The sequence below is a fragment of the Myotis daubentonii genome, chromosome 5, assembly GCF_963259705.1.
Source record: "Myotis daubentonii chromosome 5, mMyoDau2.1, whole genome shotgun sequence".
NCBI classification, from domain to species: Eukaryota; Metazoa; Chordata; class Mammalia; order Chiroptera; family Vespertilionidae; genus Myotis; species Myotis daubentonii.
Genome location: NC_081844.1, coordinates 42,327,541 through 42,399,629, shown reverse-complemented (window position 1 = coordinate 42,399,629; position 72,089 = coordinate 42,327,541). Strand labels below are relative to the sequence as shown.

At 43.2% G+C, this 72,089-nt stretch overlaps 1 protein-coding gene across 2 annotated transcripts; it reads right to left on the bottom strand.

Annotated features, from left to right (window-relative positions):
* Nucleotides 1-21,739: 21,739 nt before the first annotated feature.
* On the bottom strand, nt 21,740-70,797 carry MFAP3L (microfibril associated protein 3 like). 2 transcript variants are annotated; one of them, XM_059697646.1, is made up of 3 exons: nt 69,521-70,797; nt 42,944-43,372; nt 21,740-27,546 (listed from the first exon to the last, which is right to left on the bottom strand). In XM_059697646.1, the coding sequence occupies exons 2-3, from the start codon at nt 43,239-43,241 to the stop codon at nt 26,567-26,569; spliced, it is 1,278 nt and encodes a 425-aa protein (XP_059553629.1). In that variant the 5' UTR covers nt 43,242-43,372; nt 69,521-70,797; the 3' UTR covers nt 21,740-26,566. The 2 variants fall into 2 exon arrangements, with proteins under 2 accessions (XP_059553629.1, XP_059553630.1); XM_059697647.1 differs by lacking the exons at nt 42,944-43,372; nt 69,521-70,797 and adding an exon at nt 28,079-28,895.
* Between the last annotated feature and the right edge of the window lie 1,292 nt (nt 70,798-72,089).

Below are 72,089 nucleotides of genomic sequence, written 5' to 3'. Positions count from 1 at the left end.
TCTAGGAGAAGTCCTTTACTACTCCTTATTGCCTTGAGCTCTCATCTCACATTGAGTCTCATCTTCATCTGTTTAAAATCAACTTTTCACAGATTATCTGAAATTATCTTTTTCTTCACAAAGTTCTTCTTATTTCTCCAAGTCAAAAAGTATACTATTTCTTCCCTGAGTTTTACTAGGACTTCATCTATCAGTGAAGGCATTTATTACTTTTAAACCATCTATTATAGTTATTTACATATATTTTGTACTTTCTAAAGAGGTGAAGTTCTTGAGGACAGGAACCAGGTCTTGTTCGTTTTGTGTTCTTGGAGCCTAATATTTCCTTGACTGTTAGAAACGCCCAGTAAATGAAGCTGAATTACTAACGAGTGATAGGCTTTCTACTGAATCTTTTTTGTGTGTGTCCAAACTTTATCATCGTCTAATTAATTAAAATATAAATGAACAAAAATGGAATTGTAATTGATCATATGAGGACTTTCTTAAGGGATGATGAATTCTGAATCACATTAACTGCAAGATAATTAGTTTTGTATTTCAGAGATAGTCTTAATCTGAAAGACTGAATACAGCAGGTCCTCAAATAATGTTGTTTCATTCAATGTTGTTTTATTATAACACTAGAGGCCTGGTGCATGAAGATTCATGCACTGCAGTGGGGGGTCCCTCAGCCTAGCCTGCCCCCTCTCACAGTCCGGGAGCCCTCAGGGGCAGGAGGCGACCCGGTGATCAGAGGAAGGTGACGCCCCCATCACACCTCTGCTGCTGCCACTGCTGACAGTGCAAACCTCCGTCAGCCCTGGTTACCTGGTCCTGGGCAGCTGGGCAGCTGCCAAGGCTTGCCTGCACCTTGGGCGTTGGCTGGGCAGCCGCCATCCGAGGCTTGCCTGTGCCTCGGGCCAGCCCTACACGGCTGGGCAGCTGACATCCGAGGCTTGCCTGCACCTCGGGCAGGCCCTATGTGGCTGGGCAGCTGACATCCGAGGCTTGCCTGCACCTCGGGCAGGCCCTATGTGGCTGGGCAGCTGACATCCGAGGCTTGCCTGCACCTCGGGCAGGCCCTATGTGGCTGGGCAGCTGACATCCGAGGCTTGCCTGCACCTCGGGCAAGCCCTATGTGGCTGGGCAGCTGACATCCGAGGCTTGCCTGCACCTCGGGCCGGCCCTACACGGCTGGATAGCCAACATCCAAGGCTTGCCTATGCCTCAGGCTGGCCCTACGCAGCTGGGCAACTGACATCCAAGGCTTGCCTGTGCCTCGGGCCGGCTCTGGGCGGCTAGGGGGCTGAGGGCGGGTCTGGCCGTATCACGAGCCTGCCACCCCCCTGGTGGGGCTGAAAGGACTGGGGGACTCCAGCAAGACTGAGGGGACTAGGTGCCGCCACCTTATGGCTATGGGCGTCGCCATCTTTGTGATGGCATGATGGCCAATTTGCATATTTCCTCTTTATTAGATAGGCTTGAGGGATGTCCTAGGAACTTAATTCATATGAATTAGCATATTGTAAAACTGGTTTTGTTATTCATCATTTTGCTTAAAGTCACACAGTCTATTGATGATCTTAAGTGAGGACTTATTATAATATATATACTTCAGGATTATTCTCTAAATTTATAAGTACTTTTTGGTCTTTCATTTGAAGATTATTATTTGAATCTTCAAAAAAATGATTGTTTATAGGGTGGTGAAGGGCTGGGATGGAGATGGGCTGGAGGGGGTTAATGGGGATAAAAGGGGATATGTAATACTTTCAACAATAAAGATTTATATATATAAAAAGAATTATTGTTTTACTTTACAGAAAAATATTGCTTTTCAATGAGTCAAGAGATTGTATGCCTCAATATCAAGATGAAGGACACAAATACCTATTTCTTCCCTGGGCAGACGTCTCTACTTATCAAGGTTAGTGCAGTGTGGTTCACTGGAAAGTATCATGATGAGATGTACAGTTACCTAGTTCTAGTTACCAACTAACACAAGGGAGACCCTGTTGAACCTCAGGAATCTCTAATCAGCTAATTTGCAGAAAAACAATACAACACATGCCCTTGCATGGGGGAATTCTGAAAAATATCAAGGATTACTATCCACATTTTCTTGCCCTTCATCCCCCCTCCACCCCTGCTATTTAGCTTAAATGTAGTACATAGTGTAAAATAGAAGTAGATCCAGAGGTTATTAAATTAGGAAAACTGTAAAGACACCCTATTCATTTCCATGGACTTATTATTTATTGGGTAAGAAGATTATGTAACTATATCACAGTAGAATTTGTTGTAACTCAGTTAGTATAAAAACAGATTACAAAGTTAGCATTTGATAATTGGTAAAATTAAATTCCCCAGCGTTTAGCAATAAAAATTAAGATTTTATTGCAAAATAGTCTCATAAGAGAAAGAACAACTCCCACTTTCGATCAATGTCTGGATCTAACAGTTTTTTTTTATCTCATGGTGATAAAGAGGTCAAGTGGAGCTCAGAGAAACACAGCCAATAGAAAGAAGTGATTTACAAAAAGGTTGAAAAGAATTTCTACCATGTAGTTAAATGCTACCTAGTCCAGCCTCTCATGATTCTGCAAATGCTAGAAGAAAGGATTTATAGTGAGGTTGGATAAGGCTGATGTTACATAAAAAAGCAGCAGCTGAGCCACATGCCTGATACCAGATTAGTGGATAGCTCTGGGATCCAAGACCCTTCTCAGATTCCTATAGCAGTAGTTATTGCACTAGGCCATTCAGGGGAGTGTGACAAAGTGGCTACAAAGAGACTCTAATAGAAATATTTGATGCCCTGGCCACAGTGTGACTCAGTTGTTTGAACATCTTCCCATGTACCAAAAGGTTGCTGGTTCAATTCCTGGTTCGGGCAAATGCCTGGGATTTGGTTTCAATCCCCTAGTAGGGGGCATGCAGGAAGTAGCATTGATGTTTCTCTCTCTCTTCCTCTCCCTTCCTCTCGCTCTATAAAAAAATCAAAAATATATATGTAAAAAAAAAAAAGACAGAACTCTTAAAAGAAGCAAACAAAAAAAAAATGTTTGAAATCTGGCTATGAATTCCACACTTACCACCGTCTCTAGTATGTAATTTAAACTATAGGATGGGAGGGTAATGAACCAAGAAAAAGAACTGGCTGATTTGGTTGAATGCGTTTCTGTTCACACAGAGTGTCCTAGAGGACATAAAGGGATAGGTAGATTTTCATGTTTGCAGATATCCATCCCAGAGTTGTAAGATCACATGTGTGTTATATGGTGATATTGTTCTGCCATCATAACACTCATCCTCTTGACTTTCCAGTTACTGTTTCTGAGAATCATCAGAATGGCTTACAACCCTGTTAGCATTCTTCCTGTTCCTTGTGTGGTTCTGGTTGCCCTTGGAGAGCTGGGTTGTGTGTATGTGTATGTGCACGTGCACATATGAACACATATGCAGGTATGGTGGGAGAAGTAGGACACATGGGTCATAGCAGTTTATTACATGGGAGAAGAAGTTTACGGCCAATAGCTTGAGGCCTCTAAGACCAGTTTACTCAGTGTCCTTGAGAACAAGGGTGAACGATGATGATGGTGATGACAATATCAGCGTGCAGCTCCGTGAGGGTAGGCTGAAGAAGGGGAGGATGAGAATGAGTCTGTGAGGTCCAGGGATCAGAACTGTGAGGAGTCAGGGTAGTGGAGATAAATTAGGCCTTATAAGTTGTAAAGTTTGGAAAGAGAGGTGGACTTAAGGAAGTATACAGGCTTATCTTTCAAAGGCCCTCATAAAGTATGAGGAAAAAGCTAACCCACAGCATTAAAACCAATGTTAACCTTAGTGGCCGGAAAGGACAAGATATAATTATAGCAGAAATACTAGAACCAGGAAAACCCAATATCTCCTGGGGTGTATTCAGTAGTTGCCTGTGTAAATTTGAGCACCAGCCTACTTGTGAAGCATCTGGCTAACTTCAATAGAGGAGAAAAACAAAGGTGTTCATGACCCACTGGATGCTGAGGCCAAAGCTGGATAACCTGTCCAGCTAGCCCCACAATAAGACCAAGATGGGGGAGCATAAAAAACAAGGTGAAACTGGATTCCTCTGAGGTGGGTGAGGAAATGGTGACTCCTTGAGAAAATGAGGTCTCAGCTAGCTGTAGAAGTTCATCTCCCCATGAAGGATGTGAACGGTAGGTAGCCCTTCACAAACATGGGGACTGGCTGTGTGAAGAAAAATGCATGTGGGCAACACCAGAATGCACAGGGTCAGGATGTTGGAGTCAATAGATATTTAAGTTGGTATATCCTGCTAGTTATAGCCAATCCCTTCTCAAACTTGAAATAATTCCCTCACTTAATGAGGCGCATTTTTCCTGTTCCTACTATGAGATCCATGTGCAGTGCCTCCCTGTGTTTGCTAGGAAAGCAAATCAGGGAAGATAAACACCTTATTATTTACGAAAGAAAATTTTAAACTCATCAGCTGTTTGTATTTTAATTTTCCATTGGAGGCAGCCTGCTGTGGTAAAGATTGAGGGAGAAGCTAGCACAGGCTCCAGGAACCGGATTTTCCATTCCTGTTTTTCACTAGAATTTTGTTTTGAAATAAAAAAACATAGCACAAAGCCAGGGCAATCTGGACAGTTAATGTATTAACCTATAACGAGGGTGCATTGGCTTTCCCTGCCAATATATGTGCTGCAGAAAGGATGCTCCGTCTTCCAGCAACTGTTAAGTGTCTGCAGAGAACATGACACATAATGACATAGAAGTAATTTCATTGTCACAATTCCTTTCTCTTGAATTCACTGCAGATTTCTAATTGTAGAAAATTGTCTCACTGTGACACAACTAGAGTGGAAAAAGACTTTTAAACAGCTCTGTCAAACATTTGGCTAAAGTGCGAAAGAAAAATAAAAAGGGGAAGAAATTTATATTTTACCAGAGGCCCGGTGCACAGATTTGTGCACTGTGGGGTCCCTCAGCCTGGCCTGCACCCTGTCACAATCCAGGACCCCTTGGGGGATGTCAGACTGCCAGTTTGGGCCTGATCCCTGCAGGCCAGGGATTGGGGATTGGGCCAAAACTGGCAGTCCAACATCACCCAAGGAATGTAGTAGCATGTGAAGCTGCAGGTGGCCGGGGAGGAGCCCGAGCCTGGGCTGGGTCCCACTCATCCTGGCCCCGCTGCACCTACCACCACCACTGGTTGGTAGCACTGCTGTGGAGGTGGGAGAGGCTCACACTGTCGTAGCTGCGCTTACCAGCCGTGAGCCCTGCATCTGGCGCCCTTTGGTCAGCTGAGCAGTGCTCCCACTGTGGGAGCACACTGACCACTGGGGGGCAGCTTCTGCGTTGAGTGTCTGCCCCCTGGTGGTCAGTGTGCATCATAGCAACTGGTTAACTGGTCGTTCGGTCGAATAGGCTTTTATATATATACTAGAGGCCTGGTGCACAAAAATTTGTGCACTCGGGGGGGAGGGGGGGTCCCTCAGCCCGGCCTGTGCCCTCTCGCAGTCTGGGACCCCTCGGGAGATAACGACCTGCTGGCTTAGGCCTGCTCCCGGGTGGCAGAGGGCAGGCCCAATCCCTAGGTGCAGCCCCTGGTCGGGCTCAGAGCAGGGCCGATTGGGGAGTTGGGGCGCCGCCCCCTGTCATGCACAGAGCAGGGCGGATTGGGAGAATGTGATGCCACCCTCAGTCACGCTCAGGGTAGGGCCGATTGGGGGGTTGGGGCACCACCCCTGTCACACTCAAGGCAGGGTCGATGGGGAGGTTGCGGCGCCACCCCCTGTCACGCGCAGAGCAGGGCCAATCAGGGGGTTGGGGCGCTGCCCCCTGTCACGCACACAGCAGGGCCCACCAGGGGGGTTGGGGCTCCGTACCCTGTCATGCACAGAGCAGGGTCGATCAGGGGGTTGGGGAGCTCCCCCCTGTCACACACAGATCAGGGCCCATGAGGGGGTTGGGGAGCTCCCCCCTGTCACGCACAGAGCAGGGCCAATAGGGGAGTTGGGGTACCGTCCCCTGTCACACACAGAGCAGGGCGGATCAGCGGGTTGGGGCGCTGCCCTCTATCACCCACAGAGCAGGGCCAATCAGGGGGTTGGGGCGCCGCCACTGTCACACTCAGGGCAAGGCTGATGGGGAGGTTATGGCTCTACTCCATCACACACAGAGCAGGGGGGGCAAGGGGAGGTTGGGGCACCGCCCTCTATCACCCACAGAGCAGGGCCGATCAGGGGGTTTGGGTGCTGCCCCCTGTCACGCTGATCCCAGTGCTGGGAGGCCTCGCAGCTCCGCTGATCCCGGTGCTGGGAGGCATATTACCCTTTTACTATATAGCATAGAGGCCTGGTGCACGGGTGGGGGCCGGCTGGTTTGCCCTGAAGGGTGTCCTGGATCAGGGTGGGGGTCCCCACTGGGGTGCCTGGCCATCCTGGGTGAGGGGATGATGGCTGTTTGCAGCTGGTAACACACCCTTCAGGGTGGGGGTCCCCACTGGGGTGCCTGGCCAGTCTGGGTGAGGGGCTGAGGGCTGTTTTCAGGCTGTGGGTGACTGAAGCTCCCAACTGCTCCTTTTTTCCTTTTTTTTTTTTTTTCATTCTGGGCCAGCTTTAGCTTGAGGCTTGGCTCCAGCTCTTAGGCCTCCGCTGCTGAAAGTAGGTTTCTGGCCTTTGCTTACAATGTTGCGATCCTGCTGGCTGAAGTCTGGCGGTATTTGTTACATAGTTTCTTAAACTGCAGGCTCAGAGGCCTGCAACGGCAGGCAGGGAACGTTGGTTTCCTCCGTCACTGAGGGAAGGAAGCCTCATGTTAGTTTCAAGCTGCCTGGCTGCCAGCCGCCATCTTGGCTGTCAGTTAATTTGCATATCTCGCTGATTAGCCAATGGGAAGGGTAGTGGTTGTACGCCAATTTCCATGTTTCTCTTTTATTAGTGTAGATGTGTGTGTGTGTGTGTTGTGTATCTCCTACACTAATAAATGATATGCATGCAAATTAACCATCACTCCACTACATCCACCAGCCAATCAGGAGTGAGTATGCAAATTAACCCAACTAGGATGGCAGCGGCCACAGAGCTGGAGTGAGCAGGAGGCTTGGGTTGCTCCCGGCGATGGAGGAAGCCAAGCTTCACGCCTGCGCTGGCTGGCCCTGGGCTCCCCTCAAGGCTACAAAGCTTCAATTATAGAAGATAAATAAATTCCAGATACCTGCTTCCAGCCCGCCCTGGCCTCCGCTCAAGGAGGTGCTGAAAAAAAAGAAAAAGAACAAAAAGGAGAAGCCTGGAGCTTGGGTCACCGGGGGGCATGGCCAGCCTGAAAACAGTCCTCAGCCCCTCACCCAGGCTGGCCAGGCACCCCAGCAGGGACCTCCACCTTGAAGCGGGTGGCCAGCCTGAAAACAGCCCTTAGCCCCTCACCCAGGCTGGCCAGGCACCACAGCAGGACCCCCATCCTGATCTGGGACACCCTTCAGGGCAAACCAGCTGGCCCCCACCTGGGCACCAGGCCTCTATCTATACTAATAAAAGGGTAATGTGCTAATTAGACTGGGAGACCTTCCAGGAGACCTTCCAGACATTCTTCTGGACAAAGCCATGGTGGAGGGCCAAGATAGAGGCGGTTAGAGGCCAAAAGGGTGGGCAGTTGTGGGTGATCAGGCCAGGATGGGATGGCAGTTGTGGATGATCAGCCTGATGGGGGGTGGGGACATTGGGGGTAAGCAGACCAGCAGGGGTCCAGTTGGCAGCGAGCAGGTCATCAGTGGGAGTCAGTTGGAGGTGATCAGAACAGCCGGTGCGCAGGCGGGGAAATTTGGATTGAGCAGGCCAGCAGGGGGGCAGTTGGGGGTGAGCAGGCTGGCGGGGGGGGGGGCATTTGGGGCCGAGCAGTCCGGAAGGCAGAGTGGTTAGGGGCAATCAGGCAGACAGGCAGGCAGGTGAGTGGTTAGGAGCCAGGAGTCCCGGATTGTGAGAGGGATGTCCGACTGCCGGTTTAGACCTGATCCCTGTAAACTGGCAGTAGGACATCCTTCGAGGGGTCCCAGATTGGAGAGGGTGCAGGCTGGGCTGAGGGACACCCCCCTCCCCTCGTGCACGAATTTCATGCACCAGGCCACTAGTGTGTGTGTGTGTGTGTGTGTGTGTGTGTGTGTGTGTGTGTGTGTTCTTGAAAAAAAGAAATCCAGCCAGAAAAATCATCCTGGGAGTGGAAGACATTATGCAAGTATGCAAGTATGGTTTTAGGTTCAAAGAGAGTCTTCAAAATATACTTTCACACTTCACTGGGCCCTATGAATGAAGACATTAATCCAATTCCAATAGATCTGCATTGGTGGTATAGTGGTGAGCATAGCTGCCTTCCAATTCCAATAGATCCTAATTAGCTAGACTCTAGAGGTCATATTTGTTTCCATTTGATTAATATTTATGAAAGCCAGTACACTTTCAGGTTCTATGGGAAGCACTGTGGTGATACAGATGTGATTCTTCTCTATATAGAGTTCACAGTTTAGGAACTGAAGATTCTATTATGGTATTGGGAAAATTCCTTAACTTTTTTGTTCTTTAGAACATGGGATCATTTATTAGGCTAAACTGCCTATAAGAGAGGTAGGAAGATGGGTGTGTATTGTTAAGGAGGGGAAAGAAAAAAAACAATCCATTTAGGGGTTTACTCTGATAAAAAAAATTGACAGGAAATGTTACATTCTACTGTTGATAAATGGCTATAACAATTTTGTAAGACAAATATAATATGGACACAGACAACAGTGTGGTGATTGCTGGGTGGGGAGGGATTGGAGAAACGTAGAGGAGGATATAGGGGGATTAATGGTGATGTATGGAGTATCACATGATCTCATATGCGGAATCTAATGAACAAAATAAACTAATGAACAAAATAGATCCAGAGACATAGAAGCATGGAACAGACTGGTGAATCTCAGAGGGAAGGCGGGTTGGGTGGGTGGGAAGAGATCAACCAATGAACTTGTATGCATATATGCAAAACCCAAGGACACAGACAATGGGTGGTGAAGGCCTGGGGCGGGAGGGTGGGGGAGGGCTGGAAGAGGTCAGTGAGGGAAAAGGGGGACTTATGTAATACTTTAAACAATAAAGATTTTTAAAAAAGATTTAAAAAATGTTCTGGAGCAGAAGGTAGGTAGGAGCATCATGGGGACCCTGTGTTCATGGAACTGTTCTGTATCTTGACCATGGTGGTGGAGACACAAGCCTACATGTGATAACATTGTATGGAATGGAATAGACACACACAAATGAATACATGTAAAACTGGGAAAATCTGATTAAGATTGAGAAATTGTATCAATGCTGTTACCAATTGTGATAGTGGACTATAGTTTCTCAACATATTTCCATTGAGGGAAATAAGGTGAAGGGTAGAGGGATTCTCTCTGTACTGTTTCTTACAACTGCATATGAATCTACAATTATCTCAAAACTAGAGGCCTGGTGCACGAAATTCGTGTACTCGGTGGGGAAGGGGTCCCTCACCTTGGCCTGTGCACTCTCACAGTCCGGGAGTCATGGGGAGTGGGCCTAAGCCAGCAGTTGGACATCCTTAGTGCTGCTGCAGAGGTAGGAGAGGCTCCCGCCACTGCTGCTGCACTTGACAGCCGTGAACCCGGCTTCTGGCTGAGTGGAGCTCCCCCTATGGGAGTGCACTGACCACCAGGGGCAGCTCCTTCATTGAGCATTTGCCCCTGGTGGTCAGTGTGTGTCATAGCAACTGGTCATTTCACTGTTCGGTCGACTTGCATATTAGCCTTTTATTATATAGGATAAAAAGTCTAATTAGAAATGTGTTCTATGTTCTAGGCTCAGAGTATTTAGAAAGATTCAAATATGCATATATGCAGATTAGCAAACCCATATTCATAAACAAGTAATTAAGATTTAGTTTACCATATACATTTTGAATACTAATTGGAGTGAGATAATTTTATGTTTAGGTAAATGACTGAATCTAAATATGGTGTCATAAAGCAGAGCCATCCTCTTTCAATATGTTTTTTAAAATTGATTTTTAGAGAGTGGAAGGGAGAGGGAGAAGGGAGAGATAGAAACATGGATGATGAACACCACCTAGGGAACAGCTGTGAACCCAGGAACACTGGATCTCAAGCAGCATGAATACGCGGATTTGGAGAAGCTCTCCACCTTCTCATGGAAAGGTCAGATTTCACCTAGGAAAAGGAGAGAGAGAGCTACATAACCAGATACTCAGAGAAGAGAAATCATGGGGAGATAGAGAACAGCCCGCATATGAAAGAAAAGGAGGCATCACCAGTCAAGGAAGTAAATGAAATGGAAGCAAGCAATATTTCAGAGAAAGAATTCAGAGAAATGGTCATAAGGTCGCTGAGAAGAATGGAAGACAAATTCAACAATATGTGTAAGAACCAAGAGGAAATGAAGAGCCAAGAAGAAATGAAAAATGACATTGCTGCTAAAAAGAACTTAATAGAAAGTATTAACAGTAGACTAAAAGAAGCAGAGGACCGCATCAGTGAGCAAGAAGACAAGGTAGAAAAAAATACCCAAACAGAGCAGCATCTAGAAAAAAAAAAACTTAAAAAACAGGAGAAGAGCCTAAGGGAACTTTGGGACAACACGAAATGAAACAACATCTGCATAATGGGGGTGCCAGGAGAGGAAACTGAACAAGGAATAGAAAACCTGTTTGAAGAAATAATGACAGAAAACTTCCTTGATATAGGGAAGAAAAAACTCACACAAACCCAAGAAGCTCACAGAGTCTCAAACAAAATGAACCCCAAAAGACCGACGCCAAGGCACATTATAATTAAATTGGCAAACACCAACAACAAAATAAGCATATTAAAAGTGGCCAGAGAGAGAAAGTTACCTACAAAGGATTAGACTAGTGACTGATTTCTCAAGAGAAACACATCAGGCCGAAGGGAATGGAATGAAATATACAAAGTCATGCAAAGTAAGGGTCTGAATCCAAGAATACTGTACCCAGCAAGGCTATCAATCAAAATTGAGGGCGAAATCAGGAGCTTCACAGACAAAGAAGGACTAGGAGTTTATTACCACCAAACCAGCAATGCAAGAAATGCTAAAGGGTTTTCTGTAAAAAGAAGAAATAGGAAGCGAAGAAGGAACACAGGTGTAAAGAAAAAAATGGCGACAAACAAGTACCTATCAATAGTAACTTTAAATGTAAATGTATTAAATTCCCCAATCAAAAGACATAGGCTAGCGGAGTGGATAAGAAAACATGATCCATATGTCTGCTGTCTACAGGAAACCCACATCAGAAAAAAGGACTCAGACAGACTGATGGTGAAGGGATGGAAAAAGGTTTTTCAGGCGAATGGAAATGAAAAAAAAAAAAAAGCTGGTGTAGCAATACTTATATATGACAAAATAGACCTCAGAATGAAGGCCATAACAAGAGATAAGGAAGGCCACTTCATAATACTAAAAGGAGAAATCCACCAAGAAGAAATAACTCTGGTAAACATACGCACCCAATACACAAGCACCCAAATACATAAAAAAAACTTCTGGAAGGTATCAAGGGAGAGATTGACAGCAATACAGTTATAGTAGGGGACTTTAATACTCCACTATCACCATTGGACAAATCCTCTAAACAAAATCAGCAAAGAAACATCAATTCTAAATGACTCACTAGATCAGATGGAATTAATTGACATCTTCAGAACATTGCACCCCAAAGCCACAGAATATGCATTCTTCTCAAGTGCACATGACTCATTTTCAAAGATAGACCATATATTGGGTCACAGGCAAAGTCTCTTCAAATTAAAGAAGATAGAAATCATATCAGGCATCTTCTCAGATCACAATGGCATGAAACTAGAAATCAACTACAATAAAAACAACTACAATAAAAAATATCAAACACATGGAGACTAAATAGCATGCTATTAGACAATGACTGGGTTACTAGAGAGATCAAAGAAGAAATAAAAAGAATCATGGCAACAAATGACAATGAAAACAAAACAATACAAAATCTATGGGACACAATGAAAGCAGTCTTGAGAGGGAAGTTCATAGATCTACAAGCCTACGGCAAAAACCAAGAAACAATGGTAATAAATTACCTAACCCTACAACTCAAAGAGAAAGAGAGCAACAAGAAAAGCCTAGAGTAAGCAGAAGGAAGGAAATAATAAAGATCAGAGTGGAGATAAATGAAATAGAGACCAAAAAAAACAATACAAAAGATCAACAAAACCAAGAGCTGGTTCTTTGAAAGGATAAACAAGATTGATAAACCTCTAGCCAGGCTCACCAAGAAGCAAAGAGAGAGGACCCAAATAAACAAAATCAGAAATGAAAGAGGTGAAATAACAACCGATCCCACAGAAATACAAACGATTATGAAAAAATACTATGAACAACTCCATTCCAACAAAAATGGACAACCTGGATGAAATGGACATATTCTTAGAAAAATACAATCTCCCAAAACTCAACCAAGAAGAGTATAAAAACCTGAATAGGTCGATAACTACCGAAGAAATTGAAACAGCAATAAAATATCTTCCAGCTAACAAAAGCCCTGGTCCGGATGGGTTTACAGGGAAGTTCTACCAAGCATTCAAAGAAGAACTAAAACCTATCCTCCTCAGACTATTCCAAAAATTCAAGAGGAAGGCACACTTCCAAGCTCTTTCTATGAAGCCAGCATTACCCTAATCCCAAAACCAGATGAAGACACCACAAAAAAAAGAGAACTACAGGCCAATATCCTTGATGAACATAGATGCTAAAATCCTTAACAAAATTCTAGCAAATCGGATTCAGCAATACATTAGAAAGATCATACACCGTGACCAAGTGGGATTTATTTCGGGGATGCAAGGATGGTACAATTTATTCTTCAAATCAATAAATGTGATACATCACATAAACGAACTGAGAGACAAAAATCACATAATCATATCAATTGATGCAGAAAAAGCATTTGACAAAATCCAACACACTTTCTTGATAAAAACTCTCAGAAAAGTGGGAATAGAGGGATCATACCTCAACATAATAAAAGCCCTAACTGACAAATGTACAGCCAACATCATACTCAATGGGCAAAAACTAAACTCATTTCCCCTAAGAACAGGAACAAGACAAGGATGCCCACTTTCACCACTCCTATTTGACATAGTATTAGAAGTGCTAGCCATAGCGATCAGACAAGAAGAAGAAATAAAAGGCATCCAAATTGGAAAAGAAGAAATAAAACTGTCCTTATTCGCAGGTGACATGATACTATACATAGAAAACCCCCAAAGACTCCATCAGTAAACTACTAGACCTAATAAACGAATTTGGCAATGTATCAGGATACAAAAATAACACCCAGAAATATATGGCCTTTTCATACACTGATAATGAACTCACAGAGAAATGAAAAAAACAATCCCATTTACCATTGCACCAAAAAATTAAGATACCTAGGAATAAACTTAACCAAGGATGTAAAAGACCTGTACTCGGAAAACTACAGGACATTTAAAAAAGAGATAGAGGAAGCCATAAACAAATGAAAGAACATACCGTGTTCATGGATTGGTAGAATCAACATCATTAAAATGTCCATACTACCTAAAGCAATCTATAGATTCAATGCAATACCTATTAAAATACCAATGGCATATTTCAAAGATTTAGAAGAAACTCTCCAAAAATTCATCTGGAATAAAAAAAGACCCCAAATAGCCACAGCTGACCTGAGAAATAAGAACAAAGCTGGAGGGATCACAATACCAGACATCAAATATATTACCAAGCCACAATTCTCAAAACTGCCTGGTACTGGCACAAGAACAGACATATAGACCAATGGAACAGAATAGAGGACCCAGAAATCGACCCAAGCCATTATACTCAATTAATATTTGACAAATGAGGCAAGAGCATACAATGGAGTCAAAATAGCCTCTTTAATAAATAGTGCTGGGAAATTTGGTCAGATACATGCAAAAAAATGAAACTAGATCACCAACTTACACCATACACAAAAACAAACTCAAAATGGCTAAAGGACTTGAACGTAAGATGGGAAACCATAAAAATCCTACAAGACTCCATAGGTAGCAAAATTGCAGACATATGTCTTAGCAATATCTTTACAGACATAGATCCTAGGGCAAGAGAGACTAAGGAGAAAATAAACAAATGGGACTACATCAAAATAAAAAGCTTCTGCACAGCAAAAGAAACCATCAACAAAACAACAAGAAAACCCATTGCATGGGAGAACGTATTTGCCAATGTTATCTCCGATAAGGGTTTAATCTCCAAAATTTATAGGGGACTCATACAACTTAACAGAGGAAGATAAACAACCCAATCAAAAAAATGGGCAAAGGACCTAAATAGACACTTTATGAAAGAGGACATTCAGAAAGCCAAGAGACACATGGAAACATGCTCAAAGTCACTAATCATCCAAGAGATGCAAATCAAAATGACAATGAGGTACCATCTCACACCTGTCAGAATGGCTATCATCAACAAATCAACAAAGGACAAGTGCTGGAGAGGATGCAGAGAAAAAGGAACCCTTCTTCACTGCTGGTGGGAATGCAGACTGGTGCAGCCATTGTGGAAGACAGTATGGCGTTTCCTCAAAAATATAAAAATGGAACTGCCATTTGACCCAGTAATACCACTTCTCAGAATATATCCCAAGAAAATAGAAACACCAATCAGAAAGGATATATGCACCTCTGTGTTCATAGCAGCACAATTTACAATAGCTAAGATTTGGAAACAGCCTAAATGTCCATCAGTAGAAGAGTGGATTAGAAAACTATGTTACATCTACACAATGGAATACTACGCTGCTATAAAAAAGAAGGAATTCTTATTTGCAGCAGCATGGATGGAACTGGAGAGTATTATGCTAAGTGAAATAAGACAGTCAGTGAAAGAAAAATACCACATGATCTCACTCATTTATGGATAATAAAGAACATTATAACCCGATGAACAAAAAGATAGATACAGAGGCAGAGAAGCATCGAACAGACTGTCAAATTACAGCGGGAAGGCTGGGAAGTGTTGGGGTGGCGTGGGTACGAGATCACCGAAGGACTTGTATGCATGCATATAAGCACAACCAATGGACACAAGACACTGTGGGGGCGAGGGTGAGGGCATGTGCTGGGAGGTAGGGGAGGCCAGGGGAAGGTCAATGGGGAAAAAAAGGAGACATATGTACTACTATTTGTAATACTTTAAACAATAAAAAAATATGCCCTAGCTGGTTTTGCTCAATGGATAGAGCATCAGCCTGTGGACTGTAGGGTCCCAGGTTCGATTCCAGCCAAGGGCACATGCCTGGGTTGTGGGCTCGATCCCCAGTAGGGGGCGTGCAGGAGGCAGCCAATCAATGATTCTCTCTCATCATTGATGTTTCTATCTCTCCCTCTCCCTTTCTCTCTAAAATCAATAAAATATGTTTAATAAAAATAAAAATAAAAAATAAAAAAAGAGTAAACACACACACACACACGCACACAAAGAAACATGGATGATGAGAGAAACTAATTGGCTGCTCCTTGTATGCTCCCTATCAGGGGATCCAGCAACTCTGACATGTGCTCTGAGCAGGAATCACACCAGGGACACTCAACCAGTTAGCTATTCTGACCAGGTGCAGCCATGCTCTTGAGAGCGCACATAAACAGGACAATCATGACTATATTATAATTTTTCTATGCTAGTGAATATAAAATGAAGGTTTATAATTATATATTTATATTGATTTATTTTTTATGATTATTTTTAAATTTATATTTCTTGTTAAAAGTATTGCATATGTCCCCTTTTGTTCCCCATTGACCCCCTCCACCCTGCACCCACTACCCCCTCAGGTCTTCACCACACTATTGTCTGTGTCCATGGGTTATGCATATGTGCATATAAGTTCTTTGGTTAATCTCTTCCCACCCACCCACCACTCTTGCCTTCCCTCTGAGATTTATTAGTCTGTTCCATGCTTTTATGTCTCTGGATCTATTTTGTTCAGTAGTTTATTTTCTTTATTAGATTCTACATATGAGTGAGATCATGTGATATTTCTCTTTTTTTGATTGGCTTATTTTTCTTAGCATAATACTCTCCGGGTCCCTCCGTGCTGTCTCAAAGGGTAAGAGATTTTTCTTTTTTGGAGCTGCATAGTATTCCATGGTGTAAATGTACCACATCTTTTTTATCCACTCATTTACTGATGGGCACTTGGGCTATTTCCAGAACTTAGCTATTGTAAATTACACTGTTATGAACATAGGGGTGCATACATTCTTTCTTATTGGTGATATATTCTTAGAAGTGGGATCACTGGGTCAAATAGTAGTTCCATTTTTAATTTTTTTAAGAACTCTATACTGTTTTCCATAGTGGCTGCACCTGTCTGCATTCCCACCAGCAGTGTATGAGGATTCCCCCTTTGTCCACGTCCTCACCAGCACTTGGCATTTGTTGTTTTTTTTAAAATCTTTATTGTTTAGATTATTATAGTTGTTCCTCTTTTTTCCCCCCATAGCTCCCTTCCATCCGGTTCCCACCCCACCCTCTGCCCTCACCCCACCCCCACTGTCCTCATCCATAGGTGTACGATTTTTGTCCAGACTCTTCCCACACCCCCCACACCCCTTTCCCCCTGAGAATTGTCAGTCCACTCCCTTTCCATGCCCCTGATTCTATTCTATTCACCAGCTTATTCTGTTCATCAGATTTTTTATTCACTTGATTTTTAGATTCACTTGTTGATAGATGTGTATTTGTTGTTCATAATTTTTATCTTTACCTTTTTCTTCTTTTTCCTCTTCTTAAAGAATACCTTTCAGCATTTCATATAATACTGGTTTGGTGGTGATGAACTCCTTTAGCTTTTTCTTATCTGTGAAGCTCTTTATCTGACCTTCTATTCTGAATGATAGCTTTGCTGAGTAAAGTAATCTTGGTTGTAGGTTCTTGCTATTCATCACTTTGAATATTTCTTGCCACTCCCTTCTGGCCTGCATAGTTTCTGTTGAGAAATCAGCTGACAATCGTATGGGTATTCCCTTGTAGGTAACTGACTGTTTTTCTCTTGCTGCTTTTAAGATTCTCTCTTTGCCTTTTGCTCTTGGCATTTTAATGATGATGTGTCTTGGTGTGGTCCTCTTTGGATTCCTTTTGTTTGGGGTTCTCTGCACTCCCTGGACTTGTAAGTCTGTTTCTTTCGCCAGGTAGGGGAAGTTTTCTGTCATTATTTCTTCAAATAGGTTTTCAATATCTTGCTCTCTCTCTTCTTCTGGCACCCCCATAATTTGAATGTTGGTATGCTTGAAGTTGTCCCAGAGGCTCCTTACACTGTCTTCATATTTTTGGATTCTTTTTTCTTTTTGCTTTTCTGGTTGGGTGTTTTTTACTTCTTCGTACTTCAAATCTTTGACTTGATTCTTGCGATCCTCTAGTCTGCTGTTGTATCTCTGTATAATATTCTTTATTTCAGTCAGTGTATGCTTAATTTCTAGTTGGTCCTTTTTCATATCCTTGAGGGTCTCACTACACTTTTTGAGGGTCTTACTAAATTTATCAGCAGTTTCTAGAAAATTCTTGAAAAATTTTTTAACCGTGGTTTTGAACTCTATACCCAGTAGTTTGCTTTCCTCCATTTCTGTCATTTATAACCTGTTTCTTTGTCTCCACATTTTTGCTGCTTCCCTGTGTTGATAGAGTGACTTTGTGTGCTAGGTGTCCTATAGGGCCCAGTGGCTCAGCCTCCCTAATTACCTGAGGTGGAAACTCTTGGTGTACCCCTTTGTGGGCTGTGTGCACAGTCTTGTTGTAGTAAAGCCTTGATTGTAGTTGGTATCTGGGAGGAATTGACCTCCAGGCCAATTTGCTGTGAGAATCAGCTGTGTGTATGGTGGGAGAACATCTGTGCTGGAAACACTCTTATGGGGCAAGACTTACTTCAGTGGGGCTTTGGTGCTTACTGAGTCTGCCCCCTGAGTGTGTCCCTTATGGACCTCAGGAGTTGTAATCTGGATGGTCCTACTCTGACCACTGGGTACACTGGCTCTTGGATCTCTAAGGAGGTGCTAATTTAGCCTCTGCCTGAGGCTACCCAGCAGGAGGTACGGAGAGATCTGCAGGTTCATCTTCTTTGTTTGGGGTTTGGAGGTGCCCAGATGAGGCCCAGCTGTGAAGCAATGCAAGCTGCTGTGGGGCCTTGGGCATTCTTTTGGATTTCTGGGTCTCTCTGACCCAGCTGCAGTTTGTTAGGTAATTTTAGATTGCAAAGGGCCAGGTCATTCATATGCAAAAGCCTCTGCACACAGCTTGGATGGGGCAGGGTCTCAGGGAACCAACAGGGCGGAGCAAACAGCTCAGGCTGATCCTCAGTCCTGCCTTAAGAGGCCCCGGGTCTCAATGTCCAGCAGTAATCGCTGCAAGCACCTCTGAGAGAAAGCCACCCTCGAGTTCTGCCCACTTCCAGACAGTCCAGTTTCTCCCCGTATGAGTCTGGGTCCCCAGAGAGTTCAGGGCTGTCGGGAGCTTGAGACTCCCTCCTGATTGAAAAAGACAATGGCGTCCTCAGTTGCCAGCCCTTTCCGTTGGCACCTCCGTACCTCTGCACTTTACTTCCACATCTCCTTTGAGTCTCAGTGTGCTTTTCTCTTTCCTTCTAGTTGTAGAATTTCCACTCAGCCAGCCTTTCTGTGGTTCTGGATGATGTCCGTTTTGTCTTTTAGTTGTATTTTTGAAGTGGTTATGTGAGGCAATGATTTCGGGTGTTTACCTATGCTGCCATCTTGGTTTCTCGCATTTGTTGATTTGTTGATGGCAGCCATTCTGACAAGTGTAAGGTGATACTTCATTGTCATTTTAATTTGCATCTCTCTGATGATTTAGTGATGTTGAACATTTTTTTTTTATATGTCTCTTGGCCATCTGTATGTCATCTTTGGAGAAGTATCTATGTAGGTCCTTTGCCCATTTTTTAATTGGATTGTTTGTTTTCCTTTTGTTAAGTTGTACGTACTCCTTATATATTTTGAATATTAAGCCTTTATCAGATGTATCATTGCCAAATATGTTCTACCATACAGTGGGCTCCCTTTTCATTTTGTTGATCGTTTCTTTTGCTGTGCAGAACCTTTTTATTTTGATGTAATCCCACTTATTTATTTTCTCCTCAGTTTCCCTTGCCCTAGGACAAGCATGTCAAACTCGTGGCCCATGAGCCGCATGTGGCCCACAACTAATATTTTTGTGGCCCCGCCAATATAATGGTATGTACTAGTAATAAATGTTTTAATAAAAAATTTGTAATTTAATTTTTACAATATCCTGTTATACATAATTATTAATAATGAACTACAATGTTCGCTAATGACTGATTACTATAATTGTGTTGCATTCATTTCCCTTACTCGCCTTATGTGCAGGTGCACCATTTCTTTCCTCTAATATTAGCAGCAAATATTTTAGCAGCAAATGCCACATCATTAGTGTTGTACTGACTTGTTTGGTTTGCTCAACAGGAAATATTTCACTTTCGGAGAACATGAAAAAGAGGTTTTTTTGCATTACACTTATTAATTTGTGCAATTATTCAGTGTCTGGTAAGTTGAATGTTCAAGAAAATATTAATTTTTATTAAAATGTTCTATTATTTTATGTTAACGATTGCTCATTTATTTCAGCCCTTTGAATTCAGCATGTCTATCGAAACAAACCTACATTTCTATGGAAATTTTGTTTTTTTGCAGCCCACATAAATTTAAACCTTGTTTATTTGGCCTGTGTTAGCCTTTGCATTTGACATGTTTGGCCTAGGAGATATATCGGCAAACATATTGCTAAGAGAAATGTCTGAGATTTTGCTGCCTATGGTTTCTTCTAGGATTTTTATGGTTTTATAACCTACATTTAAGTCTTTTATCCATTTTGAGTTTATTCTTGTGTATGGTGTAAGAGGATGGTCTAGTTTCAGTTTTTTGCATGTACCTGTCCAATTATCCCAAAATCATTTATTGAAGAGATTGTCTTTACTCCATTGTATGCTCTTGCTTCCTTTGTCAAATACTAATTGAGCATAATAGCTTGAGTCAATTTCTGGGTTCTCTGTTCTGTTCCATTGGTCTATATACTTGTTCTTGTACCAGTACCAGGCTGTTTTGATTACAGTGGCTTTGCAGTATAACTTGATATCTGGTATTGTGATCCCTCCAACTTTGTTCTTTCTCAAGATGGCTATGGCTATTTGGGGTTCTTTTTTGGTTCCATATAAGTTTTTGGAGTATTTGTTCTAAATCAGTGAAATGTGCCATTGGTATTTTAATAGGGATTGCATAGAATCTATAGATTGCTTTGGGTAGTATGGACATTTTAATTATGCTAATTCTACCAATCCATAAAATTATTTTCGTTGCTACTTCATAACTGTAATTTTGCTACTATTATGAATCGTAATGTAAATATCTGATATGCAGGATGTATTTTCATTGTTACAAATTGAACATAATTAAAACATAGTGATTAATCACAAAAACAGTATGTAATTATATATGTGTTTTCCGATGGTCTTAGGTGACGAAAGGGTCGTTCGACCCCCAAAGGGGTCGCGACCCAGAGGTTGAGAACTGCTGTCTTAAACCCTTTTTATCGCTTGAGAGAACCTATGGATGGTTAGTTATATGCATGGTTTATTGTATCACTCGCTCAGTAACTTCTTTAGCATCTTTAGTCCACAGTAAAATACTTTCTACCCTTGTCATGTGCCTTACTTTCCCATTCAGTAGTCTCCTTTCTTGTTTTGCTTGTGTGTCTCATCTGAGTGGAATTCAGCTTTTGAAGCTTACTGATCGTCAAAGGAACTGAACATACTTAGCATGTTCTTAGATTTGGCCTGGATTGCGTGTTGTCTAGATGTTCGTGGCAGACCTATTACTCATGTCTACTCCCATGGAAAGTTCTGGATATGTGAGTTTCCAGATCTTTCTGGCTTCTCTTCAGTAAGCTTGAACATGTCAAAAATTATGTCTTGCCCTAGCTGGTTTGACTCAGCGGATAGAGCAGGGGTCCTCAAACTATGGTCCGCGGACCACATGCAGCCTGCCGAAAACATTTATCCGGCCAGCCGGGTGTTTTTGCCGCCGCTGCCTGTCCTGCTTAGCAGCCGACTCGTCCCGGGCCCGCAGTGCGCATTTGTGAAATGTCTGTGGGACAGTGAACTGGCCCCCTGTTTAAAAAGTTTGAGGACCTCTGGGATAGAGTGTCGGCCTGCGGACTCAAGGGTCCCAGGTTCGATTCCGGTCAGGGGCATGTACCTGGGTTGCGGGCACATCCCCAGTGGGGGGCGTGCAAGAGGCAGCTGAATCGATGTTTCTCTCTCATCAATATTTCTAACTCACTATCCCTCTCCCTCTCCCTTCCTCTCCGTAGAAAAATCAATAAAATATATTTTTAAAAAATTATGTCTTGATATAGATAAAAGTAAATTGCTATGAAGTTAATGTTTCTAAATTTGGATAGTTGGTAATTTTATATAAAAATTATTTCATTTTCCTCCCCCCCCCGCCCCCCCGCCAAGATAAGCTGCAGATGCAGAAGGTAGGGAAAATAATTGACTACAAATCTCATGTCATTGCAAAAAGTAAATCAGGCCACAATGAAATGCCCTTTAGGTGGGACACAATACAACAATCCTCACACCTGTGCAAACCCTTTATTAAAGCAACAATCAAAATACAGGATGAATCACATTTGTTTGTTTTTTCTACTATAACATCAACTTAAATATCACTCATTTGTTTCCATATTTAAATTACTTTTAAAAGGTTGAACATTTATAGTTCACAAAATCGCCAGTTTGACATTTACCCCAGGTAAATTTTTTTACTTTCCAATTTTAATACAGGATATGCAGAAATAGATATACAGCAAACCAAACAGAAATACAAGTTTCTTCTTGGACCCTAATTCACTATATGCAGCTCTATGGTGTCAGAGAGATACATTTGAAGGCTATTGTTACAGGTTAAATAAAAAATAATTCATGCCAAAATATTCTTAGAGTTAATTGTTTTATAGTTTTATATTCTCTAAATCTTCAATTTTGATTGTGGTAGTATAAGTATTAGCCTCTTTAAAATGATATCTCTATAGAATCATAAAGATCATTGCCAACCTCTTATGATATTTTCTTGTATAACAAACCCTCAGTCCTTTGGAAAACATAATAAGCAATTCTATTTTACTTGATTTTCCCCCCCCACCACTGATTTATTTAATCCAAACTAGATTAATCATTGTAGAAGCTCTAAGAAAGGCATTAGGAAAATGAATGTTGTCATCTACTGAAGGGCTTTTAAATGAATAGGTAAATATAAAAATGAATATTTTGAGCACCCGATATCTTAAAGATATCAGGTGTTCAAATGTGTGGGAATATACAATGAGATCTGGTAGGTATTTAAAGAGTACAATAAATTAGTTTAAAAATCTAGTAGAAACAGGAATAATAATCTTAAGGGATTGCTAAAAGGATATGGGAAGATAGGTACAGGTCAGTAGTTGAACTGTGCTGAGTATAAAATAGAGTATCTGAAAGAAGAGTTAAACGCTCCATTTTCTTACCAAATGAAACACTGAGAGGAAATCCCCCCTTTAGCAGAACCATTTCAGAATTTCAACACTGACACAATATTTCCATTTGCGAATAAAAGATGCCTGATTTGCCTTTGTAAAACGGTTCCTCCCGTGGTTGGGATTGGTATTTCTATAGTGAACTTGATTTGTGTTGGCTGCACCACATTGAGAGTGTGTCTGTACAAAACATGCAAATATTCATTGTGCCTCACATTTTCTTCATGTATTAAAGAAGTGAGCAGATCTTAGATCACTAATAAATAACAACCCAAGCATTAGATTTAAAACAGGTTATCAGTCCATTAAAGAATCTACAGAGCCATAGTTCAATTCTGTCTTTCCATTAAGTTGTTTTCTTATCTCACACTTGCCCTTTAAAGGGAAGCTTAAACAACATACACAATTAAAAATGCAGCAAACAACAAAAAAGAAAAAGAAAGGAAGTGGATTCCAGAATCCATAGTTTTGGAAAAAAAAAAAAAAAAAAGGATTGCTTGTAAGCATCTGAGACAGATCATTCTTGATGTAATGACATAATAATGCTTGGTATGGGTGAGAACATTCACATATTATCAGAGTGATTTCTATAGATTAGGCATCACATTTAGGTCCTAGAGATTTTAGTCAAGTATTAGTATTTCTTTTTACTAAGTATGATATACAAAAAGATGAGAAGAGTAGATGTGCCCTAACGATATGAAAATATAATATATTAAACAAAACCACTATAAATTACATAGATTTTTCATTATAAATTTTTCCCATTTACAATAAATACCATCCAAGTTTGCAGATCACCTAAGTGAATTAAATATGCATACATATCTGAATTATTTTTAGAATTTCAAGAAAAAAATTGCTAGAGATATAACCAGATGTCTCAGAAACCAGAAATTGTTTGATTTTGAGAATGACTACATACAACCCAAGGAACATGGCTTGGGATTTGGTGTTAAGCTTTTAAAACTGCCCAAATGAGTCTGACATGTGTGTTGTGCATGCGCGTGCACATGCACACGCACACGCGCGCGCACACACACACACACACAGCCATACCTCTATGAATCTGAGCAGTTATTTATCTTTGAAAATCAGCTGAAAGTCACAAGGTCATCTACATTTCATATTCTAGCAGGAGAACCTTTCTCCCTTTGTAAGAAGCAATAGGATGGATAGGAAGAGTGTAGAATTTGTGGGAGGAGAAATCTCTGTTGTAAGCTAATTTCCCTTTAGGTTGGCTATTATTATATCAAGAGCTTTTTGATACTTTAAAGAGGGAGAACATTTTGAAAATCTATATAATCTCCTCAGTCTAAAGAAGCTAAAAGCAAAATGGAAACATTCTTTGGTCACACATTTCTGCTCCTACATCGTAAAAAATTTGCCCATTTTAAACGTTTTACCCTGAATCAATGTCTAGACGAAATAGATGTCTTCTGTAATTTTCATGTGGAAATATGCACATGGGTTTTGGTGGAATGAAACATTGAGAAACAGTTCTCCCAATACCCCAAAGTGAGCTTAAGTCTCTATTGTTTTGCGCATACAGATCCCTGGTAAGAATTTGTTGACCTCTATAACAAGTGAGAGTTGGAGATAAAACTTTTCTGCACCCAAATACAAATCCCAGTCAGGAGAGCCCAATCAGGAGTCATGGTTTCTCTTGTTTGCTCACTACTAATTTCTTTATGTGACCACCCAAGATGCCAACAGTTCATTCCTGACTAAGAGATGTCTGATCAAACTCCACATCTTGTGAGTTTGCCTTCAACATCAGGTATCTATGAGTAAAAAAAACTGTCAAAGCCATTCCTAAAGCCATACCCACTGCCTTCAGCTACAGAGCTAGAGACATTTGCTGTAAAGTTTGGACAGCGAAAGCATCCAATCTCATGTACCCATTTTTGCTCCTAATATTGCATGTCTCTTGCTATGGGGGCCACCATGAGAGATTACAAACTTTCCATAAAACTTTAAATGTATGAGCGAGAAGGGATTTTGTGAGCACAACTACCCCTATACCTTGTAAGTAAAAAGATTAAACCCCAGAATGGAGAAGGGGACTGTCCAAGGTCACTTATCCAGAGAGTGATAGATTAAGGACTAAACATATGCATCTGCTCTCTCATTACCAGTGTGGTCCATGTAACTAATCTCTGATGTCATGACCCTATCAGCCATGACCCTTATAACTGCTTTAAGGTTAGTATCTCCCTGCTCTTAAGTAAAAATGAAATAATACCACTTGTTCTCATCATGATTAAATCTAAACTGTAGAAGTGGTCACATGATTTATTTGGGGGGGGGAGGGGAAAGATCCACAATTTACTTAAAATGCTATAATTTTTGAAAATCATACTTACTCATTACTGAGTAAGTAATGCAGCATAAACAACGTTAGGGATACAAATGAAAAGCTTTAAAGTAACTGTGAAAAAGAACAAGGATAAGAGTATTGGTTTGGTTCTGTGAGAGAATGAGACTATTTAAATGGTGCTCAGAACTCACCAAGTCTTCTGACAGATAAGGAAACTGAAACCCAGACTTGCCCAAAGCCAGGCAGCTGGTTATTGGCACGGTCAGGTAAGGTGTTGGCCTTTGGATGACTAGTTTTGTCTTTTGTCTATGACATCATTCTGCCTTGCATATAACTGCTTTCTTGTGAGATTAAAAATTAATTTAATACTTTTGGCATGAAATTTGATGGTACAGTTTCCTATACTATTATAATACTAAAGGCCCTATGCATGAAATTCATGCAAGGGGCTCGGCCCTCACAGCCCCAGCTTCGTCTGGAAGGTCGTCCAGACGGTTATCCGGAGGTCATCCGGATGGTCGTTCTGCTGTTTGGTCTAATTAGCATATAAGCTCTTTATTATATAGGATATCCTTCCCTGCAAGTCCTTCTGGGTAGCTAATACTATACAACCTTACAGGGATTCATCAAATGCCTCTGACTTAGGACGCAATAAATTTTCCAGATAAAGATCAGTTTTTGTTTGGAGGATGATGTTACTTAAATGTAAAAACAGCAGTTTTCATGGTTATTATGAGTATACTCAACCTTTTATAATCCACCACCACCACCACACTTCAGTTGAGCTCACACAAAGGCTCTCAGAATCGGACAGGTAAACACGTTTTCATTTGGCTATTAAAGTGCTGTTCCTGGGCAAAGTTTTTCTCAGTTTCACTTACAGCAGCTTCATTGGAAACAAGTAAAAATCAAGGTATGAAAATAGGCCTTGGAAATAATAAAAACAAGGGGTCTAGTGACTACTCTGGAACATTATAAATGACTTGTAGATATCAGCCCTGGTACTGGTAGACTGATACCAACGCCTCTGAGGTAAATGTTCTAGGGGAAAGCAAGGACAAAGAAGACCAAATCAGAAAGAGTAATTAGTATTAATATAACAACTACTACTCCATTATCAAGGAACAGTGAAAGGAACAAAGACTGAGAAGAAAGTGCAACAAACCCATATACGTGCATTTGCTATTGTAGCAGACCTGTAATTTTTTTAAAAAGAAAAGCAATGCAGTGTGCATTGGACAGGGCTCTTGAACTCAAAATTTATCTTACAGTAGTGTACTCTTTGCCAAAAGGGCATCACCAATGACGGCATTTGGCAGAGAATCGTCTCTAAAACTTGTATCACTTGGACAATAGCATCAATCCTGCACCCTGATGTTTCCTGCATCCTTTTCTCCTGGGGAAGGTCCAGTCACAAGGACTGCACACAGGTGTCTTCCCTTCTACAATAGCATCACTCCTACCTAGGGGATGAGAGTCTCCTTGTAAGGCTTAGCGGCAAGTGCGTACTACATCTGGACTACGAGGAGCAGCCCCTGATTTTCTTAATATGCATAGCTTTTCAGAGTTGATATTAGACATGGCTTTCATAAATAATGCAGGTGTTTCTTTCATGTGCCACTGCCAGCTCTGTAGTTTCCAGGTGAGCAGGCGGTGGGACTCTATCTGATACCTCAACAGGCGTGGGCTCAACAGGCGTGGGCTCAACATCCATGGGCTCAACAGGCGTGGGCTCTTCAGGCGTTAGCTCTGTGGATGTTTCATCTGTAGAAGGCTCTACAGTTTCTGGGGATTGTTCAGCTGACAGTTCTGTGTCCTCTTCATCTTTGACATCTTCAAACTGTACACCCTCTTGGTCATCCACATGATCTTTTTTGGATTGTGGATGTACGGACACCTTGATGGCAATCTGCTGAGGCTGTTCATGCAGCGATGAAGCGTCTGAGTCAGCGGTGGGGGAGTCACTTCGCTTCAGAGAGTTTCGGATCATGTACACCTCATCCCTGTCCATGGCCTCTTGGCCTTCTGGCGTGTGCTGCACAAAATTCTGCCCCTGCTCCTCCAGCCTGACCACCTCCATGATTTCCTCCATGATGGTTCTGCAGTTCATAATGAGAGGAGGCAGAGGCACGCTCCTGGCCAGCTCTTCAATGTAGCGGGCAAACTCCATGGTTTTGAATTGGGTGACTTTGGCAAGCTCTAGAGTTTTGGCTGAGGTGATGATGGGGATCCGCTTGGCAATCTCGAATGCCTTCTGCAGCTTCTCCGCGCCTTCTGTCCTAAAGAACTCGTTGATGGCCTTCTCTGTCTTCTTCAGGTGGCTGCTCATCATACACAGGCGGGTGATGTTGAGGACCATGACGATGGTGAAGGCCACGAGGCAGACCACCATGTAGTAGACACCCATGTCTCCCGAGGTGAAGATGACGCGCAGGGTCACCGTGTTGTTCACAATGCCATAGGCATTAGAGGCAACACATGTGTATTTCCCTCGGTCTGAAAAAGACACCTTGGTGATGTTCAGGAGGCCGCCCTCGTGCATCTGCCATTTTCCTGTTGGAAGGGAGAGAACATTCAAAAAAAGGTCATACGGTTCCCACTGAAGTGGCTACAAGCTTGCACATTACTAGAACTATCTTCTATTGATGATAGCAGCAGTGAACCTTTATTGTGTGCCAGACATTGATGTGTATAAACTCATTTAATCTTCACAACAACTCTGTGGGATGGGTACTAATACTTTATAGGATGACAAAACGGAGGCACAGTTAGATTAAACCATGTTCCCAAGATCACCAGTTTGGAAGTAGTAGAGCTAGAAGATGAACTCGGGTTCAAGAGGCTGTACTTAAACCACCAAAGCATACTGTGTAATTCCATATCCTAGTGAAAAACAAGAAAAATAAGCCATCTGGAAAATACTGTGTTCTTACTAGAGAATTCCTTCACTGTAGCATCTGATTTTCTAACCTGCCTGTGAGCATGACTCTGTTGAACACTGGGGAGTTTAATGCTTCTCAGAATATCAAGTAGTTTAGGACCAACATAAAATCTGGAGTAAATCAAATTAAGTTATATTATTTACCTGGGTTGCTCATATTTGACATTGAAGTTGTCCTTGTGTGACCTCCGTTGATTAGAACATGATTATGTCATTAATTTTAAGAATCTACAATGAATTATCATACTACTTAAAGTTATTAGCTAACAATGTGAAGATTTGGAGGCTGGGTATGAATTAGTATCATTTTGTTTTAGTCTTTCAAATAAATGATAGACTCATCAAATTGAAAATAAGCCTCACATGATAGAGAATGCATGTTGATAACAGAAATACTTCCCTCTCTGGCCTGGAAAGGACATAGTGTTGCCTTGTGAATGAGGTTCCGAGTCGGGCAAAACTCTTTAGTTGGGGTTAATTCTTAGTCTGCCTGTATATCCATAGGTCAGAGGACCCCTGGACAACATGATACTAGGTTTGGCTTGTGGGTCTTGGATCTGAACCTTTCTGTAATCCCATCTCTACCTACATACACTGTCCTATAGAGAAGGGAGGGTCCAGGTTAGGCCTTGGGGGAGGTCTAAGGAACAGAGCAGGCAGATACTTCTCCATAAAAGCACTCTAGTTCCCCAAGCCAGCTAGAGGACTTCTCCTGAGAGACTGGATCATTTAACATGTAGTTTCCTCTTAAATACCTATTATTGCATAGTCTTTTTACTCGTTTCTTCCCTCCTGGCAGTGACTTTTAATTATAATTAAGAGTCTGATATTTCCCAAAAGCAACAAGCAAAATGCTCCTTCTTAAAATTAGTGAGCACATACATGACCAGGGACTGAGGAACAAGGCAACAGAGGGCCTTCTGTATTCCACCGTCGTTCTGCTACCACATGGTGACTGCAGTCCAAGGAACATTCTGAAGGAAGCTGGCAGGAGCGGTGAGGTGCCTCCTGGGGGCCACAGTCCCTGACTTGCTAGCCCTGGGGAATCTGGCAGGATGCTCTTAATGGATGCTGTCATATTACTTGGCTTTCTGAAAGAACATCTGTGAAGAGCAGTTCCTGGTGTCCCTGACTAACCCTTTTCTAACAATTCAGCCAGTATATTTACCCCAAGAGTAGAAAACACTGGTTTGGAAAATCTAGCGAAATGTTCAGTCTCTGTGAATGTGCAAGAATAAACAAGCGTAGCACCCGGTCTGTGAAATTTTCTCTCATTCACATGGGGCAGGGGCAAGCCTTCCACCCCTTTCATTCCCTGAACCTGAATTTTGATAATTTTACTGCAGATTTACCCAAATGTATAACAATAGGAGGCAAGGGAAATTATAATTTTCTTACAATTTGCTTGTTTCATAAGAGTAGACTACAACAGGCCTAGGGGACAAAAAAAAAAACACGAAACAAACAAAGCAATACACCTCTAGTTGATTGAAAGCTTATAATAGATATGGAAGGCGCTGGGCTCCAGGAATTACAGGTGATACATTTACCTTCCTTTATTTGTAAGAAAATACAACAGGGAAGAGGGTGAGGAGGTGAGGTTATTTGTTTGGGAATGATTAGAATCAATTTATTCATCTCCTAACCTCCCCAGTGCCACTCCTTTTATGGAGGAATTAATCTGTAAATATAAAGACAGAGTAGTCTAAATCTGGGTGCAGAAGAACAAAAGCAGAAAAGAACACTAAGCTAGGAAGGCAGGCAGCTAATCTATATATATAAAAGCCTAAGCGACCGAACGACCAGCCAACCAGTTGCCATGATGCGCACTTACCACCTGGGGGCAGACGCTCACTGCAGGAGCTGCCCCCTTGTGGTCAGTGCGCTCCCACAGTGGGAGCGCTGCTCAGCCAGAAGCCAGGCTCATGGCTGGCAAGCACAGCTGCAGTGGCGCAAGCCTCTCCTGCCTCCTCAGCAGCGCTATCAAGCGGTGGCAGCAGGCACAGCAGGGCCGGGATGAGCAGGAGCCATGTGCGCTCGGGCTCCTCCCAGGCTGCCTGCTGCTTCACGGCCCCAGATTGTGAGAGGGCACAGGCCAGTCTGAGGGACACCACCAGTGCATGAATCTGTGTTCTGGGCCTCTAATGATAATATAAACAACCTTCTCCTGGCACCTACATAATAGTTTTAGTCATATTGTATTTTGTTACAGACAATGAAATGCAACAATATTTTTTGTTTACAACATGCCTGTGCTTTCTGGTATTTAAAGATGTTTCTGAGTATAAATTTCATAGTTCTTTTCAAGCATATTTGTAATTGTGTATTGACATGTATTTATTCTGGACCCAAGTGATTCAATGCAGATTAGAATTTAGACATTTCAGAAGATTCTTTTCACATTGTGAAAAGAGGCACAATTTGGAACTAAACACAACCTTAGTAGGTGACATTTGTGGCTCATTTTGGGGGAAAGCAGATTTTCAGCAGATATTTACTTAGGAGCATATTCTGCTTCTTAGTCCAGGGCAGTGGGTCTTTAGACTAACATCTTTTATATACTTTATTCAATCATTAATTTAGTTTGTTCTTGAATTCTGAAGCCCGGCTATGTATCTGTGAAGTGACTATATTTTCTTAACTATAAACTATGACAAAATGAATCTATGTTATGATCCTAAAACACTTGAATTATTACCTATAATCTGAGCTGCAACACCCTAGTTAAATGACTGGGACCACATCTCTGCCTGCCAGCAATTTCCTGTTTCCAATCTAGGATGAGGATACCAAGACATCTCTTTAGTATCCTTTACTAGATTCCTCTTGAAACAACCATCATCTTTATTTTATGGATTAATGTGATATTAATTACATTTAGGCTTTAATGGATGTGTGACCTGGATTAAACATTCTATTATCAGATCACAAAGCAAGTCTTTGGAAGCCAACACACACACACACACACCCCTACCTCTCTAAAGACTATACTGTCAGAAGAGCTAAGATTTGGACCTCAAAGATGATGTAGGTCTGTCTGGCTTCTTTTATAAAGGCTGATACATTGATTCCTTCCTAGGAATTAGGACTTAAATTATGCCTCAGCCTCAGTTAACCTGTGACTAGTGATAAAGATTTCTGCTTGTTCTACTACCATATGACCCCTAGAAACCATGAAGATGGCACAAATTCCACCTTGGGGGTCCTCCTACGTCAGCTTGGAGCCCAGGCTCATGCAGAATCACCACAGGTACCTGCCCAGCTGGGATCATCCTGAGAACATTTTCTGTGTTGCATGGAGCCATTCACCTATAGAGACCTTGTCCCAAGACTCATTCTGGAACGGTCCCAACTTAAGCTGTTCAGAAAGTTAAAGAAATAATAACACCCCCAGAGCTATACATTTGAATCAGGTATACACTGTTTTGTCCCCGTGTGTTTTAAACTGTAATTGAGAGGGAATGTCGAAGGGATGTGCTGCATTTTCATTACATTGCATCACTTCAGCATCAACGCACATCTAAAATGTCAGCAGCTGATGCTGTCAGTTCTACATGCAATGATTTCAGAGGAAATAAAACAGGCAGCAGTTGAACCATTACTTTCTGAACGTAAAAGATTACATGTATTCCCAAACCTTCATGATGGTAGTTCATGTCCCCCTAATGCTTTGCTCAAATTGTAGTTCCCGCTCTGAAACACCCTTCCTCCATCCCCCCTCTTCACTCCGGTCCTCTGAGTGTCATATGAAGGTCAGGCTAAAACACTGTCACACGCAGCAGGAAGAGACTGGAAAAAAGGAGCCAGAAAGGCTAGAGTTTGCACAGAACCTGTCACAGTCTTCCCCAAGAAACTCCAAGCACTAGAATCACATGTGAAAATCACCCACACATGAACAGAAGTGTTGTGGGGACAGTCTCTTCTTTGCAAAGAGAAAAGCTCACAGATGTTATTTCTTAGCTGAGCTGTGGTGTGCGCTAAGCTGCACAACAAAGCTGACATCTTTAGAAGGCAGCGATCTTTTTTTTTTAAAAAATCTTGTTCATGCATTCAGTAACGATTGTTGAATACATTGTTTATATACCAGCTTCCACACCAGACTGTGCAAATGCAAAGATGATGCCTGACTGCAAAAACCATCCAAGCCAAAGAGGGACACAGACTCCAATAAATAACTGGGTTTTCCCTGGCACAGGACAGGGGCTGGGGAAGGGAATAGTGGGGACAGGCTTCCTAGAGAGGCTTGAGGAACTGACCAGGACCAGGACCAGCTGGGGTGGTGCAGGCAGGGAGGGTCAAGAGAAAGGACTTTTAAGGACAGTGGGGATGCTTGGTGGGAGGGGAAGCACATGAGTAAAAGAGGGAAATCAGTGGGCGTTCCTGTAGCTGACAAACCATTTTTTATAATCCAGAAGGGCCAACCCAAAAGAAAAAAAAATGGGGGAAAGAAGTGAATGGATAAGTCACAGGGAAAAAAAGAAATGCAAGTGGTATCTAAGTGTAAAAAACACCAGTGATTTATAATTAAAATTTAAAGGGATTAATTTTAAATAACATTACTTTTTTCACTTTTCAGAGTACCAAATAAAAGGGGGGGGGACATTGAGAATACATTATGTTTCCAAGAGAATAGAGAAGGGGACACTCCCCCACACTGCAGGTGGGAGTTGGGTGGCTAAAAACCTTTGGAAGGTTGATTTGGAGGAATCCTCAAAATTTAAAGTGAATGTAACCTATGAGTCACGTTTAGACTTGAAATTCTTCAACTCAGGCAAGCCTAGATTGACTGGGAAAACATTAATGAGTGCAAGAAAATCAAAGTAATGAAAAATACTTCTTTCCAGGGGTTCTTCTCTCAAGGGACATAGTTCTAGAGCTTTCCTCCCCTGCCAACATTCTCTGGGAGAAGCCATCACCACAGTCCCATCCAGGAATGTGGGTGCCCTGGCATCTCTATGCCACCCTGGGGCATGCATGCACACATGGAGGGGAAGTCACTCAAGACAGCACAACATCGTGTCAATAGGACAGTGTCAGGAAGACTGTCTAGCAATCAGAGAAGTGGATCAACAGGACCGTATGACTGCAGTTAAACCTGTAAACATCAAGACGTTCTATGGTATACGGGTTATTGTGATCCGACGTAAAACCAATATACGGTACCAGATCAGAACTGTCGCTCATGCAAATAACTTCTGACCCAGGTCTTGCTGTACAGAGATAAGCTGCATCAACACTTTCTAGAACTGAAGAACCCTAAGGAAAGTGAGAGCACAACCAACAAAGACACTGTCATTGCAGCTTTTCTCCAAATGCCATGTCTATGGAAATCTTAAATCTTCCCAGCTTTTCCTATGGATCACTGAGTACTAAAAATTAACATTATACCCAAATGCTAAGCTCTTAGAATTTCCCTCAAATTACGTATTAGAAGAGAAGGATTTCTTTCGCCATAGAGATGTCTGTGGATGTGTCAACAAACTGACATACAGTTCGTCTATGTCCCCAGTGAGTGGTATAAGAAGATTAAAACTGTTCACAACTTCATTTAGATACTCAGGCTCTGAAGCTCCTCGTGTTCATGCTATTCAAGAAGGAAGAGTTCAATCTGCCAAAACAAGGAGGTTATTTTCCTGAAACCAACTTAAATAAAAATTTTCAGATGGTGAGAATTCCAGTGAGTGTTTAAATAAACATAAATGAAACACAACATTCACTTGAATGAGTATCGCATTGCATTGACGCTCTTCAAGTAAGAACAAAATGTACTGTGGGTTTGTGGCTACAAATGTGGTCCTTATTTTCCACTATGTGAAATACGGGCTTCTGTAGCAAAAGGATCCATGCCCTTTTACAAAACATAATTGAAAACAAATTTAGCACTGCGTGGCTGCACCTATTACAGGGCTGCTGCAGTACACGGTGGCCCCTTAAAGCCACCGCATAGTCAGTTTATAAACATTGCAAGCTGCAAAGGCTCTTGTGCCCTCCCTCCCCAGTCCTCCTAAGGAACCTATTCAGAATACTACTCGGCAGCTCCAACAAGCCAGCTCCTCCATCATGTGGAGCCACGGCAGCCTAGGATAACATAGGTTTAGCTCAGCTTTCAGCTCAGGATGGTGAGAGTGGAAGGATTGGACAGATCCTGCACTTCTGCTCTGCTTAAAGGCATGAATAATACCTGGAAAGCACCTATATTTTCTTTATTTTTAAATTTTATATATATATATATATATATGTATATATATATAATTGATTTCAGAGAGGAAGAGAGAGGGAAAGAGAGAAACATCAATGATGAGAGAGAATCACTGATAGGCTGCCTCCTGCACGCCCACACTGGGGATTGAGCCCGCAACTGGGGCATGTGCCCTTGACGGAAATTGAACCCAGGCCTGTTCAGTCTGCAGGCCGATGCTCTATCCACTGAGCCAAAGTGGCTAGGGGCAGCACCTATATTTTCATTTCCTGGTAAAGGAAACATATGCTTCAGCTAATTTGATACGATATTCTTAATTTTTAAAACAGTGCCAAGCATGTAATTCCATGCAGATTAGCAAGAGTCATTTCTGACAGTAGCTATAGGTGGCCTTCCAAGACAGGAGCACCCTACACTGGGTTCATATAAAAGGATTACATTTTGGGAATCTCAGTTGCCATCCTTATCTGAGGTAGATCTGGAAGGGTCTTTTCATGGCTAAGACTAAAGCATTGTGTCTCACATTCTCAAATGGAGCACAACTCATTTAAAGAAACACAAAGAAAGAAAGAGAGAATGAGAGAGAGAGAGAGAGAGAGAGAGAGAGAGAGAGAGAGAGAGAGAGAAAGGAAGGAAGAAAGAAAGAAAGAAAAGAAAGAAAGAAAAACACAAATGGTGATTTGTTGCCAAGTTGGCCCTTAATATGACTCAGTTTGGAAAGTGAATCAATGTATCATAAATTAAACCACTTTTATGCCAAGAGACATGATGGGTCCACACAACTGAAGATCCACTTTACAATGATTGTTTAGTTAACTGAGAAGTGTGCTTCTTTGGGTTAGACCAGACTTTCTCAACTTGGGTACTACTGACATTTTGCGCTGGATAATTCTTTGTAGGGGTCTATCCTGTGCATTATAGGGGGTTTAACAGGATCTCTGGAAACACTGGGTTCAGCAAATGTAAAGGTCACCTGCCGGGGTCCAGCCCCAGCAGGTCCAGGGGTTCCCAAAGGCGTAGACGGAGTCGGTGAAGGAATGACACGGAGACAGCGTTCAGTTGATCAGCAGCCTAGCCAGGATCTCTAGCCCGGATCTCCAGCCAAGTTCTGGTCTGGATCTCCAGAGAGGTTCTGCTGCCATGTTCCCTCGCTAGGTTCTCCAGCCAGGTTCTGTCCAGGCTCTCCAGTCAGGTTCAGTGTCCAGGTTCCAGTCAGGTTCTCCTGCCAATCTCTGTAGTCAGGTTCAGTCCAGGATCCCTTGCCATGTTCTCCCGCTAGGCTCTGTCTCTAGGCTCCGAGGCCAGTCCCGGTCCAGGATCCTCTGGCATGCTCTCGCCAGCGAAGTTCTTCTGTCTCTAGGCTCCGTGTAGGTTCTGTCTTCTGAATTCTGTCTCCTGAGTTCTGTGTTCTGAGTTCTGTCTTGTTACAACTGTATTTATACCAGTTGATTCAATCCTATCAATCTCTATTACAAAGGTTAGGGCGTTTCTTATCTCCATTCCAGGGAGAAAAGATTATGTAGTTTAAGCATGATTGTTCGTAGTTAAAGGGATTAATTACCCGCCTGGCACTTAGTTGAGGGGTTTTATTCCCTCCCTAACTTCAGGGGGAAATCCCTACCTGGGGAAACAACCTTTCTCGGAGAGGTGACCTTGGTTAAAACACAGCGCCAAGAAGGTGAGCAAACATATTAAGAACAGTATTCCATATATGCCAGGCCCTTGAAACAGCAAGGATGGACCGGCTCCCGGCAAATTCCCCCTTTTTTATTTTTTAAAGGCAGGCATTAAAAAGAAAAACCTCAGATGCTCTCTTGTATCCATTTTAAGAGTAGGATTGGCGCTTTCTGCTATTACCTGAGTCCTGATCTATCATCCCAGGGAGAGCTTGCCAATCCTGCACTTTCCCAGGGTAGAAAGGCTGCAGTGGGGTTAAGGATAAGGCTCCTTGGGCCTACCTTCTCCCATGCCATTACATTTACCTTTCCTTCCTCAGAAAAGCATGGACATATTTCTTGTATAAAACGTTCTGTCTGACTGGGAGTAACCTTAATTCCTCTGCTAGCAAGCACATATGTTAAAAGATCAATACAGAGTCTTTTTTCTTTAGACTCAGTATGGCACATCTTCTTAATCTAAAGATCAATACAGAGTCTTCTTTCTTTGGACTCAGTATGGCACATCTTCTCAATCTAAGTTCTGTACTATCCACCTTCTTACCCTACTTATCCTCTATAGGGGGGTCTGTAGCACCCTGGTGGAGTCCTATCCGTCCCGAATGTGGGGGTTCTCAATGGGGGGGCTTACCTAGGGGAATCCTTTCCAGGGGTTCCCAAAGGTGTGGACGGAGTCGGCGAAGACTATCCACCCTCTTCCTACGGTGGAGTCTGATCCGTCCCGAGTGTGGAGGTTCTCAATGGGGGGGCTTACCTAAGGGAATCCTGTTCCAGGGGTTCCCAAAGGTGTGGACGGAGTCGGCGAAGACTATCCACCCTCTTCCTACGGTGGAGTCCTATCCAGCCCGAGAATGGGGCTTACCTAGGGGTCCCTGTTCGGGCGCCAGATGCCGGGGTCCAACCCCAGCAGGTCCAGGGGTTCCCAAAGGCGTAGACGGAGTCGGCGACGAAGGAAGGGCATGGAGACAGCGTTCAGTTGATCAGCAGCCTAGCCAGGATCTCCAGCCCGGATCTCCAGAGAGGTTCTGCTTCGGATCTCCAGCGAGGTTCTGTAGCCATGTTCCCTCGCTAGGTTCTCCAGCCAGGTTCTGTCCAGGCTCTCCAGTCAGGTTCAGTGTCCAGGTTCCAGTCAGGTTCTCCTGCCAATCTCTGTAGTCAGGTTCAGTCCAGGATCCCTTGCCATGTTCTCCCGCTAGGCTCTGTCTCTAGGCTCCGAGGCCAGTCCCGGTCCAGGATCCTCTGGCATGCTCTCGCCAGCGAAGTTCTTCTGTCTCTAGGCTCCGTGTAGGTTCTGTCTTCTGAATTCTGTCTCCTGAGTTCTGTGTTCTGAGTTCTGAGTTCTGTCTTGTTACAACTGTATTTATACCAGTTGATTCAATCCTATCAATCTCTATTACAAAGGTTAGGGCGTTTCTTATCTCCATTCCAGGGAGAAAAGATTATGTAGTTTAAGCATGATTGTTCGTAGTTAAAGGGATTAATTACCCGCCTGGCACTTAGTTGAGGGGTTTTATTCCCTCCCTAACTTCAGGGGGAAATCCCTACCTGGGGAAACAACCTTTCTCGGAGAGGTGACCTTGGTTAAAACACAGCGCCAAGAAGGTGAGCAAACATATTAAGAACAGTATTCCATATATGCCAGGCCCTTGAAACAGCAAGGATGGACCGGCTCCCGGCAGTCACCCTCTATTATACTTTGCAATTTCCACTTACACTGCTTCTTCAGACTGAAGCCTCTTGGATATCAATGGGCCCTGTGTGTACAAAGTGATGTGCTAGGGGAGGGCGAGCCTCTGATGGTGGAGAGATTCCAAACTAGCTATCATGGCAGTCATATTCTTTTGAAATTTCAAATTAACATTTAAGGGATATAATTTTTATGTGTGAGTTTATTATATTTTATTTAAAAGGTTGAAAAACTGAGGTAGAGAATAAGAAATTACCGGGAAAACGATTTCCTTTCTTTACAAACCAGAGAATTAAGCTCTTAGAATCTATGATTGTGATAATATAGGACAATATTTCCAATGACAGCAGTTACCATTTAGTGATAGTTTGGTATGTGCCAGGTACTGTATTAAGCATTGAACACACAATAGTTTATTTAAGACTCACATACTCACATGGTAGTACAAGGAATTGTCTCTATTTTACAGATAGGAAAACTGTGGCTCAGAAAAGTTAACAGCCCTGGCCAGCATGGGTCTATGGCAGTGATGGCGAACCTTTTGAGCTCAGCGTGTCAGCATTTTGAAAAACCCTAACTTAACTCTGGTGCTGTGTCACATATAGAAATTTTTTGATGTTTGCAACCATAATAGAACAAAGATTTATATTTTTGATATTTATTTTATACTAGAGGCCTGTCACACGAAAAGATTCATGCAATAGGCCTTCCCTTCCCCTGGCTGCCGGCACCAGTTTTCCTGTGGCACCCGGGACCCAGGCCTTCGCTCCAGCTGGAGCCGCCTTCAAGCCTTCGCTGCTGCGGCTGGAGCCGCCTTCAATCTTCACTCCACCGCTTCGCGCCTACGTATGCAAATTAACCGCCATCTTTGTTGGCAGTTAATTTGCATATTTCCCTGGTTAGCCAGTGGGAGGCATAGTGAAGGTACGGTCAATTACCATGTTTGTCTATTATTAGATAGGATATTTAAATGCCATTTAACAAAGAAAAATCAACACAAAAAAAATGAGTTCGCGTGTGTCATAGGTTCACCATCACTGGCCTATGGTTAGAGCATCAGCCCACACACCAAAGGGTTGAGGGTTCAATTCCCAGTCAAGGGCACATAACTTTGTTGCAGATTCTATCCCCAGCCTTGGTCAGGCATGTGTGGGAGTCAACCAATCAATGTGTCTCTCTCAGATTGATGTTTTTATTTTCTCTCTCTCTCCCATCCCTCCCTCCCTTTTGCTCTCTCTAAAAATCAATTGGAAAAATATCCTCAGATGAGGATTAACCAAAAAGAAAAAGAAAAGGAACTTGCTCAAACAAAAACTATCATGTGCTTCTTGGGAACTTCCAATAACATATTCAATATTCCCATATACTTGGATTAATGCCTTTTGATAAGTTGATTTTTTTAAAATCTCAAATATTGAATCTACTAAAAGAGGAATTCAATATAATATTTCCATAAGTTAACACACTACTTCGTGCTGATCTTAGAGTCCAAAGACAATTTACATTCAATGCTGTGAGGACTGACCTCCTTCCATAGATATTAAGTAGGGAGGTGTGATACACTACACTGTGTCTACAGGATTGAAACTTGGCTGGCACAGCCTGCTGATGTCCTTTGCAGAGTAGTTAAAAGGCAATTCATAGTCTATTCGAAAAATCTGAAAAGCAGAGAGATAAAAACAACACAGTGATATAAGCTAAATGCAAAATTGATAATGATGACCACAGAGCTGGAGTAGCAGCTGTGATGAGTGTAGACTTTGAGTATAGTTCCGCTCAGTTACCCTGTGCATGTTTATTTCTAAAGATAATTCTTAATTAGTTTTGGTGACAGAATGCTACAAGAGTACAGAAAACAAATCCGCAGAAAGGTCTAAAACCCAACTTTAAGGAAGATTTTAAATTTCATCACTAACAAGCCAGACATGTTTACAAAGGCCTGTACCAGCAGACTTTCTGGAAATGCTTGCTATTTAGCATCTGATAAAGGTGCTAATGTGCATTTAAATGTTTTCAAGTCAAGGTAACAAGCCACAGCAGAAATGCACCTAATAATATGTACCTGAAATAACTAAGACTTTTTCATAATACTTTCAGTCAACTATATATTTCTACTCGCCTCTAGCAAAAGGAAAATTGGAACCAGCACATTGCACGGCTGTTTGTTGATTATTCATGCTATTTGAATTCTGACCCCAAACATGTCCTTCAGTGAATGATTAAAAAAAACACACCAAAAACACAAAAAGTCTTCCTCCAGAAATAGATTACACACTGGCCTCTCTTGGTCCCGTGGAACTGAAGTGACAAGCACCAGGGAAAAAAGCAGTGCCTCTGCCAATACCAGGAAATAGCCCCATTCTCTCTAGGAGGGCAGGGCCGACATGAATAATCGCTACCTCACTTTTGCAGCACAAACAAGAAATGAAATTGCTCCTTTCCCGACTAATCACAAAGCGAATGGTTTGTGCTCCTGGAGCAACTCCCCAGATGATTTTGAATACATTTCTGTATATACATGTCACAGCATGCATCCTAACACTGTCAAACTGTGATGGCGGTGGTTACAATGCCTCTTCCATCCAGGAGGGCTTCTCTCATTCGCTCAGGCTGGGTTAGATGCTCTTCAACATCTTTCGCCTACTGAGACCTGAAGGATGAGCAGCTAGTTGCTGGCTGGACAGAGAGGGAGAACAAATACCAGCTTCGCTGCACTGTGGTGTAATTTCCTCTCCATTCACCTGGCTGCTCATTTGTCAACATGAGGAGTAATAATACCTCACTGTCATGCTTATTGTAAAGATTAGAAATAGTGCAGGGAACTTGGTATGGGGGCTTCATCATTGGTAGTGGCTGTTAATGAAAATTACGTTCATTTTGTGAGTTTGGCTTTAACAGTAGTCTACCGTATCTAGGCAACGTTCCAGGATATTAGCATCATTTTTCATTCTCTATTCAAGCACCACTTTGTTGAGTTATGAAACACTACTCATAAACTTCTCTAGCCTATCAGCCTGAAAATTAAAATCTATGTCTGTGTTATAATAGAGGCATTTTCTCCATTTGAAGACTACTGGTCCTCTAATAGGTCATTCTAGGACTAAAATTCTGATATTTTATGATGAAGAGGGCCATTTTTACCCTTTCCTATGTTCTACTTGGTTGTTAGGTACAGTGTTTTCTATTGCCCCGTATTACTTATGTTCTGAAATTACTATAATTATGCATTGTAATTGCAAAGGCTGAGCTAAAACATCAAGTACTAGTCTTATGTGTTCTTTTTAAAAATCTACAGTGCATCTTCCGTCTGAGAAGAATTCAAAATAGCTGGCTGATTTATCAGCAAGGCTGCTGGCTACAAACATGATGATGCTACAGAGTTCTGATCTAGCAGTTAGTTCTCTGTGCCAAAGGCTCTCCACCGGTTGCCATGGCCCAGGGGTCACTGACAGGCTGCTACTGTAGACCACCTGAGCACCCATAAAACAAAAGAATACAGAGCCAAATGTAACTTCCATATTGTTCAAGTTCCCAATAAACAGATGATGAAGGCAGGGTACAGAGTCAGCTTGCCAAGATGGAGTAAATAGCAATAAAGACCTTTTCAATTAAGACATCGCATGATCTCTTGGAAGCAGGCACAGCTACCTCACGACAGCACTCAAGATGTCACGACTGAAATTAAGGCCCCAGGAATGGGCTTTTTCCACGGTTTTCTTTCTCTCTAGGACTTAAGGGTTCAATACCTCAGTCCCAACTCTTTAATACCCAGGGATAACCTTTGCTCCAAGGTCCACTGGAAAGGTAGATTCAGGTTGGAGTCCTTGCTCCCCTCAATTCAGTCACCTGGATATTCCTTGAAGTGGCCCAGCCCTGCAGAAAGATCTGATGAATTATAGGGACTCGAGAGTGTATATGTTACCATGGTTACTGTCCTTCACAAGTGTGATGTCACTTCCTTTTGCCTTGTAGTCTGGGGGTAAGGAACTATAGGAATGATAACCAAATGTGGGCTGGGGGTGGGGGAGGGGCGGGGGAGGTTGTTTCATCTTTGCACTGTCTGTAGTGAAGGTTCTAGTCATAGCCACTTACTGACAGCAGGACCTTGGGAAATTTTAAGTAAAAGAGGGATTTGGATTACATTGTCCTAAGGTCCCTTCTAATTTAAAAAATTCTGTGGTCCCTTAATTTTACTTGGTAGGGAAAGCATTCCACTCTTCCAGGTTAAATAGGCAAACATATACACAATACCTAATATATAAGATTTTATTATTTACGCTGTGCATCTTTGAATGGCTGACCCAAAGCAATGGAAGTTAGAGCACAACCATGTTAGGCTTTGAGCCACCTTCACCATTAGGAGCAGGGCTGTGAACCAGAAGTATGCAATTGCAAGAAAACTCCATTCACTCAGCTCCTAATGAGACATGAGGCATTAGCCTCTATTCTTTTTTCAGAGCAATTAAGATAAAATGAGGGAAAGAGATTAAAAATGTAGGTTTCCTTGGAGCAGAAACTCTTATGGGGATTGTTCATTGGTTAAAGCCCTGTGGGAAGGAAAGGACAATGTGAAGGAAAGGGTGACAGAAATGAATAAGCTGTGACTTTAGAACAATGTTCTTTTACTCCCTGTTCCCCAACCCCCTACTTGATCTCAAAGAAAATGCTTGGGAAAGGACACTAACTCCCTCAGGTCAATGGGATCAGGCTTGGGTGTTCAATTACTTTTCACACCTAAAACAAGAAATGTCCTAATTCCCAATAACCCAATCAATCCTTTCTCTGGCTGGAAATTTCCCTGAAGTATGCTCAGTGTTTAGGTAGGTGATTCACACTTTTTGGTCAGAAACTCATTTATTAAAAACCAAGCGTTCTCCTATTAGTACGTGTTATTCCTTGATATTGCATTCTTCCTCCCTCTTGGCCTCAGCTGCAAGAGACAGTCTAGAAACTTCAGCCAGGTCCCCAGGAGCCCAGACTGATCTCTAGTTGGTGGCTGTGAACTTGCACAGAGACTTCCTTTAAGAAGTGTGGTCTTCAAATCCACAGTCCACAGATTAAACTGACATTTAATGATAAACAACTGCTATATTGTTTATTTGAGCCAGTTCCACGAAACAAAATAAAACTCCCTTGTAAATGGAATATACACTTAAGGGAAAATCCTTTTTACATTTGTCCCTATAATATTTTATACTCATTCAATTACAAAATGCCAAGAGGACTTTTAAAAGGCTTTAATGTTTGTCCTTTGTCTTCTAAGTCAGAGAGTGAAAAAAAATGAATTCATTACTGCTTTGAATCCTTAAGGCTAGATATTTCACTCTTTTGCCTCAGAAGAGAAAATGAGGTCTTTAAATGACCCGAATACGAACAACACATTCAAGGTGCTGGCACCATAGTCTGTATTTATACTTTATGACATTTGACCCAACTTTAAAGCCTACCTCCTTCTCTCTCCTTCTCATCCTCTTCTTCTTTCAGCAGCTTGCCAACGGAATTATACCACTTGAACTGTGGATCAGGGATGCCATTAACACTACAATTAATCAAGGCACTATTCCCTTCCTTGACTATGATATGGTCAGTTCTGGCAATGATTACGGGCATAAAGCCCAAGACCATGTCAGTGCCATTTAAAGTGCTGTTAGTCATACTCTTTGCAGTCGCTAGAGTGGATACTAGGATTAAAAAGGGCACAGAAGGTAGAAAGCACACAGGCAGATGGCTCTTCAATCGGTCCATCTTCTTTGTTTGCTCTGTAAGGCAACAGAGACGGTTTGCCAATGGAATCTTCTATCAGACAGCACGCTGTTCAGAGCAGGCCATGGGACAAACCTGACTTGGATCCATAAAGCTGGTTCTTGATTAAGAACCTGTTGAAACAAATAAACCACATACATAAATATTAGCATTCATACTTTAAAAATATTAATTATAAAATGTTAGAAACCCAGCTAAAATACCTACAAAATGTTTAAACAATACACAAATTCAGATGTTCCAAATGTTGTTACATTTTTTTCACAGGAATCATAACAAATATTTTTTTACTACTGAAATATGTAGCTATTAATAGGAACAAATGTATATATTTCTTATAAATGTATCACATTACTTCAGAAAGTTCAAAAACTGATTCAGGCTTCTTTTGTTTAGCATGACAAGGTCTCTTTCCACTCCATCACCTGTCTTCATTGTGGATGACCTGACTGTTCACCTCAGTGGTTCCTTAACCAATTTTCTTCCAGTGAACACAGCCCTGCCAGCATGGGGAAGGGCTCCACCAGAATCAGTCTGGCATTCTCCTAAGTTCCCATTATGGCTTCCGGGATACTCCTTCCCTTTCATGCAATTGCCCATGTTCCTTTGAGCTTTATGGCATCCAACTCTGTTTCATATTATTGTTATCTATTGACTCATGATCACTCACTGAATTCCCTAGTTTCTTCATCTGCCTCCCAGAGGCTGGTGAACATCAGTATGTATGTTGTGACATGATTGGTGGCAGTACTTCCATGATCAAAGATCTAACTTTCACCTACATCTCTATCCTCCGTTTGACCCAGTAATCACACAGCTGCACTCTAGAACTTTCATCTGTCCAAATTCTAAATTCTGAAGTTCCAAGTAATTCTGAAGTTTTAAATAACTATCTTGAACTGCACCCTACCATTCCTCCAGATCTCTTATTCCTCTTACTGGACTTTCTAGGCCTTCTATTTTCTCTCAGTCTCTATCTTCTTTCCTCCCCCTTTCATGTTCCAATTCTGTCTCAGTCTAGACCCAATCATGTAGACCACAATCCCAAACATCTTTACCCTTTGTCCTCTGTTGCCATGACTCTGCCAGCAGATACTGGAGAGAATCATACAACCACATTATTGCCAAATTAAGGAACTATTTCCAACCCCAGCCAGGGCTCTGGTGATTTCTGGCATTCTGGTTATCAGGGCTTCGTAGGTTCAGTAGCTGCTTTTCACAATGCTGTGGACATCTTCAGCTTTCAAATCAAGCATCTTAGCCCAGTGTTATTCCTACTGTTCTCAAAAGGCACCTTTCTCATACTAAGAATTGTAGGCATGAATTCCCACTTTCTTTTCCAAAAAAATCCTGCATTTTGCCCTAAATTCCTTCCCTGCCAATTACTTTAAATACCCAATTCTGTATTTTGCCTGCACTTTATTGAAACAGCTCTTGCTGAAGTCACCAGTCACTCCTCATTGCCAAGTTTTCAGTCTTTCTCTTGCCAAATCTCTGTGGTGATCACCACTATTAACTCTTTTTTATTCAAACTCTATGACTGCTGCACTCTACTCCCCCTGCCTGCTCTCACTATTCTGTACCAGTTCCTCTTCTTCCTCATCCTTGAAAATTAGTAACCCCCAGTGTTTCATCACTGGCTCTCTTTTCATTTTACCCACATCTCTTCCTAAGGTTCCATTCTCATGCCTTTATTATCACCTCCAACCTAACAGCTCTCAAATCCATGCTCTCAGACCTGACTTTTTTCTAGGTTTCAGACTGGTGTTACTAACTGTCCATAGGACATCCCTACCAGAATGTTCTGAAGGTAACTCAAAATTAACATTCCCAAACAAACTCATCTGCTGAACATGCTACATTGCCTGGTTCCTCATTTCAGCTTAGGTGGCACTATCCACACATGCATGCATGGGTATTAGTCCTGAATTCAACTGTTGCCCTCAATACCCTCAGAACGTCAGTAATTACATGCTGTTGATTCCACCCCTTAAATGTTGCTTTGATTGTTCCATCCTTTCAGTCTCCTCTGAGAGAGCCTTAGGTCAGGCCTCCCTATCTTCTTACCAGAAATGGTGTGGTAGCCTTCTACAGGATCTGCCTTCCATCTCTCCTCAGCTCCCAATCCAATCCTATAACCATTCTACAGCACAAATTATATGGTGCCATTTCTTTACTTAGCAACCTTCAATGCCTCTGCACTGTCTGCATTATAGAACCTGAATTCCTTACCCTTTTTATTCACTCAAAAAATATTGAACACCCACTATTAGGCAGACACTATTTTAGTCCTATAAATAGAAGAGTAGAGAAGACAGACCTTTCCTATTATGTGGAGATTATACTCTAGTGTGTGTGGGGGAAGCAAACAATAAATAAATGCCATGTGAATATAATTTCAACTAATGATGCATGCTTTGAAAAACACACCATGATGCACTTGAGTGATGAGTTAGGCAATTCAGGAGAACTGTACTGAGGAGGTAGCTCCTGAGCTGGGGTGCTTTAGGAATCAGCCACACCTAGACCTGGGAGGAGAGCATTCCAGGAAGAAGGAACATAAAAAGCAAACAAGTGACAAGATGGGTCATGGAAGCAGACAAGCTCAGTCCACCTAGGGCTTTGCAGGACAGAGCGAAGACTTTGGATTTTATCTAACATTCATTGAGATCCTCCAATGAATATTACTCCAAAGAATGTGATTTATTTTTGAAAATCAACTTTACTGTGGTGTAACTTATAAACAATAAGTATATACCAATTTTGGGTATGCATTTTAATGGGTTTTGACAAATTTATACACCAATGTGACTACTATAATAAGATGGAGGACGTTTCAATAACTACCCAAAATTATCCTGTATCCCTTCCCAGTTGTAGTTTTTACACTGATCCATTCTAATTATTATTATTATTTTAATATATTTTTTATTGATTTCAAAGAGAGGAAGGGAGAGGGAACTAGAAACGTCAATGAAAGAGAACCATTGATTGGCTGCTTCCTGCATGCTCCCTACTGGGGATCAAGCCCACAACTGGGGCATGTGCCCTGACTGGGAATCGAACTGTGACCTCCTGGGTTCATGGGTTGATGCTCAACTTGAGCAACACCAGCCAGACTATTCCAGTTATTTTTGTGTATGGCATGAGATATGGATTGAGGTTCATTCCCCCTCCCACTCTCAAATGGACATCCAGTTGTTTCAACTCTGTTTGTAAAAAGACTATCTTTTCTTTTCTTTTCTTTTCTTTTCTTTTCTTTTCTTTTCTTTTCTTTTCTTTTCTTTTCTTTCCTTTCCTTTTTTCTTTTTTGGTTAATCCTCACGCAAGGATATTTTCCCATTGATTTTTAGAGCAAGTGGAAGACAGAGGAAAAGATAGAGAGAAATATCGATGTGAGAGAAACACATGGATTGGTTGCCTCCTGCACGCGCCCTAACCAGGGCCCGGGCCCGGGAGTAGCCTGCAACTGGGGTATGTGCCCTGGACCGGCATCGAACCAGGACCCTTTGGTCTGCAGGACAACGCTCTATCCACTGAGTCAAACCGGCTAGGGCAAAAAGACTATCCTTTCTACAATGGATTATTTTGCCTTCTTGTAAAAAAAGAAAAGAGTCTATTTATAAATTCTTTATTCTGTTCCACTAATATTTATGTTTATCCTTATGCCAATACCTCACTGACCATACTATCTGCCTCATTTTTTTTTGGTATCTGCAGTGTCTGAATTTGTCCTTGACACTTTCAATGCTCAATGAATTGCTGAATGAATGAATCTCTCTCCAAAGGCAGAAATTATTATTCCAATCTTGTAGAAATAAAAGTGAAGAGGTATTAGGGGAGAGGGTGATAAATTAGCTTCAGACCATAGATTAGTTCATTGAGAAAGAGGAGTTTTCTTAGCGCTCTAGACGTCCACACTCCCGCCTAGACTAGAGTGCCTTCCTGCCCCAGGAAGGCCAGCACATTACTCCACCCACAGGAATCGTGTGGCTGACGGAGATAGCACAGGCGCCAGGCATGCCAGAGACCCTGCTATGACTGTGTAAATGTTTTCCTTTACTTGGCCAAATGCGGGGTTTCCTTTGAACAGGGAGTTTGTAAATGTGAACTATTCGATACAGAATGGTTGTGAAGAGCATGGCCTCAGGTTTTAGATAGACTGGGCCAGGATCCTGGATCTAGCCACCTTTATCGGCTGTGTTTTTCTGGCCAAGTCCTTACCAAGTCCAGGGCAATTATAATGATTCAGGGCTAAATGTCCACAAAGCTTTTACATATTGCTCGGCTTGATAAACAGGAATTATCAACATAATGTACCAAGCATCCTTTATTGAAATCATGTTTCTCAAGTTGATTTTTATTTTATCCTTCAAATTGTATCACTTAAAAGACAGACCTTATTTTTGGTTTTGTTTAAGACATTATTGATTGTCATCCTACCACCAGAAAGAATTATAAGCGATTTTCAGCACTGGGTCCTTGTGCAGGACTCAAGTGTGAAAATGTATGAGTTGCCCTGTTGGGCAGACGCTGCAGTGAGCATATTACGGGTACTGTAGCTGGGGTCACTCGTCTGGGACTCCCCGATGCGTAGGTCAGAGCAGATGCCCAACTAAATACCTTGGGAGGGAATGAGAGGCAAGACAAAGTGGAGGATAGGTTCTAATAAATGTGCAGTAAGTATACTGCAGCATTTTCCCCGCTCCCACAATTAAAGAGCATGCACCGCATGGAAAGATCAAACTGATTAAAATGCATAACTCAAGAGCGGTTTTCAAACAAAGGCCAACCACCTTGGGTTATACTTTCAAACACATTGTGCTAGCAAGAAGAAAGAGAAGGGGATACTGCTTGCTGTTCTAGTTTATTTTAATAATGTCGGTAGGAGCTTTGGGCTAGAAACAAAGTAACCCTTTCTGAAGCTGCATCTAGTTCCCTCAGAGACCTTGAGATGTACAGAGAAAGATTGTCACTCGAATGCAAGAATTTCTGTTAGCGAACTCAATCCTCCCTCCCCCATTCTCTCTCCTCCTTTTTCATTTTGAAAAGTTACTAAGATACAGAAAACATAATGTGTAATTTATAAGTTGTTTGTATCAAAGCATGTTTATCCTAAACCTCTCTGAGAACATTTATTTTTGAAAATCAAGCATTAAATTAACACTAATACATTAATCACTTTTGGTAAGACTCTACTATACCACACACCCTTCAGTTCATATGTATATTTTAAAGTATTTATTATGTGCTGGGCACATGGGCAGGGGCTTGGGGGTGGGTGGGTTGGGAGTCCTACAAAGCTCAATCAGACATAAGCTATGGCCATAACCCAGCATCCATTCCCAGCTCCACCTTCCCCTTCTCATGAATCCCACAGCTCAGAGGTCTTCTAATCTGCCCATGGCACTTGCAGCTTATACCAAACTTCGAACACTCCTCCCTGGCACGGGAGCTTGCCCTTGTCTCAATTTTGTCTTAAGGAAACGTCTTCAATGATGAGAATAGCTTCTCGATTTAGAATTTCCCCAATACTGTGAGGCCACAGGAATGCTTGTGCACTTGCCGTAAGAAGCCACACTTATGTGGAATCTGATGGCAATTGTTTACGACATCATGTCACTTTGGACACTGGGGAAATAGCCTACAAATAAATGTACTTTGTTCAGCTTGTCAGAGTTTACAGACCGAATTATGAAAAGTTCAGTTAATCACACTATACAGCATTGTGAAAGACATGTCAGCCACTAAGGAATCAACCTCGAGGACTATAATCCAGCAGCTCAAAATGCAGTCCTTCAAAATACCAAGAACAAAGGCCACCAATTCCAAAACCAGGGTTTCACAGAAGCAACAATGGACAAATTGTTAAGCTCTGTGTGTTAGGGAAAACTTTCACAGAATATTTCTATAATTAAAATAAAAGAGAAAATATGTAGCAAACATCAAATGTCCTTTCTTTTCCTTACCTCCCAACAAATGAATTTTATCTAAAAATATTTAACAATATGCTTTGTTGAGTCTTATTTTTTGTTTGTTTCTTTATCAGTACTAAAACACTGACTATGTATTTCTGGAGTTGGGAGGAAAAGGGCCCCTTGTTTAAGGGTGTTTTGAACTAAATGAATATACATTATTGTTTTTTCTTGGCAGTGTCCATACTGGCATTTTCCCATCAACTATGATGAATAATTTTATAGTTACACAACTGGATTTTCTCACAACATCTACGGAGAGTTTCCACTCTTCTCACTTGTGCATAAATGATGCCACAACCACAAGGCTGCCTTTTAGTTTAAGACATTTTCACAGGGTTTCTACTCCTGAAGCAAGAAGGGGAAATTCCAACTTCATGTGAAATGGAGAGAGGCACTGAAATACTCATTATGTCATAAATGCTAACTTCTCAAAATTGGTAGCCACCTTAATTATGGATATATTTCTCCAACTTCCTTTCCCACATATCATAATTAATGAAAACTATACACATTAGTCTTTTTTTAAAAATAATTTTCTTTTGCAATTTTTAAGAAAAATGTACCAACAAAATTCTCACTAGCCCATTATTTCTCCCCTAACTTCTTTCAAGATCAGCATATGCTGAGTTTTAAAGTGATGTCTGAATACTGACTATGGGAACCCCAAATCAAAGGTCAAGAAATTTACAGGAGAAGAATGTTCCTGTAGCAATTACTGCTGTCTAGAATCAAATCATTTAAGTGCTAAATCAGCTAAGTTTTAGCTCAGTGTCCAAAGTCATATTACAGAAAGAGATTCATACTGTCCATTTTCTTTTCTATCCATGTTCAAGAATCTATTTGTGTAGAGATTCTTTTTCTTTTTTAAATCCTCATCCGAGGATATTTTTCCATTGATTTTTAGAAAGAGTGGGAAGGAGGGAGAGAGGGAGGGGGGAGGGAGAGAGAGAAAGAGAAAGAGCATCAATGTGAGAAAGACACATTGATTGGTTGCCTCCCACACATGCCCTGAAGGGGGCCCTGCGGATCAAACCCTTGACCCAGGTACGTGCCCTTGACTGGGAATGGAACCCATGACCCTTTGGTGTGCAGGCTGACACTAACCACTTAGACACACTGGCCAGGATTGTGTAGAGATTCTTGATACTTCTAATCACACAAAGGTAATTCCTGACCTAGATGGCAAATGTGATCATTACACAAAAGTATGGAAGAGCATCGTTTTTACTTTTAGAAGAATCCAGACAGATCAGTTCAATCCAAATCAACACACATTTTTTAAAAAATATTTTTTAATTGATTTCATAGAAGAAGGGAGAGGGAGAGATAGAAATATCAGTGATGGGAGAGACTCATCAATGGGCTGCCTCCTGCACTCCCCCCACTGGGGATCAAGTCCACAATCCCGGCATGTGCCCTGACTGGGAATCGAACCATGACCTCCTGGTTCATGGGTTGATGCTCAACCACTGAACCACGCTGGCCGGGCCAAATCAATACACATTAACTAAGAAATTTCCCTGTGTCAGGCACAATGCCAGGGGTAAGGAAAACAAAGGTAAGACATAGTCCTATACTTATCATCCAAGAATCTGAGAGAGGGAGAGAGAAAAGTAAAATAACAATCCTAACACAGTGTGATGACTGCCCCATCAAGGAGGTGCCAAGGACCCATCGTGGTATAGATAAGAAGACCCAAGTGGCCTGGGGTCCAGGAAGAACTTCCTAAAAGACGTGACCATTTAGTTTAATTTTCAAGGATTTCACCAAGTACAACACGGAAGGGAAGCTGACTCAAAAAGAGGAAAAGCATATTCCAAGAAATGGTGATTAGCGAGAATCTGGTATAATTGGGGAAATGTATGTAATTAGGCACTGCGTGTAGTGTGCAGAAGAAGGGAGGGGAAGCGACCGGAAACGAGGCTGGTCCAGATAAGGAAGGAATGGTATGAAATACCGAGGATGGGGCGTACCCACAGGTCTTTAAAGGGGGTAGTGACATGGCCAGTTTTGTTTTTAGAAAGATCACCTTGTTCATAGTGTGGCTGGTGAGGTAGAGATGGCTAGGAGCCTACAACAATACCCAGGAAGGAAAGGGAAAGCAGAGGGGCCTGAACTAAAAGCAGTGGGGAAGGAAGACGTAGGCAGATCCTGAAGAGGAATAGGAATTAGAATATACAAGACTTAATGACTGGCTGACTGCAGAGCAGGTGAAGGTAACACCAGACTTCCCGAGTGGCGGGGCCTATGGCTATACAGACAGCTCTCTGCAGAAAGGAGTGCCTCCTGTGTCCAGAACCAATGCCTGGCACTGTAAGTGGAATGCACATAAGTACACGAATTAGCAATTTCACCTAACAACTCCCTGGGCAGCACTGCACAGGCACTGCTGCACTTGGAGGAGGGCCTGCCAGCTGCCGGTGGCCAAGCAGACCATGGTGGCTCCTGCCTGGTCCACTCGCCTCTCTCTCCAGAACCCCTGACTGATGGACGGAATCGTGATGACCACCAGCAGCAGCACCTCTTACATCTATGAACTGTCACCAATGGAGAGCTACGTGGCAGGCAGCATATCATGGGAGGAACTAGGACCTGTTTTAGGAAAATAGTCACTCCCTAGGAGGAATAAGAGACCAAGAGAAGGTGACCTCATAGCATTCTTCGTACACCCTTTCCTTTAACTGTGTGGTATTAGGATGATTTCGATAGTTAACGGGGAGAACGAAATATATCCCCTGTCTTGCTGGACTGTTGTGAATGACCACCAGAGGAGCTCTTTAAGCTCACTGAATAATTTAGAAAGAGCTAGAACAAAAGATCTCTTTCTATTCTATCGATATCCAGTGATGGCGAACCTATGACATGTGTGTCAGAGGTGACATGCGAACTCATTTTTTTTGGTTGATTTTTTCTTTGTTAAATGGCATTTAAATATATAAAATAAATATCAAAAATGTAAGTCTTTGTTTTACTATGGTTGCAAATATCAAAAAATTTCTATATGTGACACGGCACCAGAGTTAAGTTAGGGTTTTTCAAAATGCTGACATGCCAAGCTCAAAAGGTTCGCCATCACAGGACTACACTAATGTTAAAGCATGTGCAGAATTTTATGCAGCTATTTTTGATACGCAAAAGGCACATACTTTTCAAAAAACTGATCTGTTTTAAGACACTGGTTTTCAAACCTAAAAATGAACTATTGGCTCAGATACCATCTTTCTGGTACTTAATTTTTGATGCTGCAAAATATTAAGAAACCATTCCTGGATCTTCATCATATTTTTCCCTCATGTGGTATGTTTTTCTGATTAAAAGTAAGAATGATATAAAATAAAGCTCTCAGAAATAAAATGATTATAAAAGGAGAAGAGGAAAGAAGATATTAAAGGCTTTCCTCTACAAATAAAATGATTAGCATTAAGCCAGATAAAATAGGTCTACCATAGATATTTGTTTACAAAACTAGAATTTGAGGTATGAAAAAAAACTCAGATTTTTTTCATAGGTTTTTCTTTATACAATATTAGAAAGGGAGGCCCAGCCCTGGCTGGTGATCCAAAGTGGGTAGAGTGTCTCCCCGAGCACCGGAGGCTCTCGAGTTCAATTACCTGGGTTGCAGGTTTGATCCTCAGCCCCAGACAGGGCATGTGTAAGAGGCAACCAATCAGTGTGCCTCTCTCACGTAGATGTTTCCCTCTCCCTCACCCCCACTCCCTCCCACTCTCTAAGATCAGTGGAAAAATATATCCTCCAGTGAGGATTAACAAAAATAAAAAAAGAAAGGGAGGCCCAGAGAACGTAAGCAATGACCAAGAGTCCCAGGATAGAACCAGGATACAGAGTTCCTGCCCAGACGGGGTCTGATATTACATTAAAATCTCTTGCTACCTAGGCAATGTTTACGTGGCTCTAACAGTTGAGACATGCAATGAGGGCTATTCTAATCAGGTATATCTTTTAGAAGAGTTTATTGATGTTTTAGTGTGTATTTATTTATTCGAATTCTCATTCTAAATGAGTTGCCTGAAATAGTTTTGGGCCCAATTAATGTAAATCCTTAATTGATCAGAGAGATGTTTCCTCAGAAGTCTGATGGTCCAGGAAATAAATCAAACCTGGGAACGGAATACAAATGGGATAGACGCACTGGTGGATGGTGCCTTTATGCTGCCCAAGCCAATCCCCCAAACACATAACCACGTAGATGAAAGGGCCGGCAATGCTGTCTTAACATTTTTTTCATCTCTGACCCCATCATTACCAGATTCTCTAGTCCACCCAAGGCTGGTTCAGAAGCCTCTCTAGCTGTGTCTGTCCTGCTTGGCCAGTCTTTTCCACTACATAGGTTTTCAGCATCTCCCCAGCACCTTAAAAAAGAAAGTGTCCCCACCCCAAAGAAAAGAGTGTCTTTTCAGAATGTTCTCCCTACTCATTTATTAGAGTACTAGAGGCCCAATGCACAAAATTCATGCAAGAGTAGGCCTTCCTTCCCCTGGCTGCCGGCACCAGCTTCCCTCTGGCACCCGGGACCCGGGCTTCCCTCCAGCTGCCAGCAGGCACTCGGGACCCAGGCTTCCCTCGCAGCCCCGGCTTCCTCTGGAAGGACATCTGGTCTAATTAGTATATTATACTTTTATTATTATAGATGAATATAGGGAGATTAAAATGTCCATTTATAGTCCAAATCTATTACCTGCTAACCTATAGCACTACTTCTGCCAATTTTCAATTCTTGCTTTAACTTCATCGCAGGCCCATTTCCCAAGATCTTGATGTATCTTATACATAAGCACCTAAATCCGGAGTGAAGCCAGGCAGGAGGTGAGGGATCCCTGGAAGCCTGCACATCTCAATGAGTCAGAACTCACCTCTGGCTGGGAAGATGGCCGGAGCGTCCCATGCGTCAGGGAGCTATTTTATTAAAGTGCTGGCCCCTTGCTGCGTGCCTGCAAGTCCAGGTAGGCCAGCACTCTGCCTGGATGGAGGAGGCAACCCCATGCCCCGCCCCCCCCCCCAACTCCCCCTGCCCCAACTTGGGCAGCCTGCAGAATACACAGGTCTATAAATCAGAGAGCAATATTCTTACCATGCGTTCCTAAATATGATTCATGGCCTGATGCAACTGTGAGTTTACATTTTTTGCAGATTCTGGCACACTTTGCAAACTCTTAAGCCTTGATAGTGAAAGTGCCTTTCTCAAACCCTCTCCCCCCATTTGATTATACACAGATGGCTTCCCATCAGCCAAACACAGAGCACTTATCTGGACCTCGGAGGGCAGTTCTTCACAGGAACACTTTTAAATAGGTTGGTTATTATGTGGTGGGACTGCCCATGATAAAGCTATCTCATTATTGAGTGTGAAGGATCCTATCCTATATAATAAAGAGGTAATATGCAAATTGACCCTCACTCCATCACAAAGATGGTTGCACCCACAACAGAGGCAGGGTTCCCATAACGAGCCATAACAAACAATCTGCAGGGACCTGAGGCTGTGTGGCGCCCGGCTGGGGGATCTGAGGCTGCGCCTCTCCCACCCGGCAGGGCTTGACAGGGAACCTCAAGCCCTGCCCCCTGCTCCGGCGCCGGGCTGGGGGACCTCAGGCTGTGCCTCCTGCCCTGGCACTGGGCCGGGGGACCTGAGGGTGCACTGGGTGACCTGAAGCTGAAGCCCCCTGTCTGGCACCAGGCCAGGGGACCTGAGGCTGCGCCCCCCCCCCCCCCACCCAGTGGGGCTTGACGAGGGACCAGAGGCTGTGCCCCCTGCCTGGCACCAGGCTGGGGGACCTGAGGCTGCACCCCCCATGTGGTGGGGCTTGACAGGGGTGGGACCAGCCAGGTCTGGATCTCGCCCAATGGGGATGGGTCTTGTGCAATTTCAAGGTGCACACGGGTGGGCAGGGACTTGATTCTGGGTCCCGCAGCATGCCCCAGACTCTGACAGGAGGAAGATTTTCATATACTAATTTTCTTTCATCTCTGACACTTCTACTATAGATAAAGGGCAAATAGCAATATTAAAATATTTCCTCTAATTAATTCCCTTTTACTGTGCACGAATTTCATGCACTGGGCCACTAGTAGTATTACTAAGTGCCTAACCAAGATAGAGAGTAGCAATAGGAACAGCCAATGTTCCAAGTGACAACTACAAGTCTCCCTGTGGCCTAGGAGCTGAGATCAGAATTAGAGTGGAATTAAGTTCCTGAGATATATATAACATGGGATGGGCCCTAAGGTTAAGATCAAGAACAGAAATTTGGAGGTGAGGTGTGAAGAGAGGACCAGTTTAGCCTTTTAGGATTAAGACCTACTAGCTCCTTTTCTCAGTTTTGCCACTTACTAGTAAATGGCCCCTGGCAGTTAGCTGATCCTCGGAGCCACAGACCCTTCTCTTTCTTAGGTCCCTTCCAAATCTACCGTTCTGTGACCACACAGCCAGGGGTGTGACTGCAGCTGGTTAAGGAAAGAAATGGCGAGGTGAGGAGAGAAGAAGGAAAGAGCAAGGGGGTTGTTCATATTCAGATAAAGATCCCACTACAGAGACTTCAACCAGGGCGAAGTACTGTAATTGCCAAGCCATCTGTGACTTGATGGATGGTCCAGGAGCCAGCTTGTATACCATACTGTACAAGGGAACTTGTTCTCCATAGAAAAAGCATCCTCTTGTGTATTCCTTACATCCTGGACAGTATGATGAGAGAGAAAACAGGCCCATGCTTCCAAAGCCTTTGGACCCCCTGCCCCCACCCCCAGCCGCAACCTCCAGCTGTCCTCAGCATACTAAGAGGTGAATCAGCTCAGATTCCTTTAGGGCAGCAGTTCTCAACCTGTGGGTCGCGACCCCTTTGGCAGTCGAACGACCCTTTCACAGGGGTCGCCTAAGACCATCCTGCATATCAGATATTTACATTACGATTCTTAACAGTAGCAACATTGCAGTTATGAAGTAGCAACAAAAATAATTTTATGGTTGGGTCACAACATGAGGAACTGTATTTAAAGGGCCAGAAGGTTGAGAACCACTGCTTTAGGGCTTAAGGTAGGCAGGATGGGCCAGCTGCTAGGCTGCCACGCACAGATGCTCCTCACAGCTATTGATGCAGGCCTCTCCCTTCCACCCCACTCTTGGGGCAGCTCAGTACAAGGACCTTGCTACCTGGAGATGATCACCCTAGCACCTGTGGCCACACCACTTACCCAGCCTTTCCTCTTCAGACCAAGGACCACAAGGATCTTTGCTGTACCACTGAGAGGCTGATGATTATCAAAACCCTCATCTGGGGCCTTGAAATTTCACTTGATAATTCACTACAGAGTAGTCTTGTGTCTGCTCTTGCAACTTGAGGTATAATTTTTATCATGAAAATTCCCTTACAACAAAATGTGGTCGGTGCTCAAATATTTGTTGGCTGTGCTAGGCAGGAGGCATGAATGACTTTTCTTTTTTTGAATGATTAGTAACAATATGTGCATGGGGAATGCCTCAAAGAAAATTAAAACAAAACACTAACACTTTAGTTATTACAATCTACATTTGCAACGGTTCCTCACTCCAGGGTAAAAGCTAGAGAAGGCCCTTCCATGGCCTCTAGGATATTTGGTGTCTGGCTGCCTCGCAGTATTCATTTCTCACTTCCCGCCAGCCACACTGGGCTCTGCTAATCTTAGAATATGCCTCATACACTGGAACCCTTGCACTTGCTATTCCTTCATTTGGAAGCAGTGCCCCTGGTACTTACAAAACTCACTCCCACACTTCCTTTCTGACTTCTCAGGTCCCAGCTCAAATGACACCTCATCAGCAGGCCCTCCTTAGTCATCTTATATAGAACTAGATAGAGGCTGGTGCATGAAATCTGTGCATGGGGTGTGTGTGTGTGTGGGGGGGGGTGCCTTAGCCCAGTCTGTGCCCTCTTGCAATCTAGGACTCCTCAGGTAGGGTCTATCAGAGCCTATCAGAGCTTTCTTTCCCCTGGCTGCCAGCAGCTGGCCCCGCCCCTGCCGCTGCCACTGCTTGCCATCTGTGTGGTGCTGCCCCCCCTCCCCTCCCACTGGTCGCCTTCTTCTGCGGGTGACAGGCATGAGGTGCTATCGCTTGGTTGGCCTGAGCCTCCCTCTGCGGGGCGATCACTGGCCAGCCGCGCACACCTGCCACAGTGTTGCTGGCTGGTGGCCTGGGCCTCCCTCTGTGGCTGCCAGCCGGGGGGCCCCACCCACCTGGCCGGGGCTCTGTGCTTGATCACCAAGCCGAGAGTGGCCTGGGCCTCCCTCTTTGGGGTGTTCAAGGAGCCCCCTCCCCCCCAATTGATCGCCCTGCTGGCCGGTGGCCTGGGCCTCCCTCTTTGGGGCAATTGATCACGGAGACCTCCCATTGATCGCCCTGCAGAGGGTGGCCTGGGCCTCCCTCTGCGGGGCCATCTTGGGGCAATGGCAGGGCCCCGCGACCAATCGCATTGTACTCGCTTTGGCTGGTCTGGCGCCAGTGTGTGTCATAGCATTGCCGTCCAGAAGATGGTCTGGATGGTCGTTCTGCTGTTTGGTCATTAAGTCGATTTGCATATTACGCTTTTATTATTATAGATAGTGGGCCCCACCCCATCACCTGCTGTCCACGTTTACCCTGCCTTTTTCTTCCATGTATGTGTGCACGTGTCTGCCCCTGCGAAGATATAAGTTCCCAGAGGGCTGGGCTTCTGTTGCAGTAGACACTCCTCACTGTCATATCCCCATGTCTGGAGACATGCTTTGCACATAGCCAAGCACCTGAATTTATATTACTTCTGGGCCCTTTCATTTAGACATATTACTAATTTACTGGGCAGCTACATTTGCCCTGCATTTCTGACAAATTCCACCCATTTCTTAGAAATTCTAGGTAAATATTCTCTAGGACAAAACTAACTTTAAAATATCAATGAAGATTTCTCTAAAAGTCAGTCTTGGGAAATGCACCTTATCCTGATATGAGCCGTGACAGCTGTGGTGTTCCAAACTCGGCCCTGGGAGCGAGGCTCAGGGAGCGTGGAAGGAGGCTATGGGAATCCAGCCTGTCCTTGGACTCTGGCTGTGGTCTGAGATGAGTCAGTTTGTGGGGAATAATTCCTAAGCCTGTGTAGGTTCTGATGAGCCGCCCTAAGATGTGTCACTCTGTTAGGCAGATTATTCTGAGCTAGAAACAGTCACGGTCCAGCAGGATTAGAAGACCCTCAGCCTTCCCCTTACTGCCTAAAAGAATTTAAGCTAGAATACCTGCTTCAGGAAGGCACGATCTTCATAGATAACTATAGTTTAACTGATCTAGGAGTGGTAGACAGGGAGGATCCCAGCAAAGCTATTTCATTAAAGTCCACCCAGTGTCTTTGATTCACGAGGGCCCAACAAGTATTTGTTTACTAAACATTAACTCTTTTCATCTCCCTGTGACCTGCTTAATTCCCTTTAAAGTCCTAGCCCCCCTCTTCCTCCTCCTTAATCCAGAATGACATCTATACCTCAGGTTGCCTTACTGTCCTAGGAATTTTCTTGCTTGTGTGAATTCCCTGTGAGCACTTTGCAAATTTGATTTTCTCCTGCCAATCTGCCTTATGTCATTTTAATGATTCGACCAGTCAGAAGAACTAACAGGGAAGGAAAGGGGAAAGTTTCCCCATCCCCCAAAATATACATTCTTCCCACTGTTGAAATGAAAAGCAACTGCCTACTTAATTTAGATTTCAAAATGTCAAAACCAATCTGCATTCCTTGTCTCTTTGGCTCTATGATTGGGGCCATTCAGAGCCACAGTTCAGATCTGGATCACCCGGGGTTTGTTCTTTTATCAGAATAAAGTTTCATCTACTTGAAAAAAATATGCTCTATAACTGGAGAGGGTAGTTTAAAAAGCTTTAATGTTTTTTTTTGTGTGTGTTTTTTAAAATATATTTTATTGATTTTTTTTTACAGAGAGGAAGGGAGAGGGATAGAGAATTAGAAACATCGATGAGAGAGAAACATTGATTCAGCTGCCTCCTGCACACTCCCTACTGGGGATGTGCCTGCAACCCAGGTACATGCCCTTGACCGGAATCGAACCTGGGACCCTTCAGTCCACAGGCCGACGCTCTATCCACTGAGCCAAACTGGTTAGGGCGAGTGTGTTTTTTTTAGTTTCATTTCTCTACCAGCCCATTATCACAAAGTGGAATTGCATAATGAGCATTTCTCCAAATCACTCATGCCAAGTATTTTTAATAGACATTCACTAAGAACTGGATCCTCTTGAAAAACAGACCAAAAGAGGCTCTTTAATTTACATTCTACTCAATTTAATTCTTACTATGAGCACGAGACGATGTCCCTTATGTTCCCCTAGCATTTTTGGTTTACATAACACCACCGCAGAAGTTATGCCCTCTGGGTCTTACCGCTGTCCCAGGACACACGCAGGCTTATGTGTTTCTATCCATCATGCACTGAAAAGAGCAGAGGCCAAGCCACCAACCCTCGTAGAAATACATCTGACTCAGTCCAGGACTCTAGCTGTCTGCATGCAGTTACCAGTGAGGAACACCACAGCTTGCGCACCTCCAAACTGTCATAATTATTGTTTTTTAAAAAGAATTAAAAAATATTGTGATTATTTATTATTTTAAAAAGTATTGTTTTAATATTTGTACAAAGAGCAATACTTTAGTGCATATTCTAAGATCACCCTTTTCCCCAAGTCAAGTGGTTTTTAATGTGACAATGGGAAATATACTAAACGAAACATCAGAAGATAGTTGAAAATGTAGATTTGAGGGTTTCCACAGAATTTTTGAAGGAAGATTTGCTTTAGGCTGAGCACACTTTCCATGTGTTCTCAATCATTTCTCAGCTGGGCAGTCAGATTCATGCAAGTGAGGAAAACAATTAGGAGCCAGTCATATCAATTAATTGAACTCAAAGTATTTATGAGGCTACTATTATCAATTTAGTACCAATTCCTGTGGGAATTAAAAAACTTGTTATTTTTTTAATCCTCACCTGAGGACATGCTTTTTTTTTATGAGAGAGAGAGAGAGAGAGAGAGAGAGAGAGAGAGAGAGAGAGATCAGTTGCTTCCCATACGTGCCCCAATGACAGGGAATCAAACCCGTGACCTTGATATGTACAGGGATGATGCTCCAACTAACAGCCACACTGGCCAGGGCAGATTAAAACATTTTAAGACCAGGTCTTTACCCTAGAGGTGCCTAGAATTTTGATGATATCTGCATACGAAGTCACATATAATTAAGCACCAAACTGGATAAATACCACAGAAATTAAGTCAGGGCTAGCTGGAAAGGTCACAGAATGTTCCTGGGGTTGACCAAGTCCTGAAAGATGAATAAAGGTGATAGGGCAGTTTAGACAAGTGGGGGGAAAACAAACATGGCATGCCAATTAAGAATAAAAACCTGTTACAGCATCTTTTAGCAAGGCCCATCTCTAGAACGCTATTGGATATTAGGCACCCCTCCAGAAATTCTATTAATAAGAGGCCTCTAGGGGCTCTTAGGAGAAATAATAAAAAAGACTTTGGTAAAAACTACCACCCCAGTAAAGAAGGGGAGATAGATGGCCATAACCTGGAGGTGGGGATGAGATGTCCTATGAAGGCAGGAAAGGACCAGAAATCCACTGTAAGTCCTGGGTTCAGATGTACTGGAGAGAAATGCTCAGCCTCCAGTAAAGCAAAGGATTGGTGATATTCAAATGTTTTCGCTAATTTCAAGTTCCTCAAAAGTGTTTTAGAAAGGAGAAAAACATTCAGAAGTCTAACAGGAGCTAGACTCACTCAGAGACCAAGTAATCTAGGCTTGAGCCAACCTTCAGGGGGGAAAAACTTTCCCTCCCACTTGGGACTGGCAGCAGGAATGACAAAAAGATGGCTGGGAGAGAGCAAGAGCGGAAGTGCAGGCTGCCCAGTAACATGGCAAAGCAGCCCAGCCCACCCTTTCCCTAGGGTAGCAGAAATTTACAAAACAAAATTAGCAATAGCAGCTGAGCAGCAAGAAACATCAATAGTTATTACAAGGCTTGGGTGACTCTTGGAGCCAAACAGTGACTCTTGGAGCCAAACACTAATGCAGTTTTCATTCAAATACCTCCCTCTGTTGAGGACCAGGGAAAGTGGTCTTTAAGAAAGCACAGTCCCTAGGCATCTACCTACCTCTTTATAGGGGAGCCTGGCCTCTGGGATAAGAGTTAACTGCTGGTCAATTTGGGATGGTCTCCACTGTTACAAATATAGAGCTCTAGTTTCAGGAGGGTACGGGAACAGCAGCCTCCCAGCCTGTCTATGAGAGGCACTGCTCTAATAAAGAGATAAGAATGATTTGAATTAGCCCCAGGCTCCTCTGGCCTTGTTGGAGCTGGATGGGCCCCTTCTGTGGGTAATTCAGGAGCACTTGACTCCAACCCATTTATTTCCTTAAGAGGCAAAGCCTTCCCTTATACTCTTCCCGGGACCAAGAGCCACTCAAATCCTCAATGGAAGGAAAGAATTGGGATTATATTTAAAAATCTCAGCCAGCTTCCTCTTTCCCACTGATCACAAAGAGTCAACTTCAGCCCAGACTCTCAAACAGTTACTTTGTGACCCAGAATTAGGGAAGCCCACCCCGCACTAAGTTTCTTTCTTTCTCATCAGCAAACCCCCAATGCTTCTGTCGGGAAGCTGGAGAACCATCAGGGAATTAATTCCTTCTCTCTCCCATCCTCTCTTACAAAATTCTGTGCCCTGTGATGATGAAGTTCCGACTTCTTCCCTCACACGCAGCTGTGTACACTCTTTCCGTACTTTAGGTCCCTGTGCCTAAGCCAGTGCAGTGGAAGTTAGTCCCTCTGGTAATGCAAAGTCTTGCACTTGGTAGGAGAGCCCTTGAGAATTGCTCTAAGCCTGAAATCCATTGAGAGGGTGTGCCGGCCACACATCAGCAGTACTTGACCCACGTCATCCAATGACATCCTTTTCTTTCCAGCCCACATGGCTACCACTCCCTAGTTTACCTGCTCATCATCTCTGACTGGCATCACTTAATAGACTCCTTTCTGGCTGACCTGCCTCTAGTCTTGCCTGTCCTCTCGTCCATACGCCATGGCCATGTTGTTGCGGAAGTCAGCTTATGCTAAAAAGTCTGATTTAAAACATATTCCATGTCTTCATTTTGTCAGAAGCATGAAACTATAAAGTCCTCGGCAGGGCATAGATGATCCTTCATGGCCTCTTTCACCTCATCTCTGGAGCATCCCCTCCCCGGTCCCCATTCACATTCCCTTTCCTGAACTCCTTGAAGCCCCCCAGAACCTCTGTGACTTTCACCATGCTGCCTTCCATAAGCTTGCACATCCGGTGAACCCCTACTTAGCCTTCAAGTCATGGTTCAAAAGCTCTCCAGGATGCCCGGGGAGCCCCAGACACTCCTTTTCTCACTGACCTTTACCCATAACTCCACATTTTCACTGTAATTGTCTTTTGTACATTTGATCCTCCACTAGATTATAAGCTCTCAGATTACCAATATTTATTGAATGAAATGATGAATTCATTACTGAATAGATAAGAGAGGCTCATCTGGAGATACAGATTTGGAGACACTGGTGTATGGGTGACTGATGCAGTTCAGGAAAAATTAAATTACCTGGGAAGAACACAGTGGGCCACAAGATGAGAAGGTGAGGTAGAAGCTATGGAAATTTGAAAGGCAAACAGAGGAAGAGCAATAAAAAAAAAACAACACAAAAAATGCCCAGCTGGCGTGGCTCAGGGGTTGAGTGTCGACCTATGAACCAGGAGGTCACGGTTCGATTCCCGGTCAGGGCACATGCCCGGGTTGCGGGCTCGATGCCCAGTGTGGGGTGTGCAGGAGGCAGTCGATCAATGATTCTTTCTCATTGATGTTTCTGTCTCTCCCTCCCTCCCTCTTCGTTCCTCTCTGAAATCAATAAAATATAAAAAATAAAATAAAACAAACAACAACAAAAAGAAACACATGAATCATCAACAGCAAAGACAAAACAAAAAAATATCTAAGGCACACATCCCAGAAACTAAGACAGAAGAGATTTAAAAAAGAGGAACAGTTCACGCTGAACTCTTCCTCTGCAGTGGACAACAATTATTGCATCACTATATAGGGAAGTTTGGGTAAAAATCTTACAAAGTTATGCAAATGGAAGCTACACAATACAGATATAGGGTTTTATTTTCATTAATATCAATCTTAATCAAGTCTTACTGTTCTTTCCAGTATCAGATTTTGCCAGCCCAGGGCTTCCTTTATCATTCCTGAAAAATTTGTTTCTCTCTTACTCATTTTTTCCTGACATACAGTTTAGTTTCAATTCAAAGCCACTCTTGTGACCCTAAGATAGAAGATTTCTTCACGTTAGGTTTTTGGACACACAGAGATGTCAATTCAACCGGACTGTAAGGATTTTCAGGACAGATACTAAGCCCTTGAACATTAAAGAGGCCGAATAAATATGTCTGGAAAGAATGATTACATTCCATATATGTACACACAGAAACTAGGTCAGTTAGTATTATAGCTGTCACCCAGCCCCATCGAATATGGAGCCCATGGTAAACATTGCTAATTGATCATGGCAACTCCTCAGCTGAGCCTGTATAAGCCCACGGCGCTACAAGCAGCTACTACCCACTAGTCAGAGTTGGTCCAGATGACCTAACATCATTCCCCAGTTAACTATGTTAAATCTGAGCTTTCCCAGCTCTCTGCTCACGTCTGCATGGTACGCAGCCAACTCAGCAGCTGCCTGGCAGAAACAAAGCAGTCAAGTGCTACTTGGCCTTTCTGCTTTACTGTCTATGTCCTTCTTCTACTCGAAATTGTGAATGAGTTTCCTTCAGTTATTCATTTAACTCAGGCCTACAAATGTCCTTTCAGGTCAACTCAGAGAACCGAATCACGTAACATGCTGATTCCAGATCTCTATCCATCACTACCCACCTCTGGTTAGACACCCTTTGTCAAAATGCCCTGTGAAACCTGAGATTCAGCTGTACATTGCTTTTTTTTTTTTTTTTTGAAGATGATCTGGCAGCAGTCGTCATTGCACGTTCCTGTTTAAAAGTCGTTTGCTGGTTTCCCGCTGTTTATCTATAATAGATCAAATCCAAACTCGTTTGCATGACATCAAATTTCTCACAATGAAAGGACCACTTCATTCCCCTTCTCCTGCCCCTGCCTATTATTCCATCACACCAAATCCTTCTTTGTGTATGGCTGCATTTGCTTTCTATGGCTCCTTTCTAGGGCACTTAAGTCACAGTCTTGGTGACTGAACTTTATTATCTTTCCGTTCTGTGGGTTAGAAGTCCAGCATGGGTCATAATGGGTTAATTAAGGAGTTGGCAGGGCTGTATTCCTTCTGGAAGCTCTAGGGGACCATTGTTTCCTTGCCTGTGCCAGCTTCTCATTCCTTGGTTCATGGGCCCCCTCCCACCTTCAGAGCCAGCAAGGGCTGATCAAGTCTCTCCCACATGGCATCACTCAGAGGCTGACTTCTGCTTCCCTCTTTCACTTATCAGGACTCTTGTGATTATACTGGGCCCACTGGATAATCCTGAAAAATCTCTCCATGTCAACATCCTCAACTGAATCACATCTGCCAAGCCCCAAAGGGAGTATCTTTTGGGGGAGGGGTAGCTATCATTCTAAATACCACCATGGTGTTCCTCCTGCCTGGAAAGTCTCCTTCTCTGCTTGGAAGTCCCCCACCCAATTCCTTAGGCATTCCTGAAAGTCCCATGGAAATGTCACTATTTTCATGAGACCCCTCCTCTTCCTCCAACCCAAGGGGCTCATTCCTAAGTCTCCTCAGTTCCATGTACAACCACCTCTCCTGCAGCACTTGCTTTGAACTATAGTTTATCTGTCCTCAAGCATGTCTCGCTGACTGGGTATGAGTCACTGTCTTATTCATTTTTGCAGCCTCAGGGGACTAACTATAAAAGATTGTGGAGAAGAAAAATGAATTGTGATATTTTGATGAGAAAAGACCTCAGGTGGAGGCAGGCACAAGACCAATAAATTCAGAGGACTTCTGTTTTGAGAACAGTTTAGAAACTATTTCTGACAGCTCTTACCTGGTTATCATCACATGATCAACCAAACCCCTTAATCCTTTAACCACTCCAAGGAGGTATTAGAGCAACCATTTGCATCTAAGGCCATGTTTAACTTCATTATGATTTGCCAGGGGTCACAAAATGTGGTCATAGTTGGCTAGAAAAGAATAGGCCACACGCCAAGTGCTTAGTTAGATGTCCAGTTAGTGCAGATATTATCTGCCTGATTTATGAATTTAAAAAAAAAGAAACGAAAATGACACTCATCTAACAAATCTGACTGTACTATGTTGGAGGCTAAAAGCAACTTTGCCACAATAATTACTTGGTATCTCAGTGTCTGGAAGTTCTTGCATTAAAAACAGAACAGAAAGTTCAAATTAAGCCAAGTTTATATAGCCTCAAATATTTAAATTGCAAGCCAAACAAGGAGTTGAATAAATTAAGGTCATGTGAATGGGGTGGCAGGGAAGATCTACAGTGAAACCTCGGTTCTCGAACTTAATTCATTCCCAAAGGCTGTTCAAGAAACCATTTGTTCAAAATCTGAATCATTTTCCCCATCTGAAAGAAAGTAAATTGAATTAATCCATTCCAGACCCCCAAGTGATTCCCTGTTTTAACCTTTCTCAATTGCCTGTGATCATTGTTTTGTGAGCACTTTCACACCCTTAGCAACATCAGCAGTCTCGATGGCCTCTTTATTTTAAAATTGTGCTAGTTGTGGATTTTGCCATGCCATGCTTAGTAGCCAGGTCCGACACACAAACACCTCTATCATACTTTGCAATTCTTTCTTTTTTAAAAAAAAAATATTTTTATTGATTTCAGAGAGGAAGGGAGAGGGAGAGAGAGATGGAAACCAGTGATGAGAGAGAATCATTGATCAGCTGCCTCCTGCATGCCCCACACTAGACTTGAGCCCGCGACCCGGTATGTGCCCTGACCTGGAATTGAACTGGTGACCTCCTGGTTCACAGGTTGGTGCTCAGCCACTGAGCACACCGGCAGGGCTATTTCTTAAGTTCTATCGTTTTTCTCATAAGTTTTCTTTTCACCTTGCTGCTATTACTAATCTTCTTAGGGCCCATGGTGTCATACTGTATGTATCTATACTAATAAAAGAGTAATATGCTAATTAGACTGGACATCTTCCGGACATCCATCCGACGTCCTTCCAGACAAAGCCACGGTGGGGGGGGGGGCCCTAAGGCAGAGGCAGTTAGGGGCAACCAGGCTGGCGGGGGGGGGGGGGGCGCAGTTAGGGGCGATCCAGCCAGCAGGCAGAGGTGGTTAGGGGTGATCAGGCAGGCAGGCAGGTGAGCGATTAGGAGCCAGCGGTCCTGCAGGGATTGGGCCTAAACTGGCAGTCGGACATCCCCCGAGGGGTCCTGGATTGGAGAGGATGCAGGTCGGGCTGAGGGACACCCCCTCCCGTGCAAGAATTTCATGCACCAGACCTCTAGTTTAATAATAATTAGCAACAACACCACCAAAAAAACATAAAAATACAGCACAATTAACAATTCGAGATTTAGGGGTAAACAGACTCACACTCACACATTCTCTCCTTTGTCACCTAAGAGACGTGTGACTGATCATACAGGTGTCTGAAAGGGTTGTTGGGTTGAGAACCAAATTATTTGAGATGGGAGACATTCCAGAAGTGAGATTTGACTATATTTTTAAAGGTAATAGTTTGCTATGAATATCTAATGTTACTAATTTCTATAAAGTATAGAAATATAAAGACATGAAAAAATAATTATGTGCTTGGCATTTGAGCTGCAAGAACCCAACAGTTAGGTACAAAAGAGAAGAAATTATTACCTGTTTTCTAATTTGAATATAAAAATCTACTTTGCTACTTTCTCTTCATTAGCAATATAAAATCCCTCTTGAATCTAAACCCTGTTGCTTTTGTTAGTTTTAGGTTAGGAGAATGTGGAGTTTAAATATGTCTTTTGTTAAATTTCATTGTCCTTCCTAACTAAAAAACAAAACCATATATATAGATCTAGAAGGGACCTATTGATCTATATTAAACCTCACATTCACAAAGGCTTAGTGCTTCCTCAAGGTCAGCAGAGCCAGTACTATCTTCCACTTGGGAATGCAGCCTGAGAACACCGGACCTGCTGTACAGGATAAGTTATACACATATGTGTTACTTCATGGCAGATTTTTAACCTGGTGCATATTTATAGAAAAGGGAAGCACAATTTCTCAATATGTGTTTCTCAATTATCTAAAGCATTGGTTCTCAACCTGTGGGTCGCGACCCCTTTGGCGGTCGAACGACCCTTTCACAGGGGTCGTCTAAGACCATCCTGTATATCAGATATTTACATTACGATTCATAACAGTAGCAACATTACAGTTATGAAATAGCAACGAAAATAATTTTATGGTTGGGTCACAGCATGAGGAACTGTATTTAAAGGGCCAGAAGGTTGAGAACCACTGAATTCTAAAGTTATCTATAAATGTGTTTGGAAATGCATTTAGGAGCGATGAACACCAAACTATTTGGCTAAAATGGAGGACTTTGGGCCTAGCTTGTAGAAATCATATTGTTGCTATTGTAGGTGTCTGGAAATTTCAAGCCTTTCCTGTTATTAAATCTTGGTTATGTTTAGGCATAGCATAGAGCACACTTGGGAAAACCATCCAGGATAACTGGAATTACAGCGGGAACCAGAGCAGGCAAGAACAAACATTGAAAGCTATTCACAGCCCAGTGAAAAGTCAATGCACCTTGAAAATCTATTAAGGTCTATCAAGAATACAAACAAGATAATAAGCTTAATAAAGAAAAAACTGAACCCACTAAATGGTACTTATGGAAATAGGTTTGAGGACATAACTTTAATTTAGAGGTAGAGCTAGTTCCTATTAAAACAAGGATGACTTACCTTGCTCTTAATAGGTCCAAAAATCCTAGTAATGGTAATGGTACTAAATATTTTAGGAAGAACCAACAGTAGAAACCACAGTGGGATCTACAAATTGTCTTTTTTTAAAAAATATATATAAGTAAAATGCCAGTAAAACTACATTGGTCTAACTTTTCTGAAAATGAATCTTCCATCTTGCATTTCATATTGAACAATTTTACTATGTTCAGCATAGTAGCAACTGGAAAAAAATGTGTTTCATGTAGAAACAAAAGTGAGAAAACTTTACAAAAAACTGCTCTTCTGCAACGATAGCCTCCCAACTTCTTAATATAAAGCTAACACAAAATAAAGATTGCTACAGTAACCAAACTTTTCTGTAACAAGTATTCTTAACAACAATGGCAATTCAACCATAAAAGGTTATTTTCTACAGTGTAAGCAGATAATGGACCTGCAAACATTCTTCCTTTTTTTTTTTTTTTTTTTTTTTTTTTTTTTTTTTTTTTTTTGCTAGCTTGCTTTATAAATCTTGCAACTTGCAAGCTCCAATTTTTTGGATGGGGAAGGCAGGTTAATGGTCGAGCGTAAAATAAATCAGCTCTGCAAATACTTTATTTTTTTTTAAGCCGATGAAATACGTTTCCCTTGCCACGTCATGAAGCAATTCTGTGTCAACTTGCTATGGAGGCAAATGCGACAAACTCAGAGAGCTCCAGTCGTGAGGCGGCGGCTGGAGGCACCCACAGCTTCCCGCACTCCTGCAGCAGCAGGACAAGGCGCTCTCCCAGAACCGGACCCAGAACCCCCGCTCAGGGCCTTCTGGGGCCAGGACAATACACCTTACTCCCTATTTCGGGGAAACTGAGGCACGGTGACCGGAGCGACCTGGAGTCAGGCGAAGGCCCCCAGCGCACTTTGGCTTCCCCTTCCCCTGGGAGACCCGGGAGGCTCCTCGGTAGCGCACGGTAGACACCGCGTTCCACGCCACAGGAGGCTTATCGTATACGCCTGAGAGGCGGTGTCCCCAATCCATCCCACCCCCCCTCCCCGGGTCCCGCCCCACAGTATGTTGAAGCATCCTGCGACCCCCGGGAGCCCGCTGCAGGGACCTCGCCGCGCCTCCCAGTGCGCAGCCTGCGCCGCTGGCTCCGCCACCCTAAGTGCCCGAGAAAGTTCCGCGGTGACAGCCGCAGCTGCGACTCGAACGCCCACCAGGTGTGAGGCTCCCCGCTATCCGCGCCTCGCAGCCCGGTCTCACCGGGCGCCCCCGCTAACCTGACGCCGCCTTGCCACTCAGGTGGCCCCCGTGCACCGCTCGCCATGGCCAGCCTGAGAGCGGCCGCCGCGCCGCGCCGCGCTCCCCGTCCGAGGACTCGCAGCGCCTACAGCGGGTGAGCCCCCTCCGCCAGCTCCGTGCAGCGAGGGCTGCGTCGCCGGCGGGCGGGCGGCCGGGAGTGCGGCGCTTCCCACCCACTGGAGCCAGAGCCGGCCGGTGCTGAGCATGCCCAGTGCGGCTCGCCGGGCGGCGCGGAGGCGCGGAACCGGGTGCGGTGTCATCGCCGGGTTTTCACAGCAGCCACCGGCGCGGGGCGGGGCGGGCCAACCTGTGGGAGCCGCGGATCCTCCCGCAGAAGAGGGGGCGGGCTGTGGGTGCCAGGGAGTCCCCCATTCGATCCCCGCGGTTTCTGGCGCCGGCCTCCGCTGCAGGACGCCGAGCTTATAACGGAGCTGAAGGCATTTATTTCAGATGCTGTCATGCTCGGGCAGCATGACTGGTAATTGAGATGCAGGGCACAGACAGGGGTTCTATTGCAACTTTGTGGAGCGGCGCGTCGCACTGTTACTCAGGGAGAGGTTTCTTAGAATCCCATCCCGGGACACGAGAGAACCAGCCACACAACCCCCGAACCTACCCCGTCTCCAAGGCCACCTGCCAAGCCACCTTGCGATCAGAGGCCTCGCAAGCCTTCCCGGGCGACTCTGCTGTCAGTTCTAAAGCCCGCACGGAACAAGCTGGAAGAAAACACGCAGGACGTTCACTGGCGTCTTCTGAGTGGTGTGGTTCCAGGGATTTTAAAATTTACTTATTTTTTATTATTTGTCGTTCCTAAGTTTTTTTCTAATGTACAACATGATGCTTTTAAAACAAGGTAGGTTAGTCTAAAACTCCTGCAGAAGTCTGGCAGCAATATTCTGCGCACCCCACTCCCTTTTTTTTTTTTTTTTTTTTTGACTTGCTAGGCGCAGTCAATTTCTGGGGCCAGGACCGAGCTCCTTTTCCCCGGCTCTTCTAGGCCCGCCCTTGGCCACACCCACACCCATCTTTTACTTCCGTACCTCCCCCTTCGCCTACGGTTGCTGCCAAAACCCGGAAAGGTGGACTCTGCACGCTGACGCTTGTGGCTCCTGCTGGCAGACTGGGCTTGTTCCGCCGCCGGGTCAGGGACGGCTGTCACCGAGAAAGGAGGCTTTAAGAGACTCCCAGTTGCTTTCCTCCTTCTCCCGGTCGCTGGCCAATGAGACAAAATAGCGCCGCCGACCCCCTGCCCCCGAGTTCGGACCCGCAGAAGTGGGTCAGGACCGGACTGAGCATGCTCCGGGCAGTGCCAGGCAGCCGCAAAGGCTGCGTCGGGTTGCCCAAGGTTGCTCGCTCATCACAACGTGGAAGGTCAGGAGGCCGATGGAAGCTGGGCACTAGAGGTGCGCGAGAGCCCGGACAGGTCGCCCCTGCTGAGGCCCGTGGTGGGACGGGGACGAGTGTGTGTGTGTGTGTGTGTGTGTGTGTGTGTGTGTGTGTGTGTTAGGATGGGGGTGCGGGACATTTGGTTTCCCTAAAAGACTGACATTAGAAATGATATTTTAACATCACTTTTTATGACATCTCGAATAACAACACATTTTAGCTCTAAGAATTTTTCAGCCTGGTTTGCTCTCAGGCAACCTAAGCCTTCTTTCATATACATTTTTAAAGTATTTAATAGGCATTCTTTACAGTTGCACTCAAACACTAAAATTTCACCCGTTTTATCAAAGATTAAATTTTTGTCCTCACTATCAATTCTGCAATATTATATTTCTTTTTTAAAATTTAGGCTGTACTGCATTCACTCTCCTGCCTCCCTTTCAAATTCTCAGAGAACCTGCAGAATGTTCTCATACTGTCTTGGATACACTTGAGGCAGGTGTGGGGAACTTGCTTTTAATTCTCTGTCACAGAAGAGGAGACTGAAATGGAGTAAGCTTCCAGGGAAGAGATTTTATAGGCTTGAGATAAACTCGGGAACCCAGAGAGCCTTGCATTGAGTCCAGGCAGGAATGGGACAGTTGTGTGTTTTGTCTGGGGAAGAGGGAGATGGGCACATGGGACAGCTGCCCAGTGAGGTTTGGGGTGACAGTGGGAAATACCCTCAGTGAGGGTTGGCTCCATTTCAGTGTCTTCCCTTTGTGCAGCCCTAGTTCAGCATAAGCATGGCGGGAGACACCATCTTTAAGTACTTCCCCCTAGGCTCCTAATCTGTGCTGCAGCCGTCCTCAGCCCTGAGCTTTCAGACGTCATTGTGGCTGGTACCTCTGAGCACTGCTCTTGAGTTTCCCCAGGTCCCCATAGACATCCACATCACAGATAATCTAGCCTAGGAAAGGTTGACATCTCTTCAACAGTCCATACCACCGCTCCTCCCCCGCTGAAACTTTATGGTCCAGTGTTCCATGACCTGTCTGACAGTTCCTTCTCCAGGTTCCTTTCCTCGGCACCACTCCCCATTGTAGGTGTTCGGTCCTTGGCCTCTTCCCTTCTCATTTCTCTGAGGGCTGTCATTCACTCTGATGATTGTCAGTTCCAAGG

Coding starts and splice junctions, on each gene's coding strand:
- MFAP3L (XM_059697646.1), bottom strand. CDS start 43,241: ATGGACCGATTGAAGAGCCATCTGCCTGTGTGCTTTCTACCTTCTGTG. Junction 27,547..42,943: donor TGAGAAGGAGAGAGAAGGAG/GTAGGCTTTAAA, acceptor CCCTTCCAACAG/GAAAATGGCAGATGCACGAG.